Here is a 72,089-nt window from a genome sequence, read left to right on the forward strand (position 1 = left end):
ATTTATTTTTAATATTGGCAGCTTTGGAATTCCATAGCTGTGAGCCATACAGCCACCGTTACCTCAACTCGTATCCCCATAGACAATAACAGACTGCGCGCACACAGTGTCTTCGGCCGAGACCTTCGGTAGATCAACCATATGCTACCCGGAAGCGTCTGGTACACAGTCAGACATCTGTTGTCAAACAGTTACACTTTACACACAGCCAGCTACAATAACATGTTTACGATCGAAATGGAGTATTGACACATACCTTTCATATGTAACAACACAGCGTACCCAGTGTAAAGAGGATGTACGAGCCGAGAAATTAGTCCAGTATCCAGGCGCTGGTAGACAGGCTTTTAGTGCATGTGAGCTTCACATGTACGCGCTGAGAAACGCACACGTTATAACAGAGCATCAGCACGCGAATTAAATGTTTAACCGACAAGGCATTAAAGCACATGCAAATTATGAACTTTTGTGAACTGCAGTGTCCCGCTCCGCTGCGTTTTATGTGAATATACGTTGCGTTGTTCAGTATGGTGGGACAGAGACGATACTACGATAAATTTCTTCAAAAGCAGATCGTGGAGACATTTTAATCGTCCACGATCAAAAATCGTCATATCGCACACCATGTCTGGAGACATCAGGCCTAATTGACCCTTCGCTAAGCCCCGCCCTCCTTAGTTACTGTTGCTACGCCTGTCAAGCTTTTGCGCCTGGCACGTCTATTACAGTATGTATGCACTGGTTTCAGACATTCCTAAGGAGATAATTAGTCATTTTTGGCAAACAGGTGAAAATATGAGAGTGCAATACAGCAGTATGCATTCGAGGGCTATATCCACGACATAATATGCAAACGATTAGAGAATAATTTAATCAAAATTGAAGTTAAAGCATAACGTTAGGTCCCAGCGCAAGCAGCAGCCGCCTCATATGCTGACCATTCAAATGGGAAACACACAAATTTGAGGAACAGCTCTGTGCATGCCCAGCAGGGTAAGTGAAATTTGAAAATATTCTAATATTTATAAAACAAACAGCTTATCCATATGTATTGTGGAATAAACACAAGACATTAGCCTGACCACTTTGCAATGATAACATTCTCCCGCTTATATTTTTAGCGCGCCAGGCTAACGTTACTGCTCACACGTCGTGGGTCACATTAGTGACTACTGTTATGAACTGATTAAGTTTGCATACCAACCTTTTCCTTGGAGATCTCCGGCAAGCCCCGTGATGTTCCCTCCTTTTACTAACTACCTTTTACTTTTACTAGAACTAACGGGAGAGTCGCGATCGGATTGGGGTAACGGTTTGGCCGTCGATTAACAAAATGTTGAAATATATTTTTAAGTAACGTTAAGTTATGTCAGTGAGCCTCCGTCTTGCCTTTAATCACACTGCTTGATCCACGAGCTGGACAATAACTTTATTCTAGAGCTGCTATAAAGCCAAAACACTTTACTTTTAATTTCCTATTATCAATGTAAAGCTGCTTTGGAACAATCTACATTGTTAAAAGCGCTATATAAATGAAGATGACGCCCGGCATTTCTCCCCTTGGGTTTTAGGTTTCGGGAAGGGAACAAAATCCACCACCCCGTCCAAACTTTTAGGATACCGGGTATCAGATTTGCACAATCCATACGCACAACGCTTCGGCATGTTTCCCTCTCGCTCGAAAGCTTGCCAGACCTCCCGCGCCTAGTTACGGTTGCTAAGCCATGATTGGCCTGTGGCGGTTTTCGGGCGTGGCTTAGCGAAGGGTCAATTGCCGGCCATCAAAATGCAAATTATTTCAGTTTTAGGCTGCTCTAACTGAAAACCGTCACACCGTCAAACAAGTCAAGTCATCTTCATTTATATAGCGCTTTTAACAATGTAGATTGTTCCAAAGCAGCTTTACATTGATAATAGGAAATTAAAGTAACATAGATTGTTTTGGCTTTATAGCAGCTCTAGAATAAAGTCATTGTCCAGCTAAAGTTAGTTTGATTGATTCTCTTCAGTCGCAACGATCATTAGTTATTAACTTAGGGGCAACATGACACCGTTTTAACAGAAAACTCTAAAGTTCTTTCTGCGCAAACTTCAAAAACGTGAACCAGTGAGAACGCCGATGGTGTGCACATGCACATTACGAGTTCAGTCTATGGGTATGTGCGTTTGAATATATGTGCGCAGGCGTGTAGTCCTTCCCTACAAATCAACCCTCAACATATACTTGTCTGGCCTTAAAATGTATAATACAGAATTTTTATCGCTTCCTCGTAGCAATGCGAACCGGAATTATCCCGACAACGCTTTATCTGTAGAGAGGTAAAGGGAGGGGAGGGAGGCCTTCACAGGGGAGATACCAATTGACATTTCAGGACTGTGCTATGCCTCACAGACATGATAGGCTACATTTATCTAAAGAAAGCTCGAAATGTCTTTAAACGAAACAATTCAAAACGAACAGAAATAGGCTACTCTATGATTATGTAATCCATGATGTGCATTTCTCCATATGGGCGCGTTCACTAAGGAGATGGCGATCGTGAACTTCATCTTTGCAGCCGAGTCGACACTGACAGAAAACACTAGTTTATTAATAAAAATCAATGCATGCGTCACCGGATGTACAAATGCACATCTTGCTTGTTGCACGCACACATATTATGTCGAAATAACGAAATATTATGTTGAAATAACATTATTATTAATAATAAATCTTTAATAATATTGGATTGAATCACTGTAAAAAAATTCTAACCCTCCCAAATCAAACATTTCAAGTGACCGATAACATCTAAATTTTTCAATTGGCCCAAGTGAAATTCTTGTTGCAATAGTCTGTTAACATTGGCTCAATGAGAAATAATATGTCAGACTAATTGAAAAATTTAGATGTTATCGGTCACTTGAAATTTTTGACTTGGGGATGTATTTTTTTTTTTACAGTGATGTTGAATGTTGTGCTTGTTCAATTTAATAAAATGAATACTTTAATTGTGATAATTAAAATAATTGAATATTAAATATTAAGTGGCCAATGTTGCTCATTTATTAATAGTATTTATATACCGGTATAATAGGCCTATATCTAGCACCCCCTCAGCACCTGCGTTAAAAAAAAAAAATCTGGCGCCGCCCCTGAATTTATAATGGCCCACGTATTAAAAAATGGTCAGGTTTAAATCAGGCTCGGGCTCATACGGGCTCGGGTAGGGTCGGACTTGATTTTTTTGGGCCCGATCTAAGCTCTACAGTGAATTACAGTGAAGTTATTGAATATTTTTCATAAATAATAATCATACAAATTATGCAAAAATATATTTATCCAAACAGGACAGCAGTGATGTGTGAACTGAATTTGGCGACCGTACAGTGAATTACAGTGAAGTTCTTGAATATTTTTCATAAATAAAAATCATAAAAATGATGCAAAAAGATACTTATCCAAAATAAGTGTTGTAGAATAACCATCAGGACAGCAGTGATGTGTGAACTGAATTTGGCGACAGTACAGTGAATTACAGTAAAGTTATTGAATATTTTTTAAAAATCATCAAAATTATAATAATTGTTTACACAATTAAAAATATATTTTCCCCAAAATAAGTGTTGTCGTAGTACGGTGACGCATTGCTGCCACATACATATTAAGGACATGTGTAGTCATGTACAAAATATGCCTTTATCCACATAAAATTGATAGCCAATCATGTCTTTATCATACATCTACTTTCAAAAAGCTGAAGAAATAGCAGCCCCCAATAGACATTAATGTTAAAATATCAAATTCTGTACACACCTTATTAATAAAGCATTTAAAATAAAATAAAGCACCTAAAATAAAGCACCTTTATAGCAACCCTTTATTATAAAGAAAATCTTGTCTTTCTATGGGAGGATGGCATTGCGGTGCACAGCAAATCCTTTAAATGGTATTCAATGCAAAACAAAAATGAAAAATATAACTAGCCAATAAAATAAACAAATTATTGTGGCATTAATTAGCCCACAAACAATATTTATTTTAAAGCCTAAACGAATTTATTTAAAGAAAAACACCAGCGTTGGGCGTTTATCTGTATAGGCGTGTTTCAGTCGTCCTTTTCAAATGGCGCAAGAAAATGCAACAGAATTTGATTTGTTAGACATGAAGAGGACTTATCCGTCTGGCATGGCCGCTCGCTCTAACGTTAACCTGGATAAATGTTCGCTATTGTTAAGTGTTTGTGCGGAGTGTGGAGCGCGCACTGCATGACATGGAGGCGCCGGTGCCATCACTCGCATTTTCCTATCAACAGTGGAAACAACTTAAAATTCTCCATCATTTCTGGTCATACAGAAAAGAATAATACATCAGTCGCAACTACTTTTATTTGTGTAAACTCACAACAACAAGAAAACGTTGTGCTTTTGTAAAATAAAAGAAAACGAACAGGGCGCGCTTTCATGATCTCTATGAATTTGAGAGCGTCTCAAAAATGAACTGAAAAACAGTGTATAGACAAGCCTCACAGACATGAGAAATATAGCTATCTAGGCCTATATAAAGCTTATAAAAAAATCCAACGAAACCAACGAAAAAATCCAATCGAAAGCAAATACGTATGGGGTAGCCTATACCATCTGATTATGTAATCCTGTCCGTATGAAAGGCGCATAGGCTACACTCCGCACACTGCGGAGTGCGGAGATGTATGGAGATATGTTTGCAGGCAGCCTACACTGATTTAGAAAAGACTAGTTTATTAATAAACAATTAAAATGCTTCGTAATTTTTTCAGACACATTTATTATCATTAGCCTACTTTTGCCGGTGCTTTGCGGCAAGTTTTATGTATGCGCTTGAGCGCGGAATAGGCTATACATGCACCCAGGATAGAATATAAACGTGCGATTAGTCCTAATTGCTTGAATAACTACTAGCCTAGGAAAATCATATGGCAACTCTAATCAATAGCCTACATTTAATATTTTACATTATTTAATTATTATCCAGCTCTTTACATTAAATTGAGTTAGCATAATTAGTTCATGAACTAATAAAATAATAAAATAAAGTTTAAATTAAGATACTAACCATATATATAGCATTGCTTATTCCACCACACAAATGACTGTTTATAAGGTGACAATCCGTTATACATGTGAAGATTTTAGGCTGTATCTTTAAGATTTTTGTATTGTATTGTATCTTCTGTTATGAAGACGAAGATTGACATTTCGTTAATTAAACAAAATAAGAACACAATGTTGTAAAAAATAAACAACTTAGGCTATGTTCTGTTAGATGTGTTTTGACTACTTTTTGTTTAATTATATCTCTAGGTAATGAAGATAGCCCATTAACAAAAATAAATCTTATATATAATATATTATATAAAAAAACTTATAGGCCTATATAAAATATATTTAAATTGATTGATTTATTTTTGTCTGATTAAGGGCTGCTACTATTTGCTTAAGCTTTTTGAACGTAGAAGTGTGATAAAGGCGTGATAGGCTATCAATTTTATGTGGATATAAAGGCATATTTTGTACATGACTACTACACATGTCCTTATAAGGCCAAGAAAATATGTCGTTTTAACGACATAACATCTCGTTGTTATGAGAAAAGATGTCGTTTTAACGACATAAGATCTCGTTATTACGACATAATTGAGGGGAAAAAATAATATGTATGTGGCAGCAATGCGTCACCGTATAACCAAAAGGACAGCAGTGATGTGTAAACTGAATTTGGCGACAGTACAGTGTATTACAGTGAAGTCATTGAATATTTTTCATAATAAAAATAATCAAAATGATACATTTACAATTGTCTATACAATAATAATAATAGCCTATATATATATATATATATATATATATATATATATATATATATATATATATATATAAAATCTTTTTTTCTTCTTTTTTCTTCTTTTTTTTTAAATAGGTGTAGTAGTATAACCAAAAGGACAGCAGTGATGTGTGAACTGAATTTGGCGACAGTACAGTGTACAGTGTATAAACTCATGAGTTATTAATCCGGGAAGTTCGAACAAGACAACAGTTAAGACGACAGAACAAGACGACAGTTAAGACGACAGAACAAGACGACAGAACAGGAGGACAGTTAAGACGACAGAACAGGACGACAGTTAAGATGACTGAACAGGACGACAGAACAGGACGACAGTTAAGACGACAGAACAGGAGGACAGTTAAGATGACTGAACAGGACGACAGTTAAGACGACAGAACAGGAGGGCAGTTAAGATGACTGAACAGGACGACAGAACAGGACGACAGTTAAGACGACAGAACAGGACGACAGTTAAGATGACTGAATAGGACGACAGAACAGGACGACAGTTAAGACGACAGAACAGGAGGACAGTTAAGATGACTGAACAGGACGACAGTTAAGACGACAGAACAGGACGACAGTTAAGATGACTGAACAGGACGACAGAGAACAGGACAGAGAACAATATTAGCGTTGACGTCATTCTTCTTATGATGTAACGAGTACATCAGGATTTATGGGAAGTGTTCCCGGTTCCAGCTGACCTAATCTATGCAGCCTAACATTGAATTATAAAAGTCTATAATGTGTTATGTGTATGCTAGGTCAAAGAGATGCGTTAAGTCTATTTAAAAGAATGTTGTGGTCAATAGTATCAAATGCAGCACTTAGATCGAGTAACACTAATAGAGAGATACAACCACGATCGGATGATAAGAGCAAATCATTTGTAATTCTAATGAGAGCAGTCTCAGTACAACGGCTCTGGTATGGTCTAAATCCTGACTGAAAAAAATGTTCCTTAGTGAGACTACAATGCACTGCCTGATGCGATACTGTAGTAGACGGTTGCATAGCATAGTAATTATTTTCTCCCTGATGTTATCAATCTTATAAGTGAAGAAGTTCATACTGCTGTGCTGCTTGGAAACTTCTGGGCTCGAAGCTTTATTTTTCGTTAGTTTAGCCACTGTTTCAAATAAATACCTAGGGTTTTGTTTATTTTCTTCTAATAGGGTTGAAAAATAAGCAGATCTAGCTGTTTTTAAGGCCTCTCTGTACGCAATCTCTGTCCATGAAATGCGAAAAAACACTTGTTTTCTTCCAGTTGCGCTCCATTTTTCAGGCTGCTCTCTTAAGGGCCTGAGTGTGCTCATTGTACCACGGCGTTCGACTATTTTCTTTATTTTTATTTTTTATTAAGCAAACAATGCAATACAGATAGGCTAACTGATAAGTACATAAAGAAAACAACAGCAAAAAACAAATATAGACAAATATAGATGTTGAAAAAGCAAGTAGCCTATCAGACAAATAAGCTTGTTGACAACAAACAAGAAAAGAATGCATAATACGTTATCATACGTTACGATATTATCATATTTGATTTAATGATTATTCATTTTGTACAGCATATTGGTCAAGGCAGTTGTTTTTAATTGTGCTTTATAAATAAATTGAAATTTTATTCATATGATGATGATAAAAAAAAATAAGTAAAGAATTCACCTTACCTGCTTGGTTTGTCAGCTTATTGCACTGATCTCTGAGGTAAAAACTACGGAGCCCGGGAAGTCACCTGTGGGAGAAAAAAAAAAAACAATCCGTGGAGACGGTTTGGCAATCCTTCCGCTCAGTTTATAAACCGTACTCACGAATTCTCAAACTGTTCCCTCGGTTTAACAAATCGTGCCCACGAGTATCTAATCCGTGCTCTCAGATTTGTAAACCGTGCCTTCAGTTTTTGTAATCTGTACCCACAAATTCATAAACCGTGCCCACGCTTTCGTAATCCATTCCCACGGGTTTGTAAACTGTACTCAATTTGTGACTCGCCCTCATTTTAGAAGAACACGTTGTTAACGAATCTTATTGTATAGTGTTTTATTGAATATTAAGTGGAATACATCAAATTGACATACGTCTGCATGCTTAAAGTGATTGTCAATTGTAGGGGTATGGGTGGAATATACGATTTAATATGAATGACGTGCATCAAAATCTTTTGTTTATTTGTGATATAATCTTAGCACTTTATTATTATTATTTTCTAACCTGTATTATGACTGATATTTGACGAATTGCTTTGTTCATTTTTTTGTAAGTTTTGGACAAAATATGTAGCCTAAAATGTAATAATATGAATAATTATAATAATAATAATAATTATTATTATTATTTGAGTTAATAACTATAAATGAGTTCACTAGACAGTAATATGTTTATTATAAAATAATTTATGAATGCTTTATTTTTAAGCAAAAATTATGCAAAAAGTGTAGGCCTATTTTATCCAAAACTGTAAAAGGTTAGGTTATACACTCAAAAAAATAACTCATTGGACAAACTCAATTTAATTGATGGCAGGATTTCCATCCAATAAATATGTGTAGCCCCAACTTATAAAAAACTCATTCATGCAATGAAATGTAATTAAGTTGGTCCAACTAAATTTTGACCAACTTAAATGAGTTGGTCCAACTCAATTATGAGCAACTTAAATGAGTTGGTCCAACTCAATTTTGACCAACTTAAGTGAGTTGGCCCAACTCAATTATGAGCAACTTAAATGAGTTGGTCCAACTCAATTTTGACCAACTTAAATGAGTTGGTCCAACTCAATTTTGATCAAATAGTTTAGATGAAATGGATACATTTATAAAATTAGTTTTATGCTTAAACTTAAATTAGAACATTTCATTGAAAAATCAATTAGGAAATCCTTATTTTGTACCCCATAGAGACAAGAGACAAACTCAATAGTGCAATAGTTATTTAATGTGAAAAGTACTTAGAAAAATGCAAGTACACATTAAAGCCTTTATCCAAACATGTACAAATGTCTTTGTTCTGTTGAACACAAAGGAAGATATGTTAAAGAATATGGGAAACTGAACAGTTCTGGGCCACCATTGACTTCCATAGTAGGAAGAAAAAAAACAACAGCTATGAAAGTCAATGGTGGCCCAGAACTGTTAAGTTTCCCATATTCTTTAACACATCTTCCTTTGTGTTCAACAGAACAAATACATTTATACAGGTTTGGAACAACCCCAGGATCAGTAAATGACAGAATTTTCATTTTTGGGTTAACTATCCCTAAAGACAAGAACGACTAAGTAGAAATACACACAAAAAGTGTGTAAGAAAAAGCATGTAAGAGTGTTTAAAACAATAAAAATGTGTGGTGTGTGTGCGTGCATAAGTATGTTAATGACTCAATATACAAAAATGTATTCTCAAATAATTCTCATTGTGTTCTCAAAAAAAGTGCACATCTCATGCAAACAGCTTGATTTTAAGTTGCTGGATTTTTGCATTCAGCCTATGTCCATCCAAGTTCGTTAGGATTTTCTGGATAAACTTGAAGGTGTACTTGATGTTGTCAGGAAAATTAAGATCAAGAGCATAAATGAGACCGAACAGCATGATGAATGCCAGGATCACACAGTCTAGGTCGCTCAAAACCTTAATGCCCTCGATCACAACTCCGATGTCTTCTGTACAATCTCCTTGACTGTGTTTGGGATTTCATTTTCTGCATCCTCAGTGGACTGGACAAAACACAAAATACTTTGGTTAAGCCCAGGTGAATTTGACCCTTTATATTTTAAAAGTAATCAGCAAATTGCATTGCTACTTTTCACTTTTACTATTACATTGTTGGCTGCTATTTACTTCCATTTTATGGACACACACATCTGAAAACTTCTACAAATTCTATTGTGTTCAGATGAACAATGAAAGGCATACACATGAAATGAAAAAAGTTATTACCCCTGCACAATTATTACTATTAAAAATATTATTTTATTAAAATGAATAAAACAAAATATTATTATTCCACTAATACATATTTTATTGTGAAATGAAAATGAAAATTGAGCATTTAATAATAATAAATCATAACTTCTTTTATAAAACATGAAAGTATTAACAGAATTGTTGTTATATTAAAAAATAAAATCACTTACCACATACTCCTTGAAGAAAGTCTGGATCTTCAGTCGGGTAGATCATCAGGCCTTTCAGGGTGCACTCTCTCCTGATGTTTATGTTGTCACACTACAGCAGGGGGAAAATCAAGACTGAAATTAGCCAAATGCAGAAAGCTGTACATTAACTAGACAAAACAGAAGACATAGCATGCATTTATACTAACAGAGTCTGTGATCGCCAGAGCATTTTGATCTTTTGCCCCTTCACTCCTCCTTTGCTCTTGAAGATCTGCATCAGTTTATCTGAAAAGTGGTCCAGCTGTAGGAACATTGATTGCAGTGGCTTCGTAGTGATCTGCATGAACTCTGCGTTCACCTTCAAAATGAAAAAAAAAAAAAACAACAACACAAAAACAATTTCTTACTACGAAAATAACCTAATAACGACTAAAATAAAACACTACATAACATGTTTACTTACTTCACTCTGCTGAAAAAGAGCTGGCCATTGATTCTTGAACACCTCTATCATGGGCATTGGCTGACGACAATGGGTTTGAAGTCTATTAATGAATGTGGATTGTGTTTCCGGTATCTGTGGGTGTTAAATGTCCTGTAAATATTACTTTCAAATGCACATCCTACAAACATACAATGAACTGTTTCATTATGCCTGAGATGTCCATTTATGTGTTGAAAATAATCTTTCCGTTGCTAGCTCCTTGCATGAACACACATGACACTGGAATGTTGTTAATTCTTCTGGCTTTGGAGTTTCCTTTTTAGCATGTATTTTGTACGTGTGATTAAGAAGCTTACTCCATATACTAAACGTGCATGGGCAATCTGTGTATGGACATGGATAGCGAAAACTGCCCCTAAAGCACAGATGAGTCTGCCTAAAATGCTGCAGCAACAAATACCTGCTAGCTAGTTTCGATGGACACATTCTTTGCACTGCCACATTCACAATCCTAAAAAGAAGAATAAAAAAGTATTATAAGATACCATATATTTAACAAATGACACAAGTAGCCTAAATCAGAATATTTGAATATGACTTACTATAACTAGGAGGTTGCTGTTCACCTGGTCATATTCATAAAACTGTGAAAGAGAAGATGTTGATTAGGAGTGGGAACCAGTTCTCATATGAAAATATGCTTTTTGAGGTGAATTAATCCCTTAATATGACACTTACAATTCTCTCAAGTAATTAAATTGATTTTAAAATAATTTAAAATGTTTACTTGGTACAATTGTCTACCAGCAATATTTAACCCAGTCGCATGAAAATGCATATCTATAGCATGCTTTGGGTTTCATCGTGCAGTTGATACGCAAAAATGACTTTTTACATGCATAGCCTATTTACGCACTGTAAACCCTTGGGTAGGTTTAGTGGTGTGGGGTACGTGCATATTATACGCCATCAAAGTGCGTATGTATGTATATATATAGATAGATAGATGCCTATTTTTTTTTTTTTTTTTTTTGGAGAAACGAATGGGAGTTCACAGAATACATAGATCGATAATTTCAACAAATATGCGTTTTATAGCGTTCATCAAATAGCTTGTTTACTGCAAAAACAGAAGACTATCGTCCATTCTGTCACATTTTTCAGGTGTTCTGATGTGACGTTAACTTAGGTTAACCCCTGTCTGTCACTTGCTCTGATTTACCATGGGCAGCTCAGCTACGATGTTGTAAATAGGTAGTTTACATGATAAAAGTAATCTTAATATTGAGATAGGCTATACGTTCTACCTTATGTAACGTTAACGTTACCTCTAGTTAATTATTTAAACTGGCCTTACAAAAATGATGTTTTCGTGTATTTTCCCCCCACAGCGCTTACTGTCATATGGTGATTGTGAAACACGGAACACCTCACTTCATGATTTTATGGTGAAATGTCTTATTTTTCATGTTAGGCAGGTCAAATTTGATCAAGAAAAACGCACTGTGGCCAATTCAGCGTGAGTGAGTGACGCAGCTAAAAATAGACTCGGCGCCGAAACAATCGCAGCGATCGCAAGACTCTAATTCATTTTATGACGGATATATCAATCCAGCTAGCAAGCCAATAAGTTAAGAACCAATTTTGCACAGTTACAGTCAAATTCGGGATCGTTAGACTGGTCTACAGAATTTGCACGTTGCGTGAGTAAGTTAAGCTATCGAAGGGACACTTAAAACAATTCACCTCGCATAACTTTCACTGCTGTTGCATGCATATTTCACTCAAAATTATGATATAAGTTACACATCCTCTTACAGTGAGGTAAATTCTTTGTTACAAATACTCAAACAAGATAATACTTACCAATAACGAATACGACGTTGCAGTCCTTCTTGCGGCGGCAGACGATAAAATGGCGGCCACACTCTGAGCATGTTCTTCTCTGAGCTTGTCTTGCACATGCGCAAATGGCGCGCTCCGAAGCCAAATTAATTTGAGTTCCCCAAATTAAATTAAATCTCATAGATGACACTATTTATACATTTTACGTTAGACTTATTAAATAAATATACGTATTATTCCTAATTAGATATATTTAAATAAAGTGAACACAATTTAAATGTGTCATACCTAAGAAGGCCTTGAATCATTTTTTTGAGTGTAGCCTATAATAATAAAACATTGATAAATTATTTGATGACAAACATATTACTGTATTACTAAGTTAACTCGTTTATAGTTCATTTATAACTTAAATAATAATAATAATAATAATAATAATAATTATTATTATTATTATTATTATTATTATTATTACATTTTAGGCTATATATTTAAAAGACGCTTTTGTCCAAAACTTACAAAAAAATGAACAAAGCAATTCGTCAAATATCAGTCATAATACAGGTTAGAAAATAATAATAAAGTGCTAAGATTATCACAAATGAACAAAATATTTTGATGCACGTCATTCATATTAAATCGTATATTCCACCCATACCCGCTACAATTGAGAATCACTGTAAGCATTCAGACATATGTCAATTTGATGTATTCCATTAATATTCAATAAAACAATATACAATAGGATTCGTTAACAACGTGTTCTTCTAAAATGAGGGCGAGTCACAAATCCGTGAGTACAGTTTACAAACCCGTGGGAACGGATTGCGAAAGCGTGGGCACGGTTTATGAATTTGTGGGTACAGATTGCAAAAACTGAAGGCACGGTTTACAAATCTGAGAGCGCGAATTAGAAACTCGTGGGTACGGTTTATTAATCCGTGGGCACGATTTGTTAAACCGAGGGAACAGTTTGAGAATTCGTGAGTACGGTTTATAAACTGAGCTGACGGATTGCCAAACCGTCGCCACGGATTGTTTTTTTTTCCCTACAGGTGACTTCCCGGGCTCCATAATACACAGATGCCACCAGCGGTAATATCTGAGGTAAAACCTGACTTCTTGCGACAAATATTAAGCCAGTTTGTAGTATATGCTGGTGCATATAGGCTATTGAAGTAATTACGTCTGTGTTTATTGATGCTATTACATCAACGTCCCACTAGAGGGCAGTGTTTCGAAGGTTAGGGATGCATGTGGTTGCAACCTGACAGTCGTTGTTTATGTGTTGCATTAAAAGACGACGGTGCTCTCGTCTCTTGTTTTTATGTAAAACCCTCGTAAAGAAAACATGACAAGTTACTTAATGATTTCGTTAATAAAGCCTCGGTAGTTTTACAGTACGGGTGTGTTTTTTGTTAACTTTTTGGTAATCAATCTGCGATTGTAAAGCACGTCTCTTCCACAGAATCACGAATGATTGACAGATGACAATGGAATGCCCCGCAACGGAAAAGCGAAACAGCGCCACGAAATCTTACCTGTGGCCACAAATATATTGCATCCGTAGTGTTAAGCACTATCGTAGAGAATGAATGGGAAGCTAAGCAGTTAAGCTTAACATTTTTTGGCTCCTTGCCTCGGTCTACTTTTAACGCGAGGCAAGATTCTTCAAAAGAGCCTAGTGTCCGACTTCACGTCTCCGTTTTGACTCCTCTCCCGCCTGCAATCGGCGAACGTGTAGAACAAAAGAAGAACATATCTTAATCCAAATTTCACAAAAACATAAACACAATCGCCATTTACAATTACAAGTACAATTCAGCCTTTTTTTTATATATATATATGTTTGCCCATACCATATTTCAAATGACCATGTTTCCAAGAATTCAGTTGTGTTGACCCAGTGGCCTAATGGATAAGGCATCAGCCTCCGGAGCTGGGGATTGTGGGTTCGAGTCCCATCTGGGTCGGTCAATCGACGTGTTTTTTATTTTTCTTTAGAATGGTCCCTTTGCTGCTTTGTTGGATTTTCATGCTTAAAGACATAGTAAGCATTTTGAACAAGTTAATTTGGAAAACACTATGGTTGGACCCACTTAACTCATACGTTCAACCTTCACTGAATCAATGTGTCAGTGTTTTGAGTCTTAACGAGGCTCATTTGTGAACGAACTTGTACATTTAGTATCTAAATGTCAGATTTTCATTGGCAAGCTATTTTACACTAGAAGTTGATGTTTAAGCATAATTTTACCCCACATAACATCTCTTTGGAACAATATGTATGTTTTACTTAGAAATAAACACGTTTTCTAAGAGATTGGTGGGAGAGAGGTGGAGTGTAGAAGGTAATTTTATGGAACTCAGGGCATTCTGTGAAAAATAAAATGTTTACGGTATGATGAGGTTTTTTATATTCCAAAGACTTTTTGTTTTGTTGCTTAGCAACACAGTGCCCAATTTGACTGTATAACTTAATTTACCAAATTTTTTTATAGTACAAGAAAAGTCCCAAAATTATTGACCCAACATTCAAGACCCACAATTTCCAAATCAGGTTAGCCAAAATAAGGTGATTCCCCTATAAATTAAGCACAACTTATCTTTCTTTCATTCTCCCTCAAAAGGCGATATATATATATATATATTTTTTTTTAAAAACATTTATCATCCTCAGAATTTGATTATGATTTGAGTCATTACTGATTTGACTAATGACATAATGACCTTATGACTGAGCCCAAGTCATTGTAAAATACTCTACATGCCTGTTTCCTTATTACATCAGAATTACTACACCACTGCGTCTGTGTGTTGCTCACTCTAAATAAATGTGATTTATATAAATGTCATTGCTGCTCTCTGTTATTTGGCAACCATTCTGCTAAACATTGCTGAAGAAACTATATTGCTTGGCAAAAGATTTTGTAATATTTGTTATAAATAAATTATAATCTTTTTGTTGGTGCGTTTATGCTATTATAATTATAATTATTAGCCGTGGTTTACAGATATTTAATAATAATAATAATAATAATAATAATAAATAATAATAATAATTAAATGTGAACTTTTTTGCATCTGAAATTGAAACAAATTATGTTTCTTGTTTGTCAGATTTGATTTTTTTGACTCTTCAAACAGCAGTGCTTTTTGGCTTTTTTTTTTTTAATAATTTGGAATCTGAGTTGACTAAAAATGGCATAAATAAATGTAAGTACATATGTATAAAATTAAGAATTAAACATAAACAGTGGTTTCATCTAGCTGGTGACCATGAGGATGGCAAGAAAAAAGAACACCATTGCAAGATATTAATGTAGAAAAGTTTTAGTTTTGGGGATTCTGGCACAAGTTTCACAGACAGAGCTTAGATTAAGCCAGGGTTAGGCCTTAGTTCAATTAGGACATTTAAGTAACATTTATAAACATGCCTTTAGAAAAAAACATTACAGGGGGTATTCCAGAGAGCAGGTTATGTGACATACCCGGGTATGTTTAAGGGTAAGTAAGCGGATAACCTCAACTTTCAGTAGCCAGCAACTTACTCTCTGAACATAACCTGCTCCGGAGCAGGCTCTGTTCCAGGGTTAGTTTGTTTCAAAGGTGTTAAACGCATGCATATGCCCTATTGATGAGGCTGAGGTGCAACTAAAGATATACTTAGAACTATAGTATATTTGACAGTTTACTTTAGGTACACTTTATATATCTTGCATTTAAAGACTGATATTATACAGAGATCATACTATCCCTACTAATAGTGATATTAAAACACATTTACTATTAAGGCTTACTATTAAGAAATGTGCAATGTGCAATAAAGAAGTACTCTAAATAAATTTTAATTATAATATTTATATCAGTAAGTCTCAAGTGTTATATGTCAATGGATTTGTACTGTTGTATAATATCAAGGAAATGCAATTACCCTGCCCACTTGTCTATTGTATATGCCTTTTTGTTACATAATGCACTGTGTACAATGTTGTTATTTATTTTGTATATCTTATACTGTATTGGCAGAGATGTACAGCATTTGTACATGTACATACAGTTATTTACGTGTGTATGCCTACCCATGAAAAGGAGCAGAAGTGTGTGTGTGTTTATGTGTGTGTGCATATGGACACAAAAGACTGTGGAAAAGGTTAAAGGTGTTAAGGTCAAAGTACACAATGCAAAACAATACTTAGTATGAAATAAATGTTTAATAAATACATTTTGGTGTAGGTTTTTTTTTTTTTTTCACTTGGGAACAGATTCTGTAAGGGCAGAATTTCCAAAGATAACTTTTGCCTACAGCACAAATGTAACATGGAGCAATTTGCAAATATAATTAATTTGTTAAATATTAAAGTAGCTACTGAAACCTGAAATGTTATAAAAAAATAGTGTAGATAAAAATAAATTGTTTCATTTATCCTGTTGTTGTCTTTCTTTCTTTTTTTCTTTTTTTTGTCATTTAACCAACTCAGGTGCATAGTTTCAACATGCCATGTGCTTTGCTTTATTATTCTGCTGAACAGTTGCACTTGCATTACTAAAAGCATTAGTTCCCCCTAGTGGCACTCATCACTCAACATCTCACATATTCCAATGTAACAATCAAATAATAAAACTTCTTTAAAAAAACTTCCTGTTTTTTTTATTTTATTTTTTTTATTTTTTTTACATTATCTCAACATTTTAACTATTTAACAATGTGTCACATAACCTTTATTATTTTATTTTGGGGGTGGTTGCATACACATATTCACATCCAACACTTCAACACTCCTCAATAAGTCATTTGGGCTTAACAATTAATCTCCTTGGCCTCACTGCTTTTTCTGCATTCAGAGATAACGATTTCCCACCTTCTAAAGGTGTTGACCTGTAGTTCAGGATAGCAAGATGACATTGACACAATGTTGAGTTTTGATCCAAAACATCATTTTGGTTGAGATTGACATTTCAATGTTTAAAATGTGTTGGATCAGCATTGACATTTTTATGAAAGCCAACAGCACACATGGGTGGAGACAGCGACATTGAACTGAAGTTGATGTGAAGTTGATGAGCACAAGGTCATTCAGGCATGTATCTCTGCAGAACACTAGTGGGTGTTTCTCAATCAGTGGGGCGTTTTCAAACCACAATGGGCATTTTCAACTGCTTTACCCCTATTTGCTCTAATCCACTGAGGGTTTGGTTTAGGGGTGGGTCTTCATGATTTTAGCAAGTCTGTTGAAAAATGGTTGAAAAACATTTATTGTAGTTTGAAATTGGCCACTGATTGGTAAACGCCCATTTTGGTTTTGCATCTGCACTTCTCAGTAGTCTAATTGATGCTTTCTCATTAGAGATAAAAACAGAGGTGCATCCTATACAGAAGTCTTGTTTGTTGAAGCACCTGACATACTTAGATGACTTCTGATGGACTTCTTGAAACCACAGTTTCAAACAATGGCACATCTACCTTATTTTTCTGTTCCTTTGTTTTGCATGCTTATTTGCATTTTATTTGTGTTGTTATTGACTGTAATTAGATACATTAAAAAGTTATTAAAGTGTTTGAATAAAGCATCTATTTTTCTACATTCTTAAAAAAATGCCTCTTGCTTTAGTAAAGTTTATTAGGAATTTCCTGAATAAAGTTCTAACGTCATTTAAAAGACTTCTTGAAGTGCAGGAGACATGAACATGAGCAAAAATATTACACTGCAAACATAGCCCATGTCTTGCATCCATCAGCGCTTGTAGAGCACATTGCTCCTTTAGTAAGAGTGAAGGCAGATGAAGATGGATAAAAAAAAAAGAGAAGCACCCACCTGATAATGCTGATATTGATGATATCCTGTGCCTTAGCACTGCTTAATCAGGTAATCATTCATATTCCTGAATCTGTATGAAATTTGAGAAATGTAACTGATTTCCATTCAGTTTAGCTTGTTTCCACTGAAACACAAAGAGAAAACACTTACTGAGAAAGTGACTGATATGGCTATTTTGTGATATTTAAAGAGATTTCACGAGTTCCTTTGCCCATTTTGATATTGAAGCATTAATAGATTTGAGAAAAATAAATTAAATAAACAGAATTTAACAATACTATAATCGTAGTTAGAATATTTTGTTCAGCAACTTTTAAAAAAAAAGTGAATCATATTGTGTTTAGTATATTAACATTCTTGAATGTGACTATGTATGACAACTGAGTCAACTTGACTTGTTCTTGAAGATGAAACTTCAGGCACATGTGCTCTTCAGCACAAGAAAATAAATCAAGGTAACTCAAGCTTTTATACAGAGTATTTTTATTCAGCGTCATTTCCACCTTGGCTGTAGTTCAGTTGAATTATGTACAACAAATATGAAAATAATGTATTTATGTTTATTACGAGTAAACAACATAATAAGTCCAAAAGTAGCTAAGCCTGACATGAGGGTGTGCTAATATTGCAGAAAAACTGCTAAAATGTCATTTCCACCTCTGTCATTTCCACCTCTGAGAAGTTACAGGCGTAGCTTTGGACATGATATATGCTGTTTTTGTGTGCTATTTGCATGTTCTCATGACATATTTGTGCTTTTGGACTGAGAACTTTATATATCACCATTCCAGTACACTCTAAATGTATTTTTATTTATCTATATTTATATGAATGTTTTGAGCAGGTTTATATAATTTGCATATCATTTGTAATCATTATTTTTAAAACTATTAGGTAAACTGTTCAACTCATATATGTTAAATAATAAAATACATGGTTAAAAATATTTTGGACTGGCAATTTAGGTAAAAATAAACAGAAACAATCTTTCCACCATAAACCGTCATTTCCACCACTTTCCACCACTACAGTTTTTAAGAAAAAAAAAAGAATAACCAATGATGTGGATCTAAATGTATTTTAAATCAAGTAGTAATAGTTCATTACTTACAATATATGTGTGAGTGACTTATAATAAACATAGACCTGAGCAAAAATGAGATGCTGTAGGCAAAAATCCCAACTCGTGGCAACTTGTGGCATTTAGCAACTTTAAATAAAAATGCATTAAGTTCTTGAAGTATTAAGATGATCACTACATGATTAGGTAGCCACTGATGTTGTTGACAGATACATAATCTTATATAACAGTTTTACAATATTATATTGTAATAAAATACATAAATTGAAAAGTGGTGGAAATGACATCTTTGAAAGCGCTCTTCAGAAAAACTGTTAAAAATAATAATAATCCATGGAATTCTAAAACTGCCCACTGTTATATTGTGTTTAGAAGACAAATGAATGAAGCTAGGAAGATTGTTTTAAGAGTGTTTTAAGAGAGTGAATTTTCCATAAACTCACAGTGCCAAAAGTGCTCCTAGTTGGAGAATCACCCATATACATAACACTGTAAGACATATAAAACGCTACGTTAAGCGTTTTATATGTCCAGCAGGGGAATCCTGAAGTATTGAGGGAAACCCTATAGCCTGCATGCAGCACATGCCACAACAGGGCCGTCGCCAGAACAAACCAAATGGGGGGGCATTTAATTTTCATAGGGGGGCACACTTTTTTTAATGATCTGAGACAGACCAAAACAACAACCCATAACTAAAATAGACCACAATAGTCTTGTTTTGTTAAATTATTCAAATAAAATGCTTTACCTTATGATCTCAACGTCTCTGTTTATTTTCTCTTAACATTTCCACATTTAGCTAGTAGCCTATATTTTTTGTTAATCTACATTGTTCGTCACATACACAACACAGTGCCATCTAGTGGCTTTCTTACGGAAGCAGAATAGTCTCAATTATAATTCACGCAAAAAACATGATTCACACATGCGTAGACAATTTCACATGCATGAAACCTAATTCACGTACACACACAAAAAAATTCACGCGTGCGTGAAAAAAATATATATTCACAAAAAGCAATTCACATGCGCAAAATAAAAGTATATATTCATAAAAAAGATTTCACAAATGCAAAACACAATTCGTAGATATCAGTGGCGGATCTAGAGATTTTTTCCTGGGGTGGCATGAGGTTTCAGGAGGGGGGCCATGGACATTATTCATAATTTAAAATGCTACGGTTTTCATTGAATGTGTTTTGTTCTCTACACTACATTACACGGAGTGGGAGTCAAATCAGAGATGTAGCTGGGTTTTTGGATGGTGTGGGTCTTAATTTGTGAATTGTGGACCCTTTCTCTGTGTAATCACTATCAACAGTCTGTGTAGTGTATACTTAAATTGTACTGTGTGAAAAAGCTATTCTTGGGGGGTTTGGGGGTATGCTCCCCAGGAGATAAAAAAAAAAAAAAGACCCCTCAAATGATGTCTTCTAGTGAGTTTTGAGGAAATATGGACAGATTTAGTCATACAACATAAGCCATCAATAGATTTAGGTTATCTGGATTGAAACAAGATTATAATGCATGATTGTTGCAATGATAACCATGACTGTCAAAACATTTCCCTCTGATTCAATAAAGACTCAGTGAAGTACCTTTTTAGTCAAACATTATTTTTGGATTTATTACAATATAACATACAACAATTTAAAATGTACATAAGAATGTAATTCATAATCTCTCTCTCTCTCTCTCTCACACACACACACACACACACACACACACACACACACACACACACACACACACACACTCTCTCTCTCTAAACTGCTGATCACTTTAAACTGCTGATCACTTGAGGACAAACATCAAAAACACAATTTTCTGAGGCAAGACCTCAAAATCCACAGAAACTATGGAATTCATATTAACTATAGTTTGGGCATTTCAGCCCAAGATAAACATTTATGGATGCCAGGCATTTGTGAGGCTCCATACAGTATGCAGAAAACATACGAAAAAGAACATCTTGAAATGAATAACACTAACTTGATAAAATTATAACCTAATGCAATTTTCTTATTTGCAAGATGCTGTTATTTTATTGCACATGACTATTAAACTGTACAGGTTAAATCAATTGCAGACGGCGGTTTCCATGAATGCTAGTGTTGTGGCAATTTTCACATTAAACAATCATCTCTGCATAAAAGACAGTCAGAAAACAAATGATCATTAAAAATAATTTATTTCCCCTTGCAAGGAGGGCCCAGTTGCATACACAGAGGTAGATCGTACAGTCTGTGACACAAGTGAGACCAAGAGAGAGAGACAGAGCTGTGTTTTATACTGTTATCTTCAAGGCTATTCCGCTCTACCATAGATGGATAAGAAATTCACTCAGTGATCTCATTACACACTGAACTTTAGGTTTTAGCTTGCAAGTCTGCAAGTTCCCAAATTGGATGCTCTTTGACCTTAGGGGTCAAACCCCAGTCTCTCTCCCTGCCTCACAGGCGTTCACATCAGTCATTACATTCAGAAGTCAGCACAAAGCAGCACACTTAGAAGTTAATCCTGTGTAATCAAGTAACATTATTATTATGTGTATAGGTAAAAGTCAAAAACACTAGCAAAGCGTTGAACAAACTTGTTTAAGTCAACTGCTTTTGCCACTCTCAATGCTGAGCACAGCTAAATGGGACAATCTCTCAGTTAGCATAGTTGAACGCAGGTGATTTTTTATGAGTTTTAGAGTGGAAAAACTGCACTCACATCCAGCTGTGGTAACTGGTAAAACAGCTGCAATCTTGCATAAACGATGCATCTCATAAAACACCTCTTTAAAAGGGTCCAAATAACCTAGCAGTTCAATCAAAGATGAAGGGCAATTTTTTCCATCTCTTTTACTCCTTGCAAAAAGCCTCTCAACCTGAGTGAGTTCATTTTTCAGATCCTCAATATTTGAGCCATATGCTTCAGCAAGCAGCAAGACAACATCCTCTTTTAGGAAGTGATTGCTAACTGGGTTTAGCCCCTGTAAGCCTTTCATTATATTGCAACTGGGCATTGAAAAACACTTCTGCATTTCCCCAATAATGGAGTCCATTATGGGCAGGAATATGTTTGCTCTAAAGGCATCCTTGCCATTAACTTGGCTTCTGTGACCAAGTGTGGATGTGACATAACTGTCATTTAGTGCTCTGGGTGTCTGTTTGGCTCTTTTTAGTCTAACAGTGATGGGGATGTTGCAGGTTTCACATGTGTGGATTACTGTGTTCCACAGCTCATTAAAGTACTCATCCTCATTGCGATGCTCTTCAAAGGTCTCCCTGAGGGTCTCAATTAACTCTACAGCTCTGAGGAGATCCAAGTTTGGGGACTGTAGCAGCTCAGACAAAAACTTTGCGTCACCAAGCACCTGTCTAAATACGGCAAGTAGCCCAATGAAGTTCAGGTCAATTTGAAACATTAACCCTCGGGCTTTCGTAGATCTTTCAGGATCAACCTCATGTGATATGTCATCCAACACTTTGAGTACTGCAGGCAATCTATCAAAAAGGTTCCTACAGGCAATGCCGCGACAGGCCCATCTGGTGTCGCTGAGGCTTTGAAGTTCTCTAGGGGGGCCACTAAACATCTCCGCTTGTACTTCCATCCACTTTTGATGGACATAAGAGCCGGAAAGAAACACATACAATTGCTGGAGCAAAGTAAAAAACTCCCCAGCCTCAGGGACCTTTTTGACGCAATCGACAATGACCAAATTCAAGCAATGAGCATTGCAGTGGACATAAAAAGCATATTTGGCCACCTGTTTAACTCTTGTCTGCACCCCTGAACACCGGCCACTCATAACTGCAGCGCCGTCGTACCCTTGGCCCACTAAATTCTCCTTGTATTCAAGGCCATACTGCTCCAAAGAAGAGATGATTTTGAAACAGAGAAGTACTGACTAGATTTGACTTCTTTTAGTATGTCCTCCTGGACCATCCCTGCCAGGATTTGTAATATTTCGTTTTGGATATTTTTGGAAGTATACATCGCATTGCGGGGGCCTTCTGATAGTCTTTTTTGAATAAAAGAATCATGATCTCCTACTACGTGCAAAATCTCAAGGAAATTGCCTCTGTTCCTAGACTCATCATTTTCATTATGTCCACGCTGAGCTATATTTTGTATTGCAGTAAGACGCAATACCTGACCGATAGTCTTTATGTATTGTTGATTCTCTTTTATCTGTTTGCGATTCTCATCATTCATCATGCCTAATACTGATATGTTGCGTTTCATCATCTTTTGATCTCGCCATGTGGTCATTGCATTCAAATGCGCCTCAGATTTGGAATGTACACAAAAGCCACCATCTTTAAAAGTGGCCTTGCGCCAGTTTTTGTATCCCTCAGAAGAGGTATAAACAGTTTTGCTAGACGAAAAATGCCGGCATGCAAAGCAATACGCAGCGTCCATGGCCACTGAATATTCCAACCAAGGATATTCCTCATACCACTGTCCTTGGAAGCTCCTCCTTGCCCCTCCCTGCATGGTTTTGGGAAATACCTTTAACACAGGTTGTGTCGGATCATCTGTCTTCAGCTTTGATATATCTGAGAAGAGAAAACAAAAAAACACAATCACAGCACTGACAACATGTTACAATTTTTGTTGCATTTATCTAAACAAGATCAGTTTTAATTTTGCCGCCTAGAGTTGGACATGTCTTTATTACAGCAGTGATTCAACGTACCATGAGGGCCAGCTTGACATTTGCTCCTCCTAGCCATCGCTCCAGTTTCACTTTCACACTCTTCACTGATTTGCCCTCTCTCTCGTCCTACATTTCCCTCTTCTTCAGTGGTCTGCTCCAGTCTCTTGTGCTGCTCATGACCCTCACACTGATCCTGCCCCTCGTGCTGCTCATGACCCTCACACTGATCCTGCCCCTCGTGCTGCTCATGACCCTCGTGCTGCTCCAGTCTCTCATGCCGCTCCTGCCCCTCACACTGCTTCTGGCCCTCAGTCCGCCTTAGTGTCTCCTGCTGCTCCTGAACCTTGGTCTGCTTCTGGCTCTCTGTCTGCTCCAGTCTCTTGTGCTGCTCATGACCCTTATACTGATCCTGCCCCTCGTGCTGCTCATGACCCTCGGTCTGCTTCTGGCCCTCAGTCCGCCTTAGTGTCTCCTGCTGCTCCTGAACCTTGGTCTGCTTCTGGCCCTCTGTCTGCTCCAGTCTCTTGTGCTGCTCATCTTTGTCTAACTTCTCTCCAGTCTCCCTCCTTCTCTCCCTGTCTTCTCCACCTGTGTCCAGTTCCCCCCTTTTTTTCTTGGGTTGAAAGAACTTGGCTATGCCAAACCTTTTCATTTTGCATCCTAATCTGACCTGCAGTTTGTCAAACGTAAAAATAGCATGTTGGTTAAAACCATGTCGTACAATTCCAATTCATCTATCCATGTCAACTGAATCTTAATCCTTAGTAAAATGTAAATACTTTGACTAGATACATACTATTGTGTATTCCCATGAGAAGTTTTTTTTTTTTACTAACAAAGCTGCAGAGCCATGAACAGCTGTTAACAATGTTACTGTTTATGTTCTCTCTAGTTGATCGTGATTTTTACAAGTTTGGTCATGACACTGATACATTGTATGACATACCAGTCTTCAATAAACCGACAGTCTTGTACCAAGTCTGCCAAATTTCTGCTGGTTGAAGACTTTGGTGATGTTCAGATGTGGAATGTAGTGGAATTTTTGTTTTTAACAAAAAGGCACTCACTTCAGTAAGTTGAAGTAATTGTACAGAAATACATTTCAAATTGCATAAGCTACTAAGAAAAATGTGGTTAATCATGCATCAGATGCTGTGCTGGCCTCAGCTTTCTGTTGGTTCATCTACCAGCAAACCCAATGAAATATTTAACTGTAATCTAAGCAATTACATCTCATGCACTAAGCATGTGATGTGTTGACTATCAGCTTCAAATGTCTAGACTAGTAGCCTACTCTGAGTAGGGCTTGAAAGTAGTGGGCTACTTTTACTTCTTGTGATTGAGTAGAATTTCAGTCATGTAGGGCTAACTGCAAAATGCGTGGTCAACCAGAGAGAAAACAGTCACGTTGTTGATAACAGGTGTCCATGTGAGTCAAACGTGCAGTGCTTGTGCATCACCAGCTTATGACACCGCTTAGATATCTCAGTTTAATTTGGCATGTCGACCATTTTTCAAAATTGGATAGTCAATCATAGATGCTGGGAAAGTGGATGCATACCTGATTTGGCTTCAGATAAAAAAAAAATCAGACAGAAAATATATTATTTTATAGTATTCTGCACGATGATAAAGTCTATATCGATTAGCATTACATTATAAATATAATCTATTATTATGAAAATACCTGACATGGTTCGAAGAACACAGGTAAATCAAATATCATTGCAATCATGTTTATTGTCTTCAAAACGTCTGTATCTGCATGTTACAGTCCAGCGCTCATAATTATTACATCGACGCATTTAGGTATAAATTCAATAAATATTATTCCTGTCTATAGAAATCTGATGTAAACCTATGAGAATCTATCAATATTTCTCCAAATCTGCACATTTTTGAGCTAAAAGCTCTGAGGGACGTTGTTTTGTCAAGCGCTTTTGTGACGACAGCACAGGATTTTTTTTTTTTCTGAATGGGAGCGGCCGACGCAGACGCTCATAATTCATATTAAAGGTATCGACTAATTTTTTCATTTCATAACTCCTGACATAAATTAAGACATAACTGTCACTATAAACAGTTTATTTAACAAATGAACAGGTTAAACACACACAAAAAGCTAGACTAACGGTTAGACCCTCACCCTTAGCTATCTGACCTGACGTTCATAGAAAAATTCGATGAGACAACAAAGTATTGCGGATGTAAATAACGTAACAATGTGGTTGTTGCAGGGTTAACTGTCTGCTTATGGACTTTTTCGACTTGGTGTCAAACTTACCTCTTAACTCACTGACTGCTGCTAGCTGCTTATCCTCTCTTCTCCGAAACACTGCGTGCTGCTCTGCTGCCACTGGTGAAATTTCGCGGGGGTCGCTGCCGTGCTGGTGATGGGTGAAACCATTGTGAGGGGGAGCGGAGGGGATTCTAAATCGGCGATTTCTGTTTGAGAGGAGTTTGGTGCGGGTCTCCTTGGCCTTCAACGTGTAGGCTATGAACATAAAATATACTTAAAAAATATTATCTGATTTATAAATGGGGTGGCAACAGGGGTGGCAAGACTAGTTCCCAGGGGTGGCAGCTGCCACCCTTTGCCACCCCGTAGATCCGCCACTGGTAGATAAACTGTGCACAAAAACCTTTGAATGTTGGAAATGTACGAGTTTATCCTTGAATGCGAATGTACAAATCGTCATTCACGTGTGAATCGTCTTGGATTTGTGTGTGTGTGTTTTTGAGACTTTCCTGGCAGCGAACTCCTCCTACACAGAGCAGTCGTACTCTTTAGCCAATCAGATTTAAGCTTATCAATCGACTAATCGGTATCACGTGAGGGCGGGCCTACCGGCATGTTACTTCATCAGCTTTCGACCAAGAACCGGTTCGTGGCTGAGCAGAGGTATGTGCACTGCAGTTGATCAGTTAATTTCTGTGTTTACTGAAATTAAAGAGTTCGAGATCAGTTGAAGCAATAGTTTATGAACTATTAACTGATGTAAGCAAGTGCTGTGGTAATCAGATGTCCCATATCGTGTCAAAAATGAAGAAGAATGATACTTGTTTTGTTGTATTTTAGCCGCAGGTACAGACAGCTCTCTCAGCTTCAACAATCAAAATGATGAGATGAGTGCAAAACAATCATCTAATACCCACCCTAGCTCTCTTAGCACTGGCCTCATCGAGATTGTTCTTTAAATACTAGAGAATAGACCTATTTTAATGAGCACCCATTGTTTATTTGCCATTTGTGCAATTTGTGTATGTTGGTAAATTATTAAACGCTTGTTGTTTCCCTGCATTTTTCAGGATTACTCACCTTTGGCATGACATCTGGATAGCAGTCACACACATCTTAATTCATGTTGTTTCTTTATTCTCTTTTATACTATACTTTTTTTAATTAATGTCTTAATTGGTAACACTTTACAATAACGTTTCATTAGTTAAAGGACAAATCCAGTGAAAAATGAACCTGGGGTTAATTAACACATGGTTACCGAGTCGATCGTTCCCTGCGATGCATTTTCATGAAAATCGAATGTAAAGAGTTTTATCTTTAAAAACAGATTAGCTCATAACACTAGTATATGGGGCACAGAGTAAGTAAAAGTAAATCGCTAGTTAATACCACTAACAAGGCTCAGAATAGCCTCACACTAACACGGTAGCATAATGAGGGTCCCTACATGCAAACCGAAGCATTGAGAACTTTGTAAGTGTACAGACAGTTTAATAAGAAGATACTTTATAAAGACAGTACATTATGCGTTTACATGCAGGAGCCATCTTGGAAAACAGTCTCGACTAATCGAGCCACGAACGCCGTGCTACGTTAGATTTCACAAACGTAATTCCTATCAACCAGCTCACTTAGCACGCCGTTCGTGACTCGATTAGTCGAGAGGTTCATTTTTCACTGGATTTGTCCTTTAATATGAACTAATAATGAACTGCATGTATACAGTTTTGTTAATGTTAATTTCAACATTACCTAAAAATCTTGTTAACATTAGTTAATGCACTGTGAACTACCAATGAACAGCTGTATTTTTAACTAACGTTAACAAAGATTTACAAACACAGCGACAAATGTATTGCATCATGGTTAGTTAACATTAACTAATGTTAACTAATTAACCTTATTGTAAAGTGTTACCAATATATTCAACATTCATTTCATTATGTTTTGTGCTGTATTGTCATCTCAAGGTTTTTAGTGTCACAGGACAATGTTGTGAAGCATTATTTTTACTTGGCCTAGTAAAATAGGCAAATCTGATTTTATGCTGATCAGACAAAGGTATACATAGAGGCAATTAAGATTATGCAACTAAGATTATTCAGAAAACATTATTCAAATACCATCACTTAATCTTCCACGTCCTCTGTCTGCACCTCTTGTACTATAGGTTTTTACTATTTTAAATATCAGACCAAAATCTGATATGTCCTAACAGAGAGGTTTACTGATGACTGGATTGAACACAATTAATTTGTTAACTTTTCACTTGATGTATTGCACTTATATTTATATTTATATATATACTTTAAAAGCAAAGAAGACTCTGACTGGATCTCACAACTCTGGAAGAGACGTATATTTTTCTGTACTGAATGTTGTGCTTCATACTTAAGATTGTCAGTTCATGATCTTAATATGTAGCAGGAACATTAATCATGATCAAGTCATTTTATATATATTTTATTCCCAAAGGATTCAGAAACTTTCAAATTAATAAAATGTGTACATCAAATGTAATTATGTATTTTATTTTTTTAACTCTGACAAGAACATTTAATAATGCATGCATAGCAGTGCTTTATTCCTAGAGCATGTTCATATAGTTCGCAGGAGACAAATGAATACAGTAACAATGCATCACTTTCAACCTCTTGTTGAAACAATATGGAGTCAAAATAGGGCCATATATATCTGCAAAATAAAACGTTTTGCAAACAAAAAAAATGTTTTGCAAAAAAAAAAAATGTTTTGCAAATAAAAATAGAGTATTGAGAAAAAAAAATTGCTTTTTTGCAAGTAAAAAAAAAAAATTGCAAAAGAAAAGTTAATCACTGAGAGAAAAAATAAAGTTTAGCAAAGTAAAACTTCAGCAGCATTAACTTTGCAACACACATTTCCCTTTGCGCCGCTCCTTTAAATCTGCGTTTCAGTCATCCGTGCCTCTGCGGCGCAAGCTTTCCTTTGCGCTTCATTTTTCTTTGCGCCTCGCTTTGTGTCCCTGATTTGACGTGGGGGTGGGGTCAAGAGGTTGGGATGTGTACAAGGGACGAAGGCGCGTCCCTCTCATCAGCGCGAGCCCCAGACCGAGTGGATCGATCGAAATGGCGGAGCAGAGACATGCGGGTGATGGATCACAGGTATGTATTATTGATCGCTTTCTTCAAGTTCGCTAGATAGACCGATAACTATATGTAACTGTGTATCAACGCGTTTGCTCAAGTTAAGTAAGTTAGAGATCAATTAATGCGGTTAATGTGGCGATTAGCTAATCGCCGACGCAACGTTAAGTGTGTCGGCGGCTGTACATTTCTCTCAATATGCACACCTTTCACGTTGTTTTATAATTAATAAATAATAATAATTATTCTCCACGCCCTAGTTGTATTATGGACTATAATGCCAAAGGTGTCTCTCAAAATATACTGTAAATTGAAAACAAATAATACAAAACAAATGCCTTGTATGTGCAAACATAATTTGAAATAAACCTCTTTCTGATTCCGAGTTGATTTATATACAGTAGGTCACATCCCTATAGACTATGTTTAAAAGCTGTGATGTTTATATGATACATTGTTAATGCACTTATTCTAGATCAGTTGTGTGAAACTCAATTCCTGGAGGGCCACAGCTCTGCACAGTTTAGCTCAAACCAGCTCCAACCCACACCTGTTTGGAGGTTTCTAGTAATCCTGAAGATCTTGATTAGCTGAATCAGATGTGTTTGATTAGGGTTTGAGCTAAACTGTGCAGAGCTGCGGCCCTCCAGGAACTGAGTTTAAAACCCCTGATCCAGATAATCCTATATGATGTTGTCATGACATATTTAACAGAGAGAATATTCAGATGTCTGTACAGCTGCACAGAATTTAATAGGTCTTCTGACCCAAAGCCTTGGTCAGATTCAGTCAGCTCAGGGTCAGCAGCAGCAGCCACAACAACGACAGCAGCCTCCTGCTATTTCTCAGCCTCGAATAGAGCAGGATATGGCCAGGTTGCCGCATCCACATCTAATTATCTTAACAATTGTCTTTTGAATGTTTAATATTATAATTAACATTGTTTTATTATTTGTAGATCTTTTCCTGGGATGTTTAAAAAAGCAAAGAAGAAAACTCCAAATCCACGTGAAAGCCACACCTTGGAAACCATTTGCTGTTTCCATATATTTAATGAGCAGCAACACTGACACCTCACCCACACCTTCTGAAGAGCTTGAACTACTCCAGGCCGGACTAGGAAAACGGGTGATTGCAATTTCATCCAATGTGAACCATTCGGATGTAAGTTCATTTTATAGTACAATCTAATTTGTTAGCTTGTGCCATCTGATTTTAGAGCAGGATTATTTCTATCACTCTGCGAATAATATATAATTAACTGCTTCAAAGTAATATTCCACTTTCAAAACATGCTGAGATGAATGAACATAATTTGCTTAAACATAGTAAAATGTGAATTAGTATGTATAAAAATGACAAACAAATGCACATAAAATTTTCAATGTGATAAAGATTTAGTTTTTACTTTGTATGGTTGTTTGAGAACCCTTGTTCTGTTTCATGTTTATTTCAGTTATGCAAGCTTCTTGAAGCTGAATTTCCAAAGATGAAGTCACTTACTGGAGGGTGGTTACTTTATAAGGCTTCAGGTATGCTGTACTGTCAACCAGAACAGACACAAACATGAATATCTGAGTAGAGTATACTGTAGTGTAAGTAATTTCCATAGGTAGTTATTAATTGAACATTTCCCCTGGCATTCTAACCTTAAATCCCAGGCTACATACTTTTTTAATAATAGTACACAGGGAAGTGTTAATAGAATATGGGAAGCACTGTTTTTTGACATTGTTTTTAGCTACAGTATAAAGCCCAATTATATAGTAAAGACCTTTTATTGCTGGATTTGTTAATGTGTTTTTAAATTGTCAGGTGGGAATGGAAGAAGAAAGCTTACTGTTGTCCCTCCAGACTCAGAGGGTTATACAGGCAGCCTTCTCAAAATGGCTACCACCGCTGGAAAAACAGCACTGTATATGGTCCCTCTTCAAGATGAGTTATGTCTTGATCCACTGCCATTCTCAGCAGAAGAGTTTGCGAAGATGCCAAAGGTTGAGTGTCGTACTTGTAAAACCACAATGCCACTGCCAGTTTTGTACTTGCATGTTAAATCTTGTGGTGGCTGCACACAATCAGCTAATGATGAGGTATGTTGTTTACACAATGACATTTTTTAGTAGAATTTATTATAACATTTTTCAGTTAAGTTTTCTTTTAGGCAGAATATATATCTCGTTTTGTCATTTCAGACTACTGAAGATGATGATGTAAAAGTAGTTGGTGAGATTACCAGAGCAATTACCCCTACAGCCCCAGCTTCTACACCTACACCCACCACTTCAATACAAACTTGTTCTCCTACACTGAAGGATTAAAATTTAAGAATATGTTTTTAGATCTGCTGATCCTATTTCCCTACATAACATCACATAAAAAACTAAGGTGAACATGAGGGCATCCATTTACTGATTAGATTTAACAGTTTCCTTTGAAGGGGTTTTGTTAGTCTTTAATCTTTCTACTAAGAGTTAAACTAATGTGTGAATGTTTACCTAGTCTTGGTTCTCATGGCCATGTGTTATTTATACAATTTGGGGGTACCATTATCTCAGTTGGGGGTAATTGCCTCTATTGTCTTTAGATGATTAGATTCAGTAGTCATCTCTAAGGCTGTGTGTAAGTTCAGCACCTTTAAGGACAGCCCACTGAATGGCCTATAAGATACCATGTAAAGTTCCCTCAGTTAGATCATGTTGGACGTTTCTACAGCCGCGTACGGCGGAGTTCTCAATAAAGAATAACTTCCGTTGAACGCGATCCCAACTGTCTCACTGGTCTCTGCTTCGATGAAAGAAAACTTTACAACAGATGCTGCTGGGACCCGGATGGAGAAGGAAACTCAAAGAATTTTAAGCTCAAAGAACTGAATCTTGAAACTTCAAGCTCAACAAAAGATCTGACAAAGATTGCCAGACTGAATCTTTCCAGCTTCCTCCAGATTGAAAACTTCAAGCTCCAAAAAGATCTCAATGCCTGACTGAGTTCCAGACTGAATCTTGAAACTTCAAGCTCAAAGATCTCAACAAAGCTGACTGAGTTCCAGACGAAATTTTTCTGTACAACCAACGATTCGGTGAGTTCTCACTCCATTCAAAGAACCAATGCAGACCAGTACAAATGTTTTCCTCTGCGCCGTTCAGAGAAGTAGTTAACAAACAGCTGTAGAGTTTGGTTAACTAAAGATAAGCCTCTAAAAAGTTTTCTTTTAGAGATGAAATTGATCCTCTGTTGATGGCAGGGAAGATTAACAGTTACATGTTAATATTGTGTGTATGCTCTTGCTAGAGAAGACCTATCTGTAAGCTAGAGAATTAGCTTTAGAATTAGATTTAGCCTTATGTGCTAATAAGATTGTACCCTCTGTTTGCAAGACAGTAGAGAGAAGGTTTTTTTTAGTGTTTGTTTGTGGTAACAGAAATTCACAAAATGTTTAGGAAAAGTACTAGACAGATTACACCTTTTTGGACATATAGTGAATTCAAGTCTTTGTTATCAGAGCACATGGACTCCATTGTGACTGAGAAAGTCAGATTGAATTTAACAAAGAAATTTGGCATTGATCCAGGCAAAGTTTGGTCAATTGAAGATTGTAAGAAGGTACTAGGAGAAAGTATTCGCAAGAACAGTGTGAAAAGTTTTATCTGTTGTCACAGAGAATTTGGTTTAACCCTAGCTACAGAACAGTCTAAGCGCAACTCTCGAGCTAGAGAAACAGATCAAAGAGCTCCGTGCTAGAATATCTTCGTTGACTAAGAAAGTAAACCGCAACAAAGATGCAGAAAAAACTGATGTGGAAGAAGTTAGTCAGCCTGATAACAATTATCCTGACTTAAAAGCTTTTTTTGAAACAAATGTAGCCATCCCATCAGTAACTGATCAGCCTGTAGATTCAGTGCAGGTTTGTGGGGCTAGGAGAAGATCTCAGGGAACTAAAAGTGTTACTCCGAACTCTTCTGTTGTCCAAATACAAACGGTTGCCAAAACATCTTTAGGTCCTAAGGATATAGATAGACTCTCCCAGAGTTTACCCTCAGCACGCACAATATTTCTGAATTTAGAAGAGCATTGTTCAGTAAAATGCATCTTTACGACATGTCGTTGCCGGAAGTCACACAGCTGATGTCACAAATTCTAACTGAATCTGAATTCAACAATTTTGAGTCTGCTGTTACTTCCGAACTGCAACATGTCAGTAAAGGTGATTTGAGAGAAGGTGTTTTGAAAATCCTAAAGAATATCTTAGGACCCAAAATCGATTGGTCGAGAGTTACTAGCTGTGTACAAGAGAAAGAAGAAACTGTGAGTGAATATACTGAGAGGTTCTGTCAGACCGCTGCCGCTTACAGCGAAATCGCTGACACTTCAGAGAAGGTGCTAGGTGATAATGGTCCCCTAGTTCGCGCATGGTTTCAGGGTCTTCTGTCAGAACATAAAAAGGCCTTGCCTTACTTAGAACTAACATGGTCCAGTAGAACCCTGCAAAGCAACTTGGACAAGTTAGCTACTTGGGAAAGAGACTCTGATGTCAAGGCAAGAGTAAAAATTGCAGCAGCATCCTTTAAGGTCAATTCAGAGAAACAGAAACGCAAAAGTCCTAGAGAAGCCAGTTGTTCTTACTGTGGCAAGCACGGACATTTTGGAAAAGAATGTAGAAAAAACAAAAATAACTTAAGACAAGTTAACAATGTTATGCAGCTCTTACTACATTTGTTTGCTACTTTAAAGCAACCCCTCCCCTCGTCATTGGACTCGTGGCTAAGCTTTTTGAGGTGTTAACCATTTGGGCTGTGATTGCTTAATCTCCCCAGTAACTCACAACAAAGATGAAAGACTTAGTGACTGTCACAGCCTTTGTTTGGGGAACATTCAGTATACTCACAGACTTAAATGTTACTGCAGAACACTACAATCAGACACCATCCTCTGTTAATGATGTTTATTAGGACTGATGTTTCACTGGAGAATGGAAATGTGCCAATTTTCTCACACACTGTACAGTGTGTACACAACACAGGGACAGAATAGGACACGGACAAGTGAGGTGCCCTGGGAAGAACTGACGCAACAGGCGTTCGGGGGTGAACCCAGGGTGAAGACACTACCTCATAGGCCTTTCCCGATTTAGTCCATCCTTACCTCACTGGTCCATAGGTGTCAAATAAATTAAGAAATAGGGAAAGAATGAAACAACAACAGCAGACTCTGAAAACGCTACAACCCTAGTGTTTAAACAAATACTGCTACAACCCTAGTGTTTGGACAAATACTGCTCTGTCGTCTTTTGTTTTCTTTCTTCCTGAGATCCATATGCAAAGACCTCCTCACCTGCATATGAAGCCACAACCTCAAGAAAACAACTAGACCCACTGCAGAGCCAACCAACACAGAAGAAAAATACACAACGCAGAGACATACGAAACCTTCAGTCATCCATCGACATGATCAAGACTACAAGCCTGCACCATTACATGAGTGCTGCACCGGGTTAATGTCAAGTTAACCAACAAGCAATCTTGATCTTTCAACAAAATTACACACCAGATGACTGAAGATAATTCTTCATGGTTCAGAAACTTGTTCACGAGAAAATGAGTTCCAACCATAAAAAAAAAAAAAAAAAACAGCGCAGAGACATCACGGACCCTAATCGCATGTTCGTTTCTGTGTCAACATGCAATTACAGAAAATCAACACAGAACATGTGCGACTTATGGAAGAATGAAGTCCATGCATGAATACTGCTGGTCTGCCGTTTCTTTGTTTTATTGTGTTACAGGTATGTGTGTATGCCATGATGTCTTCACAAGCTGCATCCTGGTATAAAACATCACCTCAGATTTCCATGAACAAACCTCATGAGGGACGAGTCATCAGAGCGACTCTACGTGACAAATGGACTCTACAGAAAACAGACTTCACAGCTATTCAGGCGCCATGGACTTTCAAGACTTCCACTCTTATGCTACATGGTTTTCTGTGTAATCATGTAGTTTGTATGACATTTTACACCCTGCGTCGCAGGTGTCAACAGTTATGGTTTTGAGAAGAACTGTGACACTCATGTAAATCAAGGATACAACACAGAATAAGTTATGCGTGCCTGTAACTTTTTCAAGTTACAAGAATTAACTTTTAAGTGTTTAAATTTGTATTTTGTGAGAGTTATTTTAAGAACTCTCAAAGAGGGGACTGAAGGATTAAAATTTAAGAATATGTTTTTAGATCTGCTGATCCTATTTCCCTACATAACATCACATAAAAAACTAAGGTGAACATGAGGGCATCCATTTACTGATTAGATTTAACAGTTTCCTTTGAAGGGGTTTTGTTAGTCTTTAATCTTTCTACTAAGAGTTAAACTATGTGTGAATGTTTACCTAGTCTTGGTTCTCATGACCATGTGTTATTTATACAATTTGGGGGTACCATTATCTCAGTTGGGGGCAATTGCCTCTATTGTCTTTAGATGATTAGATTCAGTAGTCATCTCTAAGGCTGTGTGTAAGTTCAGCACCTTTAAGGACAGCCCACTGAATGGCCTATAAGATACCATGTAAAGTTCCCTCAGTTAGATCATGTTGGACGTTTCTACAGCCGCGTACGGCGGAGTTCTCAATAAAGAATAACTTCCGTTGAACGCGATCCCAACTGTCTCACTGGTCTCTGCTTCGATGAAAGAAAACTTTACAACAACACCCACCACAAGTTTTGAGGTGAGCTAAATGAAAATGCTGTGTTTTTAATATATTCAAAATATTTGAGAATACATTTGCTTTTAATTTTAATATAATGCATAAGGACCGATGCAGTTAGTAAAATTAATTAGATGCCATGTTAAGATTTTATTACTAACGGTAATGGTATTTTCTTTGTAGTGCCTTCTTGTCAAGCACTTTTGATTAATTGATTGTAATTATACTGTCTCTCATTGGTACATAAAGACCATTTTGCAAGAGGTAAATAACACTGGTTGAGAAGAATGCCCTATTTTTATAGTTTTAAAACACTACACAAATGTTAGAAGTCAATACAATTTACTAAACATTTAGAACTGAATCAGAATGTTTTTTGTAAAGTTAAAAAAACTGAAACAGCGAGTGCTTGTTTAGATCTTGCAAAATACTTGGTGACCAAAGTATTTAAAGTGACCAATTAAACAAATTACTTGATTGGAGTTTGGAAATAACCAATTGTGTTTTAATTGGGATTTTATTGTATAATACTTAATCAGTTGTCCTTTTGCCATTATAGGATGAGGGACAGTGTCCCATTTGTTTAGACACATTTTCACAGACAGAGTTGCCCATGCATGCAAGTGTTTGTGGAGATAGGTAATTTTTAATGATTTGAAAAGTTATTTCATTTACAGACATTTAATAAGGTTATGTATTAAAAACATGTTTTAAGTATTATAAGTGTTATAACATGTTGTAAATGTTATAAGAAGTCAATCTAACCATTGGGTATATACTCAGTATATTACAGACACTGGATTATGAGAGCAGTTCTCCGTGTGGCACACCAGTACAGCAAAACCAAGGCCCAGACATGAAATGGTACAGTCTATTTATTACATTTTAACAACCCTGAGACATCAGAATTCTTTACTAATCTTTTTTTCCTGTTTTTTATAGTCCAGATGATGTATTGCGTTTGTTGGCAAGTAGGGTAGATGACAGCAAGGATTTCAAGATCTGTGTTTCTCGAACTGACTTCTATCAAAGAGCTATGGTGCAGTGGCAAAGACAAAATAGAGGAACCCCGGGCAATACTTTATGTGTAACATTTTTGGGGGAAGCAGGTGTTGACACAGGTGCCATTCGTAAGGAATTTCTTTCAGGCGAGTCAGGTTCACAATCGCCTTATTAGGTTTTTATATTCATCGTAACAATTTAAAGTTTAGAAAAACAATAAACAGTTACCACATGTGTCATTATGAGATTTGGTATGTTTTAATGTGCTTATAATTGTACAATGTAGTAAATAACATTCTTTTTTAACATGTACATTTGTATATTTGTTTGTAGATTTGATTGGTGAGATTGAGAAACACCTCTTTGAGCATAGAGAACACCAGAGAAGGAAGAGCCCCATCTACTCCCTAAGTAATCTGGAGAAGGGATTTTTTAGGTTAGTAATATTTTACATTGTAGTAACATGTCAGTTGTCATTTTTGCATACAACTAAATATTACTTTGTATTCTTTCTTTCAGGACTGCTGGAGAAGTGTTTTCTGTTAGTCTCGCTCAGGGTGGGCCTGCCCCCCGTTTCTTGAGGCCGTGGTGCTTTGATTATCTCTCATCTGGAGACTTGGATGAATCAACTCTCACTATAGATGATGTGGATGATGCTGAACTTTATAATTTGATTAAAAAGGTAGTATTTTTTTTCCAAATAAAATCTGATTTCATAAAAGCTTTATTTCTACGCAAGCACACCATTTGCCACAGTTTACGTGTTTATGTGTTTTCAGGTGGAGGAAGAAGAAACCGATCTCTCTGCATGGAATGATCAAATAATTAACTGTGGTTTTACTGGGGCCATTAAACCTGAGAACAAAGAGGCCATAATAAGGTCAGAAAAAGTATTATAACTTCTTTACATTTGAAACCTTGCAAACGGTTTTAATTTTGCTGCCTACCAGATATACTGATTAGCCACAACACTGTCTATATTATGCAAGAATTTCCTGGTTCTTTTTTCAGATCAATTGTGCTGCATGCAACTCTACGTTTGGTCCCTTTGTTGAATCAAATCCGAAAAGGTCTTGAAGTCTACAATTTTGTGGACATCCTGGAAAACCATTCAGGACTTTGCCACCAGTTCTTTGTCCCTGATGTGGTGGATGATGATGATAAGGTATCAATAACTGGAAAAAAAAAATGCCTATATCTTGTATTTCATTTTAGAAATGGTTTCATTTTAGGAATATTATATATAGGAAAATTATTATTTGCCAAGTTAAAAAATAATTGTCAAACACTTGTTCCTTACAAAAAATAATAGTAGAAAATGGATTGCTCTTAATACCTCAGTAATGGTTTCCCTGTAGCTTATTGGTTAGATAACAGTGCTAGCATAGCCCAAGGGCTTGGGTTCGATCTCAGGGATTGCACATACTTAAAACAAATGTTATTATAGTAATAAAGTAGCTTTGGATAAAAGCCAAATGCATATGTGTATATGTACCTGAAAATGGATGTTTTTTTTGTTTTTTTTCACAGGCTGATGCAGACTTCATCATGCAGAACATTCTTCCGAAAATGTCGGAGAAGGGATCAGTACGAGAGACTTATGAAACAGCTATAATCAACTTTCTGCAAGACTTTCTCCAAGAAATTGAAAGCTGTGGTATGTATGAACTGACAGAGTTGATTTAGTATAAATATTGATAAAAAAACTGCAGATTACACAAATTAATGTTAAAATGTAATTGATCTAATTCAGACAATACCAACCCTAGAGATAACAAGTTCTTTTGCTTGTAGAGGATAACCCTGATGGAGACATCCTGCTCCCGTGTAATGCAATGGCTCACTGGCCAGGGACACAAACCTCTTCTAATGTCAGAACTTAAAGAATTCAAAGTTTCTCTTCATTTTGACCATGAGTGTATGCAGAGGATGCCAGAACATAAAATATGCTTCCCAGTTGTAAGTGCCTGTGCCAGAAAAATTACATTTCCCACAGTACACATGGGTGACTACAGTTCTTTTAAATCAGTCATGTTGCAAGCCATTCAGTTTGACAACGGTTTTAACAGAATTTAAAATGCTACTAAATGTATGGAATTGTACATGTTCAGGAAAAAAACCTTTTATACATTGGTAAATGTTCTTATGGTTTTGAAATGTACTGTGTATGTGTAGAGAACACAATGTGTTACATATTGTAAAATTTTATATCTTAATGCATGTGTTAAGAGAACACAAGTTGTTATACAAGTATTTTTCTGCTTTAAATATAGCCAATACAGAAAATAAAACAAGCATGCAATGTCAACTTAAGTTTGTTTTTTATTGAATTGGATGTTAATTTGCTTCTAAATGGATCATTTGGTCACTAGTCATTTCAATGATTGATTTAGTGTCAATTAAGAATGAAGCAGCACAAAATTTAAAACTTCTAAATACTTGTCTCTTCCATAGTTTTGAGAGTGTGAGGTTGGGTTAAAAAAAGTTTGAATTTGGGCCTTAAGTTCTTCAGTTAAGGGGCATTCGACTGGAGGAACTACAATTCCTGTCCACGGCTGGTCAGAGATACTGTCTGTGTCCCAGTCAGTCGTCGTCTTGTGCAATCTGTTAAAAGTTGGTAATAGTTTATGGACATTGGGGCAATATCTTGCATGAAAACATTACATACATTAAAAGACACAAATTCTTAAAATACCTCAGATAGGACTGGAGGAGTGACAGGGTTTTGCAGGAGTCCAATTTCCCACAACTGGTCTGGGCTTCGATTACTCTCTGGCTGCGTTCGAAACCGCATACTTACCTACTATTTAGTATGGGAAAAAGAGTAGGCGAGCAAAAAAGTATGTACGAATCCAAAAGAGTAGGCGAGAATTACCTGGGTGACGTACTAATTATCGCGAGATTCGGACTTAAGTGCGTTCGAATATGCCTACTTTCCTACTATATAGTAGGCGAAAACAGTACGTGAAGGAAGCAGTACGTTCGAAACATCAGTATTCATAAAAGAGTAGGCAAAAAGTTCCCGGATGGCTTACTGCTTCAGGCCAGATTTTCGAGTGCTCAATCGATTAATACTCTCCCAGCCAGCAATGACACGTGGGGCCAGATGGGTTAACTACGGGTTCCATGGGTACTGTGTGGGCATGGGCTTTGGCTGGGTGAAATCAGCGGGTCCCATGTAGGTTTTGTAGTACGAGTCCCACATAGGAAGCCCATATGAGCTGATTACATGGGCCCCATAAGGGACAGGCATGGGCCAAGTGGGCATGGGTTTGAACTGGGAACACATATATGGGTCTTGCATGACATATTTATGGGCCAAGTGGGCATGGGTTTGATCTGGGAACACATATATGGGTCTTGAATGGCATATTTATGGGCCAAGTGGGCATGGGTTTGAACTGGGAATGCACATATGGGTCCTGCATAGAATTTTTATGGGCCAAGTGGGCATGGGTTTGAACTGGGAACACATATATGGGTCTTGCTTGACATATTTATGGGCCAAGTGGGCATGGGTTTGATCTGGGAACACATATATGGGTCTTGAATGGCATATTTATAGGCCAAGTGGGCATGGGTTTGAACTGGGAATGCACATATGGGTCCTGCATAGAATTTGTATGGGCCAAGTGGGCATGGGTTTGAACTGGGAACACATATATGGGTCTTGCATGACATATTTATGGGCCAAGTGGGCATGGGTTTGATCTGGGAACACATATATGGGTCTTGAATGGCATATTTATGGGCCAAGTGGGCATGGGTTTGAACTGGGAATGCACATATGGGTCCTGCATAGAATTTTTATGGGCCAAGTGGGCATGGGTTTCAACTGGGAACACATATATGGGTCTTGCATGACATATTTATGGGCCAAGTGGGCATGGGTTTGATCTGGGAACACATATATGGGTCTTGAATGGCATATGTATGGGCCAAGTGGGCATGGGTTTGAACTGGGAATGCACATATGGGTCCTGCATATAATTTTTTGGGCCAAGTGGGCATGGGTTTGAACTGGGAACACATATGGGTCTTGCATGACATATTTATGGGCCAAGTGGGCATGGGTTTGATCTGGGAACACATATATGGGTCTTGAATGGCATATTTATGGGCCGAGTGGGCATGGGTTTGAACTGGGAATGCATATATGGGTCCTACATAGAATTTTTATGAGCCAAGTGGGCATGGGTTTGAACTGGGAACACATATATGGGTCCTGCATAGAATTTTTATGGGCCAAGTGGCCATGGGTTTGAACTTGGAACACATATATGGGTCCTGCATGGTACATTTATGGGCAAAGTGGGCATGGGTTTGAACTGGGATAATATATATAAAAATATATTTTTGATTTATTTACCGGTATGTTGTGACATTTAAATTGTTTTTTAAAGATTATGTTTGTTGTTCGATGTAACAATTTTGTATTAATGTATTTTTTGGAGAGATGTTTTTTTTCAGAGATTTTTTTTAATTAAAATATATTTTTGATTTGTTTACCGGTATGTTGTTGTGACGACCACAAAAGTGTTGTATTTGTGTTTTAAGAATATTCACAATTATTGTCTTTTATTTGAAACAAGTGATTGTATTTTTTTAAAAAAAAACAAGTATCCCAATTGTTTTATTTTTAATGTGAATTTTCCTGACTTAAAGTGAATTGTGTAGTGTTTGCTCCAGTCCAGTAGGGGCAGTGTAGAGTGACGAGTTACTGTAGCTGCGTGAGTTGCGGGTTTCTCATTACTGCAGAGAGCTCGAAACTGATAACACTAGCTGTGTCCCAATGTGAAGACTGCATCCTTCGAAGGCCGCGGACTTCAAACGATGCAGCCTATGCGTCCTCCGAACGGCACACCATGTAGCCTTCGTCGGATTTCCTAATTGTGCAGCCAGGTGTTCCCGATTATTGCTCCAGGCGCCAAGCAACGGTGCGAGTGTATGCTGCCATGCTGATAATTCATTTGATATAATTGAGTAAACAGCTATGGAGCCAGAATTGGCTATTGTCATTTTTATGTTTTATATTTTACTGGAGGACATGGTATTAAGGATGTTTCAGGTCATGTACTTTCAGCTTAGCTGAAGATTCAAATGTTCATTTATAGGCCTATCTTACCTTGATGCGATTTTGTAGGCTAGTGTATTCTTTTTTATTATGCACATAAATGGACCTTGGTAAATATATTTACACAGGTTTTCAGCCCTATTTGAATATAAAACTCAGTTGAATATAAAAAGTCCAGTGCGAATGTTACTCCCGCTCTTCATCGGCAGCTGTCAGTCACTGTTGCTAGGCGACAAGAACAATCGTCCGTAGGCTAGACCAGTCCGAGCGCTTCAGATGCGCCCTTTGAAATGGGACGGAGCTGTGGTTAGCAACAATTTGTTAATATTGTGACAATAGGCCTACATTTACTTTAATTTTCAAAATAACCAGTGGTGGTATGTAAGGAACTACATCGTTAATACTCGAAGTGATTTTCCCTCACAGGACAGCAACACTACAAAATTATGTTATTTTACAATATGATGCATTGTTTTACAATAAACTACACAAAAGTATATAGTTTAAATGTATCAACCTTGAAAATATTCAGAAGTAAAATGCAACATATGCAGTAATATAAAAGCAGAACCATCATAAAAACCCTGACAAGGTTTTTTTCCTCCAGAATTCCTTTACTTTTACTCTTGATACCTTAAGTACATTAGAGTATGCAAGATAATTTTGCTTAACTAAGGCTTGAAATATATGACTAGTAGTTTTTCCCCAATGCGGTATTAGTGGTTATTAAAAGTACTTTAGTGTAATAAAGTATCTCAATATTTATTCCATGAGTCAGCCCTGCAAACCTGTTGGTAGACAACTTAGTGGATAGTGAAAATATGCAGTCAAACACTCTGAAGAACATCCTAGATGAGGTCCCACCAGCAGGAGGCCTTACCAGGGTCTCTATTGTGGAGCCCATCCCGGTCCAGCAGCACACCAGGGTCTCCCACTCAGCTGAATAAAAGTCTACATCATTTTTTCTTATTTTATGTACTGTAAATTTAAATGTTTATGTTGATTTTGAGATGTTTAACGTATGTTGTAAATAGTTGGGGGAAAAACGTTATAGAAGAATTTGTTTCATGTAGAAATTATGACTGTCATTACAAAAATAAACAATGTCCAGAGCAATGAATTCTCTTTTATTTACACATTTAAAGTTGCATAATTTTTTTTTTCCTTTTAAAAAATATAAGTGAAAAAAGTTAAAGAATATATATATATATATATATATATATATATATATATATATATATATATATATATATATATATACAGTGCAATGCATAAGTGAATACACCCATGCTAAAGTTGACTAAAAAGAGGAATAAAAAATCATATTTTGGAAATTGAACTTAATGCCTTAATTTAAAAAATTAGGAAAAATCCAACCTTTAAGGACACCAATTTTCTTTGTGAATGAATAATGTATCATAAATAAATAAATGTTCTTCCTTAAAATACATGGTGCATAAGTGAGTACACCCCTATGTTAAATTCCCATAGAGGCAGGCAGATTTTTATTTTTAAGTATTTTTTTTATTTTTTTTTTAGGATACTATGCATCCTGATAAAGTTCCCTTGGCCTTTGGAATTAAAATAGCCCCACATCATCACATAGCATTCACCATACCTAGAGATTGGCATGATTTTATTTCAGTTAGCCTAAAAGCTAGTTTGATTTGCATTGAGAGATGATCTTATGGAAAGTACCCCATGCCAATCTCTAGGTATGGTGAAGGCTATGTGATGATGTGGGGCTATTTTAATTCCAAAGGCCAAGGGAACTTTATCAGGATGCATAGTATCCTAAATTTTTTTTTTTTAAATACTTAAAAATAAAAATCTGCCTGCCTCTATGGGAATTTAACATAGGGGTGTACTCACTTATGCACCATGTATTTTAAGGAAGAACATTTATTTATTTACGATACATTATTCATTCACAAAGAAAATTGGTGTCCTTAAAGGTTGGATTTTTCCTAATTTTTTAAATTAAGGCATTAAGTTCAATTTCCAAAATATGATTTTTTATTCCTCTTTTTAGTCAACTTTAGCATGGGTGTATTCACTTATGCATTGCACTGTATATACATACATACATATTTCTTAATCATTCTTTCAAGAAGAGAAAACAGCCTGTCCATTCTCTCCTGTGCTCTCCTCGCCTCTGCAGTCCCATGTCTTCTCTAATCAAATCCAAAAACTCGACCTCTCTGTCTCGCCTTCATCGTGGTGCTGGTGCTGCTGGTGCTGATGCTGGTGCTGCTGCTGCTGCCCCTGGCTCCTCCTCTTCTTGGTCACATACTGATGAACTCGGCCCTGGTGTGTCCTCAGGGATTGAGGCAATGAGGGTGCAATGCCTCTGTCCCAACATCTCATCCATGAGGACAAACCAGGGCCAAGTTTCAGCAGTGAGTTTCCCACTCACACACTCACCCGTCCCAGGACACGTGCAATCCTAAGGCAGAGCAAATTAACCATGGCTTGTTAACAACAACAGCACATACATTTCAGCAAAGATGTGTTCTCAACTTTCTTACTTTGTATTTTTAAAATCATATTCATGTTCAGAAATCATATTCATGAATACTCAAATTTGGTTAAAACCTTTGTAGACATAGCTTGCATGACAGCACTACAAAAACACATACAAGTGAAACCCCATTGCCTTATCTACTGCTTTTCCTATTGTTGTGGGCTTTATAGGGTGAGTGATATTTCTTATTTACACAAGTTAGACAGACTAGTGCAAATATTACAATAAAATTTAATTTATTTAGTTTATTTATTTATTTTAAATTGCAGTTTAATAAATTGAGCTGTCTGCTCCTTGCTCCCTGAAACAATTATTAAACTATTAGCTCAAGTTTTGCCTCAGACCACCTGACAAATGAAGCCACGCAATGGTGAAGAAGGAGTTATGGTGAAGTTTATAAGAAAGAAAAACTTGTGGCTTTTAACTCAGGTTTCACTAGCTATTTGAGTAAATGAAAACATAATACTTACATTTAAATGTGAATTTGCCGTCCACCAGCGAACTCTCGGCCGTCATTTATTTATTTATTTATTAATAAAAATGCTGTCGTCACCGCCGCGCGATGAATTATGGGGTAGGATAGTCCGCAAAGTGTCCATTTATGTATCCTTCCTTTCACGGGGAAACGAAGGGTGCATTTGGCGTCGCTTTAGCCTTCGTCGCGCCGCGATGACGCAACCGGCCTTCGAATACGGCCTTCGGAGGATGCAGAATTGAATTGGGACAGCCTTCATAGCGCCGCGGTGACGCAATCGGCCTTCAAATGCGACCTCCGAAGTGTGCAGCCTTTGAATTGGGACATCCTTCGTCGCTCCGCTGTGACGTTTCGTCGCGCTGCTGTGACGCAATCGGCCTTCAAATACGGCCTTCGGAGGATGCAGACTTCATATTGGGACACAGCTACTGTCTCCTCGTTTCTCTCCTGTTTTACAGGTGGGTAAATGTATAAAAACACCTCAGAAGTAGCATTTATCTATGCTGAAATGTATGTGAGATATGAGTGAACTGTTTTTAGTGAAATGAGTTTCGTTAGGGTCTGTTTTTGATTTAGTTTGAAATGAGTTGAAACGAGAGGGCAAAGTCCTACAGAGTAACGGTCGAGAGACATTACTAGAGATCAAGTCAGCTCAACACACACTTTCCCCGTGTATATATATGTACATGAAGATATTTTTTTGAGCTTGTAATGTTAACAGATATGTTTAGCTCACTGTATGTCAGTTTCCCACCATCTGTTGGAAATGTTTTTTTGCTCAATGAGTTTATACAAAAATGTTTACAGTTTAAAACGAGGTTAAAAGTTACACTTTAAGCACTTTATGAGTTCTGAGCATGATTTTGCAGTACTGTATTAACATGATACTGATAAAATACTGTGAATGAAAGATTCTAAGTATCTAAAAAAACAGTGGTGAATATTACTATTGTCTTTACATTTCATTTTGATAAATAGTATAAAATACAAGCATGAAGAGTAAGTGAACATGCATTTGGTGGAAAGAGGTTTATTTTAATATGGATTTTGCATTGACATGGACACTGAAAATTCATTGTAATGTTAAAAAGTCACTGAACATGTAATATGTGAAACATACAATGATACTTAACAATAGAGATGTGATTGCTGAAGAAAATTCAGAAAATAAATGACTGCAGAGAGCTCAAAACTGATAACACCGTCTCCTCGTTTCTCTCCTGTTTTACAGGAATTAATCTGTTATCCACGGTGCCGTTGCTACGGTACCCGTTACATTGTGACATTTAAATTGTTTTTTAAAGATCTTTTTTGTTGTTCAATTTAACAATATATTTCTTGCAGTTCAAAGCGTCAAGTGTCTTGTATTTATCTTGGACTTTTATTCATTCCTCATTTTTAGTTTTTCTTAGATTGTTTCCTTAAACCACTTGGCATGGTTGGGCTTATGGCGCTTTTCCATTACCAGTAAAAAAAGTACCTGGAAGCCGGTACAGTTACAACTTTTACACAGTGGAAAACCAAACAGAGCCAAGTCGAGTCGAGCCGAGGCGAGCCGAGGCGAGCTGGTACTGTGTAGTGGAAAAGCGCCAATAGATAGGCCTTGCATGAATTGCCCAGTTAGGACCCACATAAGATCCTTACAGAGCCCACTTTAAGCCCATAGGGGCATTCACGGTTGAATCCTGGTGCAAGCCCACTTTAAACCCCTTTAGGCAGGTGGGGCCCAAATGGGTCTGACATGAATTACCCAGTTAAGACCCACATAAGACCCTTACAGGTCCCACTTAAAACCCATCTGGGCATCCACGGCTGGCCCCCGTGTGGATCCCGGGTGCAAGCCCATTTTAAACGCCCTTTAAGCAGGTGGGGCCCAAATGGGTCTGTCATGAATTGCCCGGTTAAGATCCCACATAACACCCTTATAGATCCCTTTTAAAGCCCATTTGGGCAGCCACGGCTGGATCCTGGGTGCAAACCCACTTTAAACCCCTTTGGGTAGGTGGGGCCCCAATGGGTCTGGCATGAATTGCCCAGTTAGGACCCACATAAGACTCTTACAGAGCCCATTTAAAGCCCATCTGGGTAGCCATGGTTGGATCCCGGGTGCAAGCCCACTTTAGACCCATTTGGGCAGGTGGGGCCAAAATGGGTCTGACATAAATTGCCCAATTAAGACCCATGCAGTACCCTTACAGGTCCCACTTTTAGTACGTCTGGGCTTCCACGGCTTGCCCCAATTTGGATCCCGGGTGCAAGCCCATAATGGGGCCCACATTTGCCTCCCATGAAGCCCTCATCTGGGCCCCACATGTCATTGCTGGCTGGGCTTCTATCCCAGGAGGCCACGCGAGAGGATACGTCATTATCAAACATTGCAGAGATCAGCGACGCGGGTGCTTTCAAATGTGAGTAAACGGTTTCTTGTGTTAAAATTGCAAGTGTTGAACTACTGTAGAGTAAACTGTTGAATTGTTGAAGGTGTAAAGACGTTACACAGTATAGTATAGTTGTGATCTTGCAGTAAAAACACGTTTTATTATGTATAACGTTAGCTAACTGGGGAGCTCCAGTAAGGACACATAAGTTAGGTTACGTCTCTAACGTGGATTTACATAAGCCATATACATCGTAAAGACGCTTATTTTAAATGTCTATTTACATCTGACAGGAAAATCTTCAGTAAGTATTGCAGAAGAGCACATCACAACATGAAATAGACAGCTGAGTGATGAATGTGTGCTATTATGTAGAACAAATTTATAAAGTAACTAAACATAAGTTATCTATTTTATTTGTTCATTACTGTTGATAAATTGAGGAACATTTATGTTGGATAAAAAGTTAAAACAACCCCAACATGTAAATGTAGTGTTGAGCTCATCACAGAGGTTTTGTGAATCTTGTCTGGATGTTACAGGGACAGATGAACAGATGTGTGTGTTTATCCGGTGGAGCTCATGAAGCAGAATGCTGCCATCAAAGGCTTTGAGTGAGTATACTACAGAAATTAATAACAACTATTTAAATCTTAAGTTGTAAGTCTTAACTTTTCTGATTGTTGATTTCTGTGCATTTGCTGCACAGCTTTTGTGGTGGAGCAGGACCTGCAAGGAAAGATGATGGTGGCATTTGTGAAAAGCGTTTTTGTCTTCTAAATAATACTGAAATCAAATGACATTGTGTGGTTAAAATGACTGCTTTTGTGTTATGTTTGTGCATTTTTGTAGGATCTGAAATGTCAGCAGGCTGGTGTGAGCGCTGAGGATGAAGAGCACAGAGCTGAATCCTGGAGATTGTGCCATGAGTCCCTCCATCACTCCACCTGTCCTTACGAGACCCTCCATCACTCCACCTGCCCTTATTGCTTTAGATTGTGAAGCACAACACATCACGCAACAACCTCCGGCACGAAGTTACGGCTCACCTCGGGCGGTCAGCTGATTCATCAGAATAAAGCCGCAGAATGGGAACCGCTGTGTTGAGATGGCAGAAGGATGTGGGGTTCAGCGCCTGTAGTCTACATACATGATTGTAGTTTGAATAAAGCTTTGTTTCATGTGTTGACTTGTATATGCATTTGTTTATTGTGTGATGGTGACTTTCATTCATTCTTTGACTAATTTATTAATATTTATCATTGTTGTCAGTAAATAAAATATAATTATTTAATTAATGCTTTATTTAATTGTTTGAATTAAAATGTAGATATGTTACACTATATACACATCTATAGAGTGTATTCATGCATAGCTATGTCATATGACATACATTTTGTTTGTTTTATTGAATTATATCATTTTCAGTAAAAAGTAATATAATTAAGTATTGGTCAGCATTTGTCATTGTTATTATTGTATGTTTTGGGGTGGGATAGCAATGCAATTCATTCTGGGGTAATATTAATTTTTAATATTAATGATACTTAAATTTGAGTGTAAAATCAACAGTTTTCCCCAAAGGTGATTCTTTGCACAGCTGTCTAAGGTCTCCTTTGTGCAGACATTACAAACGCTGAGGAAACCCGTTCTAGGTAGGGCTGTCGAGTTACTGATGTTATGAGGTATATATATATATATATATATATATATATATATATATATATATATATTATGGGCTTGCATACATAATATGAGATATCTTAATATATATTTTCTTAGATAATTCATTATAATACATTTAAAAAAAGATTTTATTTATAGGCCTAGGCCTGAGGGATGAAACGAGTTAAATTCAACAAGAAAAAGAGGAAAACATAAAGCAGCAGTAAGGCGCTTTTGCTTGTGGATGAAAAATTTTGGATATAAAATAAAGAAATTAACATATTCAAGAGATGACAATTTTGGGATTCCGTAATAAAAATAAATAATATCGTTAAGGATAAAAGGGTGGGTCACATTAGTAGGGTTAAATATAAGAACTTAAATCAACCCTAAATGTATTCACAAAATAAATGGGCAGCAATTTCTTCAAAAAGACCACAAAATGAGCAAGTTTAATCAAAATCAAGATATTTACAGATAGATGAATTAAACATGTCGTTCAAATCCGGTTTGCATTCATACTCAACGAGATTTGGCTATAAAGAACCTACTCTTTTAGCGCTCGTTAAGTAAGTACTTATTGAAATTAAGTACCTACTCATTGAGTATGCGGTTTCGAACGCAGCCTCTGTGCGGAGAGGATGGTTATTCCACCCATTATTACTAGAAAGGAGTCAAGGCTGGCCTGGAGACGAGGCAGGAACACAAACTGACAACAAAAGAGGTGAAGGCTGTTGGTTGGCTCTAGTAATCCTTCCTCTTCAAGGCTGTGCAAAACATCATAATAGATGTTTGTAACTGCCATCCATATGTCACGCCAAAGGCGCTCAATGCTAAAAATGGAAGAGAAAACAGTGTGTAATGTTGAACACAAATCATCATTCTTAGAAACAGAACACTTTAAAATTCATATCAAGCTTTAACTAATTTATCTTGCTGCTTACCGCTGGTTATGCACGCTTTTTCCTGAGATGTAGCTTCCCCTGCCACAACCTCGCACAGAAAACATACATCTGGCAATCTCTACATTTTCAACTCCTTGGTCTCCGAACTCTAAATGCAAAAAATTAAATATGACAAGGTATTTTAGAAAAGAAACCTAACAGTATTTAAAAAACTTATGTTAACCATGTTTAAACAAGCAGGGATTCATTTACATTTAGCTTACGCTTTTATCCAAAGTGACGTTCACAAAAGAAGCAATCATTACTGGAGGTAACAAAGCATTCATACACACTCATGATGTAAGTTGTCTTACCTCAATGGAAACCCATGTCTCTCCACTGACTGAAGGAAAAAACCGAGGGCAGTGGATGCCTTGTTATCTGTTGCAGCTCCAAGGTACATGATCTGAGAGACAAAGTAAAGTTAGACTTATGCATTCCATCAGGAATTTGATTTGTACAAAATTTATAGGCCAACAATGCATTAAAGAAAGAGAAAAATACCTTTCTGGAGTACCCATCAATGGCACCGAATATCACAAGGCCATATCTGATAAAAGATAATCTGTTATTACCAGTTGAAATGCGTATGTAAACTGTAGAGAGAAACTCACATGCATAATAAGTCATTTTTAAGGATTAAAAATATCAAATATCAAAAAAATCTTGGCCATTACTTATATTCCTTCATACATTTTCAAAGAATTTAAATAGAATTAGAAAACACAGAAACTCACAAATAATGACTTCACATAATGTAATGTGATCACAATATGTGATATTTTCACAGAAAGGGTCACATATACTTTTATTAGTAGCATTACATCAATGGCTTGACACGCATGACATACCTTATCAGCTTATGGTTTGTGTCTACGTGAACAACATGAAGAGGGCCCTTGACGGAATAAGTCCTTCTGACTACACATCTCAATTGTGTAATTCTTGCAAGTATTCCAGCAGAGTCCACTCGATGCATGGAATCCCAAACTCTTGTCCATGGCACACGATGACCCAAGGCTTAAAGTGTCCCTTCATCATTCTATGGCCTAGGTGTGGACTTTTAGCTTTGATTGACCTCACTAGGTTGTCAAGTTCTTCATCTGTGATTTTACTGTAGGTGTCCTTTAGAGAAATGCCATACTCAAGTGAGGCGACGTTTGATTGTCCTTGTTGACACAGCAAGAAGCTCGGCAATACATGGAACAGATAGCTGCATATTAACTAGGTACTGAAGATGTTCTCTGGATATAATAAACTTTGGGGGCCCCTTAACTCCAAATTCCACTTCAAGGGCAGTAACAGGTTCATTGTTATTGTCAATATGCCTATCCACTGTGTTTTTCAAGGTTGACAGTTCGCCAAGGAGTTCCTCTGGGACTGAAATTTGATCATAGACTGATGAAATGAAGAGAAGCTCATGACCGCATAAAAACTGCAAATAATCTAAATCTAGGGGTAGGCGACTCATTGTATCCTGCAGTTTGGATAGCAGTCTTTCCATGATCATCCTTCCCAGCTGGTGACTTGTGGCATCATTAGGTCCATGGACCTAAAGATAAGAATTTATTTGATTAAATGTATAAAAAATGATTTACAAATTGATATGCGAGTCAGCTAAAGTTAAAACACCCTTAGGAGTTTGGCTGGTGTGTGCGTGTTGAGTTCTGTGCATGCATCTGTGTGTGTTTTGTGCACGATTGTTTCTTATTTGAGTGTTTTCACGATTCTGATCAGTAGGAAATGCTGGTCTATGTAAAAGCAGTTCGAGTTTGAGTCACTTATAACGTGCATTTGAAAAAGCAACACCAGTCGAACATCATCATCATTATTATTAATATACTTTATTATCATGAAAATACCTGAGAAGGTTTTAGGAATATTGATAAAATGATGTCCATTTGCATTTCCTATAACTAGTTATGTGTGTTATTGTCTTCCTCTACTGCGCTTATTTTGAGTTTTCGCACGAGAGCGACCTCTAGCTTTCGGGTGCAACAGTATTTTACCTATTTCACCCACAAGCTGTTCATAAATCATGTACAATATAATGTCTGTTAATCGTGACAGCCTTATTTGTGCTGACGCCTAGGTAAAGGTTGCAGTTACTCTTAACGTATCAGGTCAAAGAACATACGAAACAGACATTATTTTAAAATAAACATATTTATTTTAAAATAAATTACTTTCAATGTTTTTCTTATTAAAAGTAGAAAATAAGCAGTATCTCTTCTAAATAAAATAACTCTTGTATATCCTGTAAATAATATTTTAAACAGTGCATTTCTTGCATATACTGTAAACAAATATTTTAATGTGCAATGTATCAATGTAAACAACAGATTGTTGTAATGAAAATACACTGTTGCATGAGGTAATCTTAGCGATCTTGTTATGTCACTATATGAACATGAATTTACTCTAAGTTCTTACTAAGAAACACAAGCATGTTAACCTTTTCAGGTTTCAGGCAGGACCTGAGGCATGTAACAATGTTTCCGCCCGAACTGAAAACCCGTTCTGATGGGGAGCTAGTAGCTGGTATGCAGAGATACCTTTTTGCCACCTTACTTAGATTGGGAAAGTGTACATGATGCTTCCTCCACCAGTCCAGTGGATTTGCCTCACTATCCAGCATGGGGGACACCAAATAGCTGCTCATCTCTGCTTCTAGCGATTGCTGAAGTGACAGCACTTTAAAAAAATGCTGTAAATTTACAGCAGAAATTTACAGTACTGACCCGTTTTCTAAAATTACAGTTTCTTACCATTAATTAGCACGTGATCTGTGGGGGAGGGAATGAACCGCGAACGAAGCACTTTGGCAGTTGGCAAGAGTGACTGACACACGTCTTTCTCGGTGGAAGCACAGCTTTCATGTTGAAACTCATTTACAGGTACCAGACCACGGGTGAATCTAAAATAATTGTGTTCACTGTTAATCTTATTAATTTCGTGCTTTAAGACAGTGGATGTAGCTACATTTATTGTTCCTCAAAGTTAAACGCGCGTGTGTGTCTGTGTGTGTGTCTGTCTCCGTCTCCGAGCTCGCGCGTGCTTGCAGCTTTGCATATTTGTGTTCTTTCATCGTTGAGTACTTCAAGAGCAAATCAAAGAATGAAAAGGTGAAGGATGTCCTGTCCCACTCCCAGCCTGAAAACACAGAGATGGCACACCTGCATATCAAGCTTCTAATATCCCATTTTCAGGAACATGAAGATGGACTGGTGTTGCATGCAGATGTGAGTATTTAGTTTTCTTCTTTTTTAATTTATTAAGTGATGATATGTATTCTAATTTGTGTATTGTGTCCTCTTCAGGTTGCTGCATCTGCAGCTGATGTTGAGAAGAAACTTATTCTACCTGGAAGTCCTCGTCTTATTTTACTGGGTTAGTATGTTAAGAAGAAACATTGACAAATGGGGAAGATACAATAAAATAAAATAAAACATTTCTATTGTATACAGTTGTTAAAGAATAGTTCACCCAAAAATGAAAATTGTCATCGTTTACTTAACCACATGTTGTTCCAAACCTGTATAAATTTATTTGCTCTTGAATACTCCACACTGTTGTATTTTTTTCCTACTATGGAAAGCAATGGTGCCTCACAACTGTTGGGTTACAAACATGCTTCCAAATATATTCGTTTGTGTTCAGCAGTAAATTAAGACAGAATAACATTTTTGGGTGAACTATCCATATCCATTTACAATGAAGTCTTCTCAAAGGCAGATATTTAAATGAGTTGCACCAATGTTTTCGTTATTGTTGTTATATATTTATGGTTGGTTTATTTATTTTGTTTGTTTGTTTTTGCTGTTTTTATTTTAGGTATGGGAGAGCAGACAAATGCTGTCCGATGGATGATAAGCCTAGAAGGCCGTGTTATTTGTGAGTGTGTCCAGTCATCATTTTTGACTGCACTTTCAACACTGTTTGCCGTGTACTACGTCTTCAACCTGCAGTATCAAGAGGAGGCTTGTTGCACATTGGAGTTTCTTCAAAGGTATGACACTTAAGTCCTTATTGCTTTGTTTTTTGGTGTTTTTTTTTACCTTTCAGAATCATCTTCATAAGAATTTTGATGCATCATTCTTGCATTCAATGGTAATTTGTTATATAACTGTCTTTAGACGCTTCGTCGGAATAAACCCAGAAAGAGGCTCAAAGACCTGCAGAGGCAAGGTGGTCTCCAAGAAGACGGGCAAGGTGGTGAATAAAAAGTCTTCCACAGTTAATCCAAAGGTTGCCTCTCTACTGAGAAATCTTGCGGATTTCGAGTGGGATTTCATCTAGGTAAGTAAATTTGCACATACACACTAATTTATGTACCTGCTTCCCATTAAAGTTATTACAGTATACCAGCTTTTTTGTAGAACAGTTTACAATACACTACTAAAAGCTCTTTTCATTTTAATTTCAGATGTGCTTTACAATGTATTACTAAAGTGTGTGTCTTTCCAAACCCGTAAGACTTGTTCATCTTCAGAACTCAAATGAAGATCTTTTTAATGAAATCTTTCTGTCTACACAGCCTACAAAACTACTACTTTTAGGGCCGGTTTCACAGACAGGGCTTAGATTAAGTCAGGATTAGGCCTTAGTTCAATCAGGGTATTTAAGTAGCTTTTATAAACATGCCTTAGATAAAAAACATTTACTGGTGTGTAAGGGTGTCACGAATTTTCTCTCTTTTCATATTCCTCTTTAACCAGAACTTGAAACTGCAAAAAAAAGTGAACTTGTTTTTTTTTTTGTGAACTTGAATGTCATCATGTTACAATAGAGAAATTAGATGGCAGGTTATTTTGTTTAAGTTTCCAATTGACTGAAGATATATTGTTACATTATGTTGTTAATAAACGTGTTAAATTTGACAATGTAGTGTGTGGTACATTGCAAACAAAGGTCAGATATTATTATATTGCTTAAAAGTCTAAAAATGGCATAGCTTGTGCTTTAAAAAAAAATTTAAATCAAGAATCGAATCGAACCGTGACTTTAGAATCGAAAATGTAATCGAATCGAGGATTTGGAGAATCGTGACACCCTTACTGGTGTGCATCTTGAGACAAAACAATGGCTCTGACATATTTTAAGAAATTTCAGTGCAAGTTTCTTTCAGTTAAAACAGCTCAAACATGCATTTTAGTCTGGGAATAACTTAAGGCTTGTCTGTGAAACCGGGGGTTAAGGTCTTTAAAGTAATCCAGGAGACTCCAGCGGTTTAACTTCAGTTTGATGAAGAAACGCAAGTGCTTTTTGTGTGCAGGGGAAAAAAAATTAACACTTGCGCCATGATGCATGCGTGTTAAACATACTTTGTGTGGGCTTTTTCGCTTCAGAAAATTGAGGTTAAACCCTGGAGTCACATGGAGTATTTTAATGATGCCTTTACTACCTTTCTGATGCTTGAAAGTGCTGTGAAGGCTGTCCGTGGAGTGACAGAAAGTTCTCAGATTTCATTAAAAGATATTCATTTGTTTTCCTAAGATAAACAAAAGTGTTACGAGTTTGGAAAGTCATGAGGATGAGTAATTAATGACAGTTTCCATTATTTGGGTAAACTAGCCATTTAACCCTGGGCCTTTTCTAAACCCCAGATAAACAGCATCCTATGTTATATTGATTAATGTTTAGCATTGCTCATAATATACCCAGGGTTTATTTGCATATTTGTCATTGCCATTGATTTTTGAATGCTGCTCATGACCCAAAGGCTATGATATTGCGGATTCTTAAGTTTACCTGAGTAAAAATAGGGTTTAGAAAGAACAATAACCCAGAGTTAAGTAAAGCCCTTTTTTTGTGACGGGCATCATTGTACCATGCTGCTGCTAATAAAAAAAAGCCAGTCGCCTCTTCTTCAAGCTCAAACTGTCTCCCCATTTACTCTCTCTAAGTTAATCTAAATTCTTCTTAGTCATTATTTTTGTAGTGTAGCATTATGTTGCTTTTTGACATGTTCTTCTGACACTTTATTTTCAAGCAAACAACATACAAATTTATTTGAAGTTTTTTTCCCCCCATTTTTTTTTTTTATCTTTCAGACTACACCTGCATCAGTTTGAAGATTACGGCATATTCCTGGCCTCTCCCTGGCCTGTTTCTGTTTCAAATATTTGCCAGGTTTTGACTTCGATTGACTGACTGTTATTAAACTAAATTCAAGTTTAAAAATGTTCACACCATTTACTATTTCTTAAAGGCTGTTTTTAGGGGAATGGGCACCCCAAGCACATTCTTGGCCTGTTCCTGTACCAAATACAGGTTTTGACTTTTATTAAACTAAAATAAATTTGCACCGTTTACTATTTCTTAAAGGCTGCTTTTAAAACACAAAAAGACTGCTTATTCTATTGGACGTGGTTCAGTTGTTATGATTTGTTTTGTTTTTTTCTAAGCATTCAGATTATTTGTCACTAAACTGTCAATAAATTGTGTGCTATAAGAAATACCCTCTTGAGCTGTTTTTTTTTTCTTGGGAAAATCTTCTAAATGAAATATTACAATACCAGCTTATTTGTACAAGTATAGATATTAAAGTTAATAAAGTATCTTAGAATACAGTAATGAAACTGCAGGATTACGGTACAAAGCTGGAAACCCTGCTGCCAGTATTTTACTGTTAAATTATAGAAAAGCTGTAATTTAGATTACGGTAATGAAAATGTAAAATTACGGTACACAGCTGGAAACCCTGCTGCCAGTATTTTACCGTTAATTTACATGTACAATTTTTTACAGTGTGGGTGTAGCTGAAGGTATTGCCTCACTCCCTTTAAAAAAGCTTCCTAATGACCTCTTTTGCTTTTTTGCTACTGCTGATGAAGTTGTTGGTTCTGCAGTCTCTGTAATCTGACTTTCTCTGCAGACTTCAGCTTCTGACATCTTCTCCATCTCTGTTTTCACTTTCTCCTGAATGGTGGGGACATTGGCCCTCATTTATCATTCTTGCGTAGAAACGGGCGTATATATTGGCGTAAGATTATGCTTACACTCCTCTCATCGCCTGATTTATGAAGCTGTGCGTACCTTTGAAATCCAGGTGTATGCAATACCTGCCCTTGATAAATGCCGCGGCTGAAAACGATCGTCATTAGAATAACACGCCCCTATATATTCAAGTCTCCGCTCCCCCCACGCCCTCATTTTACGCCATGGACACACGGAAGACGGCAAAGAAGAGAAACTTCTTTGAGAAAGAGAAAGCGAAACCAGGGAAGTGGAAAGAAACAAAATTGATTTCTAGATTTTTATTATTAATGACGCTTATTGTTATTTAGAAGAAGAATGTCGTTATTATTATTATTCGTATTATTATTATTATTATTTAAAAGAAGAAGAATGTCTTTATTTTGTAAGTCTGAATTATTTTTTTGGTCACTGAAAGCCTTTCATTACTAAACCCAGTCCGTGCACACCTGCCCGGCCTAACTCTGGCCTAACCATCGTTTCAAAGAATAGTACAACGGCGAGCGCGTCGAGCATAAACGCCTCGTCCGTTTGGGGAGGTGCGCGCGCAGTCTGCGGAGACTCGCGCTGCGGAGCCAGGCGAAAGTATAAACAAGGCTTGAAACTTCAGGTAAAGCGCACAGGCTCGCAACTGAAGGAATACATATGCCTACAATTCAAATGCTTTGGTAAAGTCACACAAATTAAACATTGAAGTCCATGTTGCACAAAAATAAACAATGAAGTTTATAATTACTATGTTGTTGTTGTTTTTTTACAGTGGGTCATAATATATCATATCTTTTAGTTTGTCAGTGCGTTTTGTAGTGTTAGGAATTGTTTTTCTGCGCATTCCCGCACTCAAAACGTGCGTACACCACCTCCTGAGCTGGCGTAGGATTTGAGCGTGCCGTATGCCAACGTCCATATTGATAAATCTCAAAGTCACCGTGGTTTTGGGTGTACGCCAGGTGTACGCTGAAAATTTGGTGTATGCACTTTTGATAAATGAGGGCCATTGTGAGCAGAAATATAGGTAGCTTTAAATCTGGGATCAACAAAACTGGCTGTGTCCAGTAGCTCTTCTGTGATAGGATCTGAGTACTTCTCCTTAAGGTACCTGAGGATGCTGGTTTTGATAGTTTTAGTCAGCTCCACATCATCTTCCTCCTCAGCAAGCACTCGTGAATTGAGGATGTGCAAGGGGGAGAGAGCCTTGCTGACAGCCTCCAAGACATCCAGGTCAGCCCACGATGGAACAAGGTGCCTGGATTTTTTGTCTTCAGAAAGGACCTGTGTAATAGCTTTCCTTTGTTCGAGGACTCTTGCAATCATCATTTGCATCGATCCCCATCTGGTAACACATGCTGTTTTTAGCTTGTGTTGTGGCAGGTTCAGTTCTTGTTGCACCTTCATTAACGCCTTCTTTTTTTTCCAGCTATAGGAAAAAGCACTGACTATGTTTTTGCACACCCTCACTGCACGTGTCACACGTTGATCTTTCAATCCATTTTCTGAAACACACAAAAATAAATATTTTTTTTATTATTATTGACGATATTTTATTTATACCTAAAGCTTTAACAGTACCAAAATTAATGAGCCTCTTATATTTCTTAAATAATATCAGATTAACAACACATTTTTACAACACAATGATTTTTACTTTAATGATGTAGTGTTTTGTTACATTGTAATGTGAACTTAACATTGTAACACTGTAATATCAAGCATATTGTAACATTTATAAAGGTGCTTTATAAACAAATTTAGCTTAGCCAGAATATAGTAAACGCCAGATATGCCCAATTAGATAACATCCCAATGCTATTATATTTAATTAAGCTGACGTGTAGCCTACTTACCAATTGCAAGGTGTAGTCGGTGTCCAAAACACTGCTGCCGTATCCATCCATTAAGCGCGGCAGCTTTGACAACATTTGCACCGTTGTCTGTCGTAATGGCTGAAAGTTTTTCTTCCGCGAGGTCCCATTCAGAAAGCATATCTTTCAGACCTTGCGCAATCATATCTGCCGTGTGATCGCCTGGAAAATATGCCGTCTCAAGGCATCTCTGGCGCAGCTTCCAATCGTCGTCAATGTAGTGCAAAGTAAGGCTCAAGAATGGGTCCATCGTCCTACTTGACCAGAGATCAGATGTGGCTGCAAAGTGTTGAACATTTTTCAGTTCAGCAGCTACATTTTTACAACATGTCTTGCATGTCTGGCAGCGCAGTTTTAGAAAAATGTGATCGCGATGGCACAGTGTATCTTCTGTCGAGAGTTTTAACGAGGTGTTTAAACCCGCTTCGCTCCACTGTAACCAAGGGAGTCATATCCTTTGCGATGTAATAACAAATAGCGTCAGTTATTTCTTTCCATCTTCTTGAACTCTTCTCATACTGTGGCATTTGTGAACGCTTGTGTTAAAGACATATGCTTTGCGGAGGCACTTGTTGCTGGGCGCTTGTCTCTTTTTGATTTTTTTGAGCCATGCACTGTTCATATTTAGTAACGTGATTATGCTCCAAGTGCTGAAACAAATTGGTGGTGTTACCTTTGGACGTCGAAACTGTTTTTCTACAGTGTCTACATCTGACTTCATTTTGTTCGATGTCATCCTTACTGAAGCCAAAATGTGTCCAAATGACAGAGACTGCGTTTTTCTTTGGTACAAGCTGCTCTTGTTGCTCAGTTGTCTCAGTGATTAAGCTCTCCATGCTCGACATGTCGGCGCCTCGGCGGAACAACGTAATGTAAGGGAGCGGGGTCACGTGACTCCACACGCGGTAGTGTTTTAAAGGGAAAGTAATCGAAATAATCGACCTGGGAAAATTTTATCGATTATAGGTTCTGAATGTCGATTTCGATTACTTTTCGATTAATCGCCCAGCCCTATGACAACAGAACATGGCGGATGCTGTAACGTATGTCTGAATGCTATTTCCACCATAGACATCATATAGAGATAGACGCCCTATCGATCGCTACTGCCTACTGGCGCGGTCGAGCCGTGGGGCCGCCATCTTAGACCGGTCACCCGCTCCACTCAGTGTAATCTGAATGGCAGGTGCAATGAGCTGTCAGCGCATTTAATTAATCATACCTCACTAAATACCGAACTGATTTTCAAGCGGGTTTTTTGCTGCAAAGGTCATTCATGTAGCTATGATACAGGACACATGGTTCAGCGTATTTTAATATTCATAGTAGGCTTAACAGTAATATAATATTCAGATATAAGATGTAAAGTAACCAGACGTCCAAAATCAAAATATGTGATGTAGGATGTAAGGTATTTTATAAATCACACACTATAAATATGATAAAGAAGCAGAAACAGATAGTTGCAGTAAAGTAATATTTTAATAAGTTGAAGAAACGTGTGTGTATTACATTGCTTCCTGATATCACGTGTGCAAACACAAATAACTATATATATATGGCGACACAGGAGAATTAAATGGTGACAGACACGCTCTCAAATACTGAGCTATAATGAATCACGACTACGCCACCCCAGCATTAACCCAGCTGGGGAAATACCCATAAGAAAAAGGGCACACAAGTTCGCTTCTCCCTCCCACAATCACCAGACACTGAGACGTGAATACGTACAAAAATATATAATTCTTTAATGATCATAAATAATTTAAAACAGGGTACTAGAGTCAGTCAAACAATGGGGCTAGATGGCAAGGCCACTACTTTGTACATGAGCAATGAAGTTCAACCAGTAAACAGACAGGTCGACTCTCGTGATGGAGCTGGGGTGTACCATTAGCTGGACAGGCTGAGCAGTAGGCCTCGAATCAGCCCGCAAAGAGTACACCGTGCCCAAAACTTCCAACACACACACACACACACACTTGTGAAATCCACTACAAGAAAGCCTCTACCACACACTCAAAAGAGAACTTCTGTTCGCCATGCACCGGACGGCTAGCCTGCCCGCTTTTGGGTCACCCCTGCTCCTATGAAAGAAAAAAAGGAAAACCAATTACAAACAACCAGCATTAGTTGGTAACAGCATTAATTGTTAATGTGGCCAGCAATAGGCAGTTAACGCTCAAACACACAAAAACACAAGTTGCTTACCGACAGTGAAAACAAAAAAGCACAAAAACAAATAATCAATTATATCAGAATCTAAGCATACGCAAAATATTACAATGAGAAAAAGAAAACCCAACAGCAAGCAGCTGCACTCAAAACAGCTGCACACAAAACAGTTGTCAGAAACGGTTCTCAATAAAACAGATAGGAACAAATCAAAATAAACAAAACAAACAGAACTAATAAAAAGAAAACAAAGCAAAACAAATAGAAACAAAACAAGAGGAAACAAAACTACAAACAAAACAGCAGCGTCGAGGCTAAACCGCGTCGCAATCAAGCGCCCTCTTTAACGGCCGATCGGCCGGACTTCCGTTCGAACATCTGGCAAACCATTCCCTCATCCCATTTACTACACAGAGGAATTCACGCGTCATACATTTACAAAATAAATACATTCCCACGTCCACATATACACAATACAATGGACCTACCTCACGCACCGAACAGTAAAGTTGCAGTCTCTCACAGCACGCCGGGTTATACGTGCGATCGATTCCCTTTTCTACACTGGAACTACAGCAGCAGTGTAGGGGAACAAAAACCCTTGAGCAGTACGCTCCGTACTTCCACGCAGACACCAGCTGGGTAGAAAAGTCAGTAAACACGCGCTCTAGACGCCAAACCATCACTATGGCAAACAGACACCTACCTCACGCACCGAGCAGTAAAGCAGCAGTCACTCACAGCACGCCGGGTTATACGTGCAATCGGATCCCTTTGCTACACTGGAACTATAGCAGAAATGTAGAGGAACAGCAAAACCCTTGAGCGGTACGCTCTGTACCTCCACACAGACACCAGCTGCGCGGAAAAGTCAGCTCATACAGAGCAAGCGAGCACCAGCAACCATAACACCCAGATGAACGCAAGGATGACGCCATATCCTACCACTCTGGAAATGCCCTTTATAAGGCCCGCTAAATAATCAGGGGGCGGAGTCATGCTTAAAGGAGCACTTCACCACATATATATATATATATATTAGGGGTGTGCAAAGCAGCCGGTATTTGTATCTGTATTTGTATTTGTTGAGGGGGGAAAAGTATTTGTATTTGTATTCGAGTAAAATTCAAAATAGGTGTAAAAATCCAGTTTTTTTGCGTTACACTTCTAATTTACATTATAGTGTAAGTATTCTTTAATTATATCTATTATAATAAATATAGATATGCAATGTGTAAAATATTTTTTTCAAAACTGCATTCATATTTAATTTTAAAATGGCTTTTTAAACCTGCTAAGAGTTATCCAGCCAATAATAAGCCTAGAACTGCTTTTCTGACGGACTGATATTAATGACGGCTTTTTATTTCATTTCTCATCTCCATAAATATATCTAAAGCTAATGCAAGGGCTAGAAATCAATTAATTCTTTGCTGATACTTCCTCGTCATCACGGAGAGCGCAGTTCGCACCGCTTTCTCCTTTCCACAAGCGCTTGTTCTCTCGTGGCGTTTGTCGTTGCTATGCAACCGTGAACATAGGCGCGCCTGGAAAAACGAGCGCTCTGCTCGCTTGCCGCGCGCCTACATTTGAAATCTGCACGCGCAAAAAACGCGCTATGTGAGCGAAATATTTCCATATGTGGCTCTTTCCTCCTATCTTATCATCAAGTGGACAGCCACCACATCAGTAGCACCGCCGGTCGCCATGTCTCATGAGGAAACGCAGCTTTTTGATATAAAGTTTTTCTTGTTCCCGAATACAAATATTTTTAAAGTATTTGTTCGAAATAAGTATTCGTAAAAAACACACTATTTGTGCCTTTCCGAATGCCGTATTCGGGTTCGGCTCCACCCCTAATATATATATATATATATATATATATATATACATATACATACACACACACATAGGCTAGGTTATTTGTGTAAAACAGTTATGTCCGGTCGAACAATGTATGAATTAACTTCAGTTTGGATTGTGTTGTTAATAGGCTGCAGGCACTTACCTAACCTAACGCTAACGCACTTCTCCCAGTGTCTAGAACGCAACTGAATGCCTTTTCAAGCGTGTCAATACTTGAAAAACCACAGGAATACGGTGTACATTTTAGGACATCCTCAGACCTCAGACATATGAAGACAAGGCATCATGCCTCAGACTAAAAGGCTTCAGTCATTGGACAAAACGGCATCGCGCCTCAGACTGAAAAGCTTCAGGTCTCAGGAAAAACAATGTCAGGTGTCAGGTCTCGTACAATTAGGCATCAGACGAAACAGCCTCAGACAAAAAGGCATCAGACATAAAGACATCGGACGAAACGGACTCAGACTAAAAGGCATCAGACATAAAGGCATCGGACGAAACGGACTCAGACTAAAAGGCATCAGACATAAAGGCATCGGACGAAACGGACTCAGACTAAAAGGCATCAGACATAAAGACATCGGACGAAACGGACTCAGACTAAAAGGCATCAGACATAAAGACATCGGACGAAACGGACTCAGACTAAAAGGCATCAGACATAAAGGCATCGGACGAAACGGACTCAGACTAAAAGGCATCAGACATAAAGGCATCGGACGAAACGGACTCAGACTAAAAGGCATCAGACAAAAAGGCATCAGACGAAACGGACTCAGACTAAAAGGCATCAGACAAAAAGGCATCAGACGAAACGGACTCAGACTAAAAGGCATCAGACATAAAGGCATTGGACGAAACGGACTCAGATGGAGTTTGGAGGTTCGCATTGCCCCGCCACATGTGACATCACATGTACGCAACACAGAGTAGGGAGTGAGACTGTGTTGATGTACGCGATTCATAGCTCGAAAGAACGCTTTACTTGTTACATTTCTGAAGTCTCTAAGGTTGATTAAAAACAAGAAAAGTGACAGATTCTTGAAATATTATGATGATATTTTTGACAATACCACTGATGCATAATGTTTCCTCTGTGTATTTATTTATTTATTTATTTATTTATTTATTTGAAGCTTTACATATACTTATCAACATAATTAGTATATATATATATGTATATATATATATATATATATATATATATATATATATATATATACAGTACAGGCCAAAAGTTTGGAAACATTACTATTTTTAATGTTTTTGAAAGAAGTTTCTTCTGCTCATCAAGCCTGCATTTATTAGATCAAAAATACAGGGAAAAAAATGTAATATTGTGATATATTATTACAATTTAAAATAATTGGTTTTCAATTTATTATACTTTAAATTATCATTTATTTCTGTGATGCAAAGCTGAATTTTCAGGATCATTACTCCAGTCTTCAGTGTCACATGTGACATCCAGTCTATCACATGATCCTTTAGAAATCATTCTGATTTATTATGAGTGTTGGAAACATTTCTGCTGCCTAATATATTTGATGAATAAAAGGTTAAAAAGAACTGCATTTATTCAAAATAAAAAAAAAAATTTTCTAATAATATAAATCTTCTTTACAGGGGCGGATCTAGAAAAATATTTATGGTGTGGCGAGAGGGGTGGCAACATATGGCAGACATATATATACTGAATTTAATCACAGTTAAATTGGCTATAACATTTAATTCGTTGCTGCCAACTAGGGTGATCCGCCCCTGCTTCTTTACTATCACTTTTTATCAATTTAACACATCCTTGCTGAATAAAAGTATTGATTTATTTCAACAAAAAAAAAGAAAAAATGACTGACCCCAAATTACTGACCAGTGTATATTGTTGTTACAAAAGATTTATATTTTTAAAATATTTCATATTCAATATTTTTTATTCATCAAAGTATCCTAAAAAAGTATCACAGGTTAGGAAAAAATATTAAGCAGCAGAACTGTTTCCAACTTTGATAAAGAATCATCATATTAGAATGATTTCTAAAGGATCTTGTGATAGACTGGAGTAATGATCCTGAAAATTCAGCTTTGCATCACAGAAATAAATGATAATTTAAAGTATAATAAATTGAAAACCAATTATTTTAAATTGTAATAATATATCACAATATTATTATTTTTTTCTGTATTTTTGATCAAATGCAGGCTTGATGAGCAGAAGAAACTTCTTTCAAAAACATTCTCTCTGTCCTAGCATGTATCCCATATTTGTATAAAATTTGTGGTTAAAAACTTTTTTTGTAAAAAAACAAAATTTAATAGGCTATGTTTCAAAAATTTTGGCCTGTAGGCCTACTGTATATATATATATATATATAGCCTATATATATATATATATATATATATATATATATATGCTTTAATGAAATGTTACACTAATTAAGTTGTTTACAGAAGAGAACATGCATTTTGCAATATGCCATATTTCAACTAGCTAGTTTGTATGTTGGCAAACTAACGTGGAGTTAAAGCGTTCTTTCGAGCTATGAACCGCGTACATGTGACGTCATATGGGGCGGAGCAATGCGAACCTCCAAACTCCATCTGAGTCCGTTTCGTCCGATGCCTTTATGTCTGATGCCTTTTAGTCTGAGTCCGTTTCGTCTGATGCCTTTTTGTCTGAGTCCGTTTCGTCTGATGCCTTTTAGTCTGAGTCCGTTTCGTCTGATGCCTTTTTGTCTGAGTCCGTTTCGTCTGATGCCTTTTAGTCTGAGTCCGTTTCGTCTAATGTCTTTTTGTCCGAGTCCGTTTTGTCTGATGCCTTTTAGTCTGAGTCCGTTTCGTCCGATGCCTTTATGTCTGATGCCTTTTTGTCTGAGGCTGTTTCGTCTGATGCCTAATTGTACGAGACCTGACACCTGACATTGTTTTTCCTGAGACCTGAAGCTTTTCAGTCTGAGGCGCGATGCCGTTTTGTCCAATGACTGAAGCCTTTTAGTCTGAGGCATGATGCCTTGTCTTCATATGTCTGAGGTCTGAGGATGTCCTAAAATGTACACCGTACAGGAAACTACTTTTAAACACGAAATTATTTGATTTACAGTGGGTCTATTCGCACGTCTATTAAAACGTTACCTGAGGTAATTTTCCCGGACCTTTTTACAGAAGGTAAAAGTCGCCATAATCTTTACTGACATTGTCCGTAATGATTACTGAGATACATTCGGACGGGACTAAAATAACCGAGAAGCTCTTGTAATTATTACTTTACCCCACCTCTCCATGCTGGGTGAACACCGGCTGGTGCAGTAAACATAGCCTAGCTAACGTTAGCTAGCTACGATTTCAGTACAGTAATATCAAAGATCATTGCTCCTTCTGAATTATCTGGTAATATTCTATTCACAAAATACAACCAATAGTACGGTAATGTTAAAAGTAATCCCCCAGGCACTATTTGCGATGGTCCGCCGATTAGAACAGGAAAATGGTCCACAGTGCTCTGGCATCTTAACTGCTGCCACGCAACGAAACTAGGAGTACGACCGGTTTAAGATGGCGGCTGCATTTCTCAGTGCCCAGCGGCCAGGGCATCTAGTCTCTATATAATATCTATGATTTCCACCACACATACTATATTGTGCCTTTTTTTTTTGCGGATTACATTTAAAGATTTCAGATGCAAAAAGCCTCTACAGGCCCATCTCCATCAAAAAATGAGATTATGATGTTCAGTGAAAGCTCTCCACACATAATAGCCTATGTGTTACTCAAATAATTTTACTTCAAAACCCCGCTAAATACCACCCTCTGGCCGGTCTGAAGTATCTGTTATTAATAATATAGGAGTCTAATAATAATAATAAGAAAGCGATCAATAATACATACCTGTGATCCATCACCCGCATGTCTCTGCTCTGCCATTTCGATCGATCCACTCGGTCTGGGGCTCGCGCTGATGACGTAACGAGAGGGACGCGCCTTCGTCCCTTGTACACACCCCAACCTCTTGACCCCACCCCCACGTCAAATCAGGGACACAAAGCGAGGCGCAAAGAAAAATGAAGCGCAAAGGAAAGCTTGCGCCGCAGAGGCACGGATGACTGAAACGCGGATATTAAGGAGCGGCGCAAAGGGAAATATGCGTTGCAAAGTCAATGCTGCTGAAGTTTTACTTTGCTAAACTTTATTTTTTCTCTCAGTGATTAACTTTTCTTTTGCAATTTTTTTTTTTTTTACTTGCAAAAAAGCATTTTTTTTTCTCAATACTCTATTTTTATTTGCAAAACATTTTTTTTTTTTTGCAAAACATTGTTTTATTTTGCAGATATATATGGCCCTATTTTGACTCCATATGCAAGAAACATCTCATGGATGCACTGGGACACATCTTCAGTGATGTATCCTGGGATCATTGGGTGTTTCGGGTCTCGCAACATCATACACCCTCGCCCAGGCGACCCAGCCGGGGTTGATCAAGCCCCGACTTGCGTCCCAGTAGCAACCCACGGATCAGCCCTCTTAATCCAAAGCCACCTTGTAGCTTTTTCTGCGGCTTCGCTTGCAGATTGAATGGCCCTCTTCTTGGCCGCCCCTGTCAGACCCAAACGACTAAGGACTTTGCAAAGTGAACGCCCTGCAAAGCCTCTACAGCCGACTTCTATAGGCTCATAGAAGGTTTTCCATCCTCTCTCCCTGCACTCCTCCACCAGTTCCTGGTACTTAGCGCGTTTCCTCTCATTGGCTTCCTCAATACGCTCTTCCCATGGCACCGTAAGTTCCAGCATGATCAGATGTTTTGAAGCCTCGGAGGTAATTATCATGTCTGGGCGGAGACTTGTGGTTGCAATATGCTGAGGGAACCTCAGCTGTCTTCCAAGGTCAACCTGCAGCTGCCAGTCAGAGGCTTTATGGAGGAGGCCTGTTGTTAATTGTGGACGTGCCAGGGGTTTCTCTCCAGCTTTGATGAAGAGGACTACCTTCTTTGGAGCATGATGGTGTTTGCTGGTGCTAATGGCTGAGGCTACACTCTCAGCAATTGCCTTAAGCACCTGGTCGTGGCGCCAGCGATATCGACCATCTGCCAGAGCCTTTGGGCAGCTGCTGAGGAGATGTTCTAGGGAGCCTCTTCCAGAGCAAAGAAGGCAGAAAGGTGTTTCACTCTTCCCCCAGACATGGAGATTCGCTGGGCTTGGTAGGGCATCGTAGACAGCTTGTACCAGGAAACGGACCCGATGGAAATCTGCCTGCAAGATGTTTGCCCAGGTAATCCTGCGCTGCAGTGTACTCTCCCACCTTGTCCATGCTCCCTGCTGCCGGAGTCCCACAACCCTGCTCACTCGCTCTTCCTCTACGCATGCTCGGACCTCTTCCTGGAGTAGATGGTGTCTTTCCTTGCCACGGGCCTGGCTGACCAAAATCTTCGGGATGTAGCCCAAGCCCACTCTGCCTGTTGCCACGGTGCCCACCAATGCCTTTTGTCTTAGGCGTGACTCTGCCACCTCCACTGCTTTCCCAGCCTTCCACTTCCTTCCTGTCCTCACCTCAATGCCGGCTGATGACACTTTGCAGTCTCTGGAATCCCTGTACTGTAGGACTTCTCTGGTGCGTGCCACCATAAATTCTTCAGTGAGGCCACTAAAGGGCAGCTGCAGGATGTTACTTGTCCCATACAGTGCAGCGCTGGTAAGACTGTGTGGAAGCCCTAGCCATTTCCGAAGAAAGCCACTGATCTTCCTTTCTAGGGACTCAACTGTTGTCATCGGGACTGCATAGACCAGCAGGGGCCACAGAACTCGGGGCAGGACGGAATGCTGGTAGATCCACGCTTTAAATCTACCAGGCAGACCGGACTTATCAACCTTGGTGAGCCAAGCTCCAAGTTCTTTGTTGAACTTCTGGATGGCGGCAGAGTCTTTCAGGCTGGAGTCAAAAAGCTTCCCCAAACTCTTGACGGGTTGCTCTGTGATGGTTGGGATGACAGCTCCTGAGATGGAAAAACGGAACTTGTCAATCACTTTCCCCCTCTTCAGCACCATGGACCTTGACTTGGAGGGCTTAAAACTCATCCTTGCCCAGGTGATGAGTCTCTCAAGTCCTTGTAGGATCCACCTGCTTCCTGGGACTGATGTTGTTGTAATGGTCAGGTCATCCATATAGGCTCTTATAGGGGGCTGTCGTATACCTGACTTGGTTAGGGGTCCCCTACATTCCACCTCGGCTGACTTCACCAACATGTTCATGGCAAGAGCGAAAAGAATAACAGAGATGGTGCAGCCTGTTATTATTCCTTTTCCAATGCGATGCCAGTCTGATGTTTCTGACCCAGAAGTGACCCGCATCCTGAAATTATTGTAGTAATCCAGGATCAGATCCTTGATCTTACTGGGAACATGATGGAGGTGTAGAGCGAGCTCGACCAGTTTGTGCGGTATGGACCCATAGGCGTTGGCCAGGTCCAACCACAAGACAGCTAGGTCGCCTCTGTTCTCATGGGCCTCTCTGATGAGCTGTGTAACTACACCAGTGTGTTCCATGCATAATATAACTGTCAAAATGGATGACTTGCAACATGACTGTTTTGAAAGAATTACAGTAGGAATGGTAAGATCACAGTACTGGTTGTCTGCAACTTCATACATCATCTGTCTCGGAAATCTGAAACAATAATACTACATAATATATGCATCTTAAAACAAAAGAGATGTCTCCATATGCACTTCATTACATACATTATCATCAGTTGAATGTGTGGTGGACAGGACATGAAAATCCATCAATACTAAAAATAAATGTTTGTTCACATGTGGACTAAACAGCAGTTAATAAACTATTCATTAATAGCTTCAACTAATAGTTAATAACTTCAACTGATCTCGAACTCTTTAATTTCAGTAAACACAGAAATGAACTGATCAACTGCAGTGCACATACCTCTGCTCAGCCACGAACCGGTTCTTGGTCGAAAGCTGATGACGTAACATGCCGGTAGGCCCGCCCTCGCGTGATACCGATTGGTCGATTGATAAGCTTAAATCTGACTGGCTAAAGAGTACGACTGCTCTGTGTAGGAGGAGTTTGCTGCCAGGAAAGTCTCAAAAACACACACACACACAAATCCAAGGTGATTCACACGTGAATGACGATTTGTACATTCGCATTCAAGGATAAACTCGTACATTTCAAACATTCATGGGTTTTTGTGCACAGTTGTATTTCTACGAATTGTGTTTTGCATTTGTGAAATGTAATTTATGAATATATAATTTTACGAGAGTCCAGTTCACTCGCCGGCGCGTCCGTGTCGTGATTATCTATAGCCTACTATATTTACTTCTTATTAAATCCAGGCAACTGGTTGATGAAACATTGATTAAAATTAAGATACAATTAATACAAAACGAAATTCATTTTAAAGAAAGGCTTTGTGCTTTCTGTTTGAGGTCTCAGTGAAAGTTTTAAACAGTCTTTTAGTGCCCCTTTCAGAGCGGTCCCGTCCGTAACATTGTTTTTTCCTCATATGCGAACATGAAAAATAAAATAAAATGAATATGTTATGTTCTGTGGAGAGCCAACCCTTCTTCATCCGGAGGGTAGTATTACTTTTGTTTGCAGTGTAATTCACAGAATTACAAAAAAAATATTTCGCCACCTAAAAGTTAAAGATTTTTTGTGTCACGTCCACGGCATGTGTAGCCTATTTTCCTCATATTAAATATAAAACGCTTGATTACACATTGTATTACCTTGTTATGATATAGTGAGCCAGACAATGTGCCAAATATATTTTCCATACCTTGTCATTCAATGCAGGGCACTGTTTATACAACCAACGTTGTGCTGAACTTGACAAAATTGATCTGCTGCTGCAGCGGCGGCCAGCAGCTCGTGTTTTTTTTTTTTTTTTTTTTTTTTTAAGGCAGTAGAAGGTTCTGGAACTTTTGCACGCTTCCACATCCCGCGCAACTACGAATCTCCCAGGAACATTCATTATTGCTGCGTACATTTATCCGTGTCGGAGTTCTGAGAAGTAGCCTATCTAGATGCGCATGGCATGCGCGAGCGGTGCGCGATCATGGTCGACTGACAACGAGATTAAGCAGCTGAACAAGAATACGGCCATGTCCCGATTGTTCTCATCTCAGCTCCGCCGAGACTAAATAGACATGCCATTTCAAAATCTTTCAATTATAATCAGAAATATGTTTTCAAAAGCATCACTTTCATCAAATTTTATGTGACATAATTTCCAGTAAGCAACTGACTGCAAACGAGCAGGCTTATGTGCCGGGGCTGAGCCCCGGAGAGCCCCGGCCCAATTTAACCACTGTATATATATACTTACACACAACTGCATATTGTAATTTGAATAAATAAAACTACTAACACAAAAATAACATATTGAAAAGTCGAGAAGTCTGCTGCTGGAGACTTGCCATTGGCTGTTGTATTTGAATAATTAATGAGGTAGGTCTTTGCAAGGTTTGGGTGCTGTTTTGGGATGTTTTAAGTCATTTATGAATATAATTATATTTCAATTTACGTTCTGTGTAATAATGCGTTGAATAATGAATTTTCTGAATCATTTCTGAAGATAATGTGTTATGCATTTCTAGGGTTACCGTTGTAGAGATTACTATTCCTGTGAGCTAAATTCTGCTGAAACAACTTGGTTATAGAGTGAAAATGATCACAATTGCAATCATTTAATATTGTACAGTAATGTAAGTTTGAATTGATGTCTTGTGCATTATATTTAGGGGAGCACAATAAGTCATTTGAGGGGGCCCTGCCCCCCAATGCCCCCCCTTGGCGACGGGCCTGTATGGGGGTAAATTGATGCCTAAACTATTGAAAATGGACAGACTAAAAGTCACAAATAGATATTACAACTTGTAAACACAAAACACAATCTACAAATAGATTAAAAATCCGCAAACAAAGTCCTCATGATCCGCAAATGTAAAACAAGATCTACAAATAGATACAAAGTCCTCAAACAAACTCTTTGTGATCCACAAATATAAAGCATGATCTACAAAAAGATTAAAAATCCACAAATAAACACATCCTGATTCACAAATAGAAATCAGTGACTTGTACTTGAAAACCAGAATTTGAATGAATGTAAAGTGACTTGTTAGCAGGTGAAGATCATGTTCTGTTTGTAGATTGTGTCACATTTGTTTTGTTTCTGTTGTTTCTGTGTGTCGCAGAATTCTGGCACTATTGTTTCGCTGTTGTGGCAAAATAATGCCATAATCATTGAAAATTAAGAGAC

General features: G+C 37.7%; 3 protein-coding genes and 2 long non-coding RNA genes across 6 annotated transcripts; 4 read left to right on the plus strand and 1 right to left on the minus strand.

Annotated features, from left to right (window-relative positions):
• Positions 1-8,373: 8,373 nt before the first annotated feature.
• LOC311092777 lies at positions 8,374-12,572 on the minus strand. The gene is made up of 7 exons (XR_014608289.1): positions 12,278-12,572; positions 11,014-11,055; positions 10,872-10,922; positions 10,430-10,543; positions 10,173-10,324; positions 9,985-10,075; positions 8,374-9,564 (listed from the first exon to the last, which is right to left on the minus strand). It is a non-coding gene; the product is annotated as an uncharacterized lncRNA (long non-coding RNA).
• A 16,593-nt stretch (positions 12,573-29,165) lies between these two features.
• On the plus strand, positions 29,166-31,564 carry LOC311092557 (uncharacterized protein). The gene is made up of 5 exons (XM_084129371.1): positions 29,166-29,192; positions 30,133-30,338; positions 30,631-30,706; positions 30,990-31,264; positions 31,367-31,564. Exons 2-5 carry the CDS (start codon positions 30,228-30,230, stop codon positions 31,490-31,492), a joined length of 588 nt encoding a protein of 195 aa, XP_083985497.1. The 5' UTR covers positions 29,166-29,192; positions 30,133-30,227; the 3' UTR covers positions 31,493-31,564.
• A 5,148-nt stretch (positions 31,565-36,712) lies between these two features.
• Positions 36,713-39,640, plus strand: LOC311091951 (uncharacterized protein). The gene is made up of 8 exons (XM_084128124.1): positions 36,713-36,733; positions 36,812-37,017; positions 37,205-37,307; positions 37,391-37,553; positions 37,651-37,751; positions 37,883-38,036; positions 38,402-38,528; positions 38,666-39,640. The coding sequence occupies exons 1-8, from the start codon at positions 36,726-36,728 to the stop codon at positions 38,752-38,754; spliced, it is 951 nt and encodes a 316-aa protein (XP_083984250.1). The 5' UTR covers positions 36,713-36,725; the 3' UTR covers positions 38,755-39,640.
• A 5,684-nt stretch (positions 39,641-45,324) lies between these two features.
• On the plus strand, positions 45,325-48,508 carry LOC311092924. 2 transcript variants are annotated; one of them, XR_014608333.1, is made up of 3 exons: positions 45,328-47,352; positions 47,865-47,936; positions 48,175-48,508. It is a non-coding gene; the product is annotated as an uncharacterized lncRNA (long non-coding RNA). The 2 variants fall into 2 exon arrangements; XR_014608332.1 differs by having other exon boundaries at positions 45,325-47,936.
• Positions 48,509-52,778: 4,270 nt separating this feature from the next.
• On the plus strand, positions 52,779-56,394 carry LOC311092801 (uncharacterized protein). The gene is made up of 6 exons (XM_084129753.1): positions 52,779-52,828; positions 52,996-53,173; positions 53,252-53,321; positions 53,766-53,940; positions 54,068-54,230; positions 55,985-56,394. Exons 1-5 carry the CDS (start codon positions 52,809-52,811, stop codon positions 54,228-54,230), a joined length of 606 nt encoding a protein of 201 aa, XP_083985879.1. The 5' UTR covers positions 52,779-52,808; the 3' UTR covers positions 55,985-56,394.
• The last annotated feature ends 15,695 nt before the right edge of the window (positions 56,395-72,089 follow it).

This window comes from Abramis brama (assembly GCF_963993115.1).
Source record: "Abramis brama genome assembly, chromosome: 11".
Lineage (NCBI taxonomy): Eukaryota > Metazoa > Chordata > Actinopteri > Cypriniformes > Leuciscidae > Abramis > Abramis brama.

Excerpts from the sequence above, each read along its gene's own strand:
- LOC311091951 (XM_084128124.1), top strand. Across the intron at positions 37,018-37,204 it reads TCGTAAGGAATTTCTTTCAG|ATTTGATTGGTGAGATTGAG; the intron begins GCGAGTCAGGTT and ends ATTTGTTTGTAG. Across the intron at positions 38,529-38,665 it reads CCAAGAAATTGAAAGCTGTG|AGGATAACCCTGATGGAGAC; the intron begins GTATGTATGAAC and ends TTTTGCTTGTAG.
- LOC311092801 (XM_084129753.1), top strand. The coding sequence starts at position 52,809 with ATGTTGAAACTCATTTACAG. Across the intron at positions 53,174-53,251 it reads GACTGGTGTTGCATGCAGAT|GTTGCTGCATCTGCAGCTGA; the intron begins GTGAGTATTTAG and ends TGTCCTCTTCAG. Across the intron at positions 53,941-54,067 it reads ACATTGGAGTTTCTTCAAAG|ACGCTTCGTCGGAATAAACC; the intron begins GTATGACACTTA and ends AACTGTCTTTAG.
- LOC311092557 (XM_084129371.1), top strand. The coding sequence starts at position 30,228 with ATGAGCAGCAACACTGACACCTCACCCACACCTTCTGAAGAGCTTGAA. Across the intron at positions 30,339-30,630 it reads CCAATGTGAACCATTCGGAT|TTATGCAAGCTTCTTGAAGC; the intron begins GTAAGTTCATTT and ends TGTTTATTTCAG. Across the intron at positions 31,265-31,366 it reads CACAATCAGCTAATGATGAG|ACTACTGAAGATGATGATGT; the intron begins GTATGTTGTTTA and ends TTGTCATTTCAG.